This window comes from Vitis riparia, chromosome 13 (genome assembly GCF_004353265.1).
Source record: "Vitis riparia cultivar Riparia Gloire de Montpellier isolate 1030 chromosome 13, EGFV_Vit.rip_1.0, whole genome shotgun sequence".
Classification (NCBI taxonomy): Eukaryota; Viridiplantae; Streptophyta; class Magnoliopsida; order Vitales; family Vitaceae; genus Vitis; species Vitis riparia.
Window position 1 is genome coordinate 10561775 of NC_048443.1, and position 72089 is coordinate 10633863.

General features: G+C 32.8%; 1 protein-coding gene across 1 annotated transcript; it reads right to left on the bottom strand.

Annotated features, from left to right (window-relative positions):
- Window positions 1-12813: 12813 nt before the first annotated feature.
- Window positions 12814-38650, bottom strand: LOC117929079 (3-hydroxyisobutyryl-CoA hydrolase 1-like). The gene is made up of 14 exons (XM_034849273.1): window positions 38592-38650; window positions 37498-37578; window positions 22568-22636; window positions 22106-22169; window positions 21766-21845; window positions 21589-21672; window positions 17172-17256; window positions 16897-16982; window positions 16658-16779; window positions 16477-16537; window positions 16263-16361; window positions 16025-16126; window positions 15904-15945; window positions 12814-13138 (listed from the first exon to the last, which is right to left on the bottom strand). Exons 1-14 carry the CDS (start codon window positions 38628-38630, stop codon window positions 13001-13003), a joined length of 1152 nt encoding a protein of 383 aa, XP_034705164.1. The 5' UTR covers window positions 38631-38650; the 3' UTR covers window positions 12814-13000.
- Between the last annotated feature and the right edge of the window lie 33439 nt (window positions 38651-72089).

Below are 72089 nucleotides of genomic sequence, written 5' to 3' on the forward strand. Positions count from 1 at the left end.
TTTGGTTCTCCTAACAAGAGCAATGGTAAATAAAATAATATTAAGTTGATATTAAGCTTTCAATTTCAATTCTCCTATTTACCTTTAATTCGCACCTCAAGCCTTCAGTGCCTTTGGTAATCCTCATATAAGCAATAGTATGGGTCTCATATAAACCTTTCAGTGTCAGCTTTTATACTTTCCCTTTGGTTCTATTGCCAACCCTTTGGTTCTCTTTCATTCTCATGTCAATTAATAGAAGTAATAAATCTTTATATTCAATTTATATAAACCCTTAGCTTCTCTTTGTTACTCATATAAGAAGTGGCGCACAATAGATAAATTACCCTTTAATTCTTATATCAACCCTTTGGTCCCATACTTGAATATTACTCTTCAGTTCTTAACTATTTGAAAAGTAATTTTTCTTAAAGTTTAAGTTGTTAGGATTAGATCTTATATTGCATATTTGCTCCAATATAAATAGATGGGGGAGAACTTGAACTCAAGACCATTGGATAAGAAAAGCTCTAATACCATATTGAGTAGATGGGGGAGAACTTGAACCCAAGATCTCTGGATAAGAAAAGCTCTAATACCATATTGAGTAAACAATTTTCTTAAAAGCTTAAGTTATATTAATTTGAAGGAACAATGCATATCATGTTCCATTACATGTTAACTAAGTTGGGGTCTATCAATATTTTCACACCATATTGAGCAAGAGTGTTGATAGAGAAGAGAAAAGTGAGTGAATGCTAATTTTTCTTTCGATACCATTGAAGTTGAAATCTATCTTTGCAATATACATGTATATGTAATTTTTCTATAAGTTGCATTATTTCAATCTCTCTATAGTAAAAAATAATCAAATCCTCTCTCTTCTCTTCTATACATATGTTGTTTTTGTTAGCAATTGAAGCACATAAATTTAATTGTGCTATTTTGATCTCATATTGTGCTTTGTTTCACGATATATATATATATATATATATATATTAGATTTGTAATTAACTGAAGATCTGGAGTCCTCACCCATTAGTTATCTATCTAATTATTTGTTATAACAATTATGTGATTTGCCTGTTGCTATTACCAACTGCATGCCTTTGGTTCACATATCAGTGTGACTCTAGAGTGTCCTTCTCCATGGCTCAAGAATCAAAATCAAAGGGGTTTTAGATTCTCATATTAAATTCCTACAATTAAGTAAAATTAGAACCAGACTTTGAGAAATCTTTATGGCAAAACTCATGTTGATTTGGCCACAATTCTTTAAATGAAGGTCTAGCAGATTTTTGGAAAAATGGTTATGCTTCATTTAAGAAAGTTTTACCTCATTTTCTTACTTTTCTCAATTTATTAGGTGAAATTTCATTCCTTCTATAAGTCCTCTAAGACGTCATTTATTTTCAGCCAGAAAACTTTTGGGACTTCACTTAGTGGGTGTTTAGTAAACCAACTTAATAACTTAAAGTGACTTAATAACTTAATTTAAGTCATTTAGTAAATTAAATGTTTAGTAAAATAACTTAATGGTATAACTTAAAGCCAAAAACAACTTTAAGTAAAAAGTAAAAATAATTAATTTATTCTTAAGTTTATATTTTTATTTTACCTTTTTACTCTTATTTGTCCTAGTTACGTCTGTGATCTCTTTTGTTACTCCATGACCTCTTTTATTACTCGATCTCCTTTGCCGTAGTTATAATTTATAAAGATAAATATGTCAGTTTGATGATTTAGAATAAATTTGAAGTTTAATTTATCAAATAACCTTAATATTTAAAATAAGAATTACTTAGTAAGTTTTAAGTCAACAACTTAAGTATAATTTAACTTAAAGTCAACTTAATTCATTAAGTAATAAGTATTAAATTTTACCGAACACCCATTGAGTTTGTGCGGAGAATGTAAGTCAGGTACTTTGGAAGCCTATTCTTAGAGGGTTGTTCTTGTAATCTATATAAGTCTTAACTTACGTTGAATGGGTTTTCTATTTTTATTTGGAAATAAGATGTCTTCAGTGGAATGGGTTTTCTTTTGCCATTTGGAAATAAGATATCTTCAGTTTAATAGAGAATCATTTTCTCAAAAAGCTTTGCATAACTTTGATGGATTCCATTGAGTGACGAGTTTCAAGTTTTTTAGTTGACTCAAAGGGTGATGATTTCTGTAACCTTGTGGGGTTCATTGTAATCTTATCCTTTGTTCTCTCCATTATTCTAGTATCACAGTAGCATGAATTTCCTTTGGTTCTCATGTCAACCTTCTTCAATACTCTTTGGTTCTGAGTTCTCGTATCGAAATCCCTTCAGTTCTCAATTCTCATATAATCAGATTGAAACCAACATTTATGTTGTTTGTTGGCCCAAGCTTTAGTTCCCTTTGGCACACAATGTTCATCAAGATAACATCCTAAATCATATGGTGTGGTCTATTGTGTATACTACATAAATCCTGCCCATTAAACCATTTAGGAAATACATATTGTTAGGGTTATTCCCAACTGAAGTTAGGTTAGTCTAACTTCGTTGAAGTCAGACGAACTTCTTTCCTACTTCGTGTTTCTTGAAGAGTCCATCCAACTACATTGTAGCCAAATGGGTTCCTTTTCTGGACAAAAGAATGTTTGGACAAGTGGTCCGGGCACGCCCCTCCGAAGGTTAAGTCAGACAAGAGTAGCTCTAACTATTTTGCAAAAGAAAATGGGCATATATGTGCGCGTACCTCGTTTGTGCTTTTTGAAGGGGTTTATATAGAATTGATGACACTGTCACTGTAGTGTTGACTATGCACTCTAGCCTTTCTGGTAATGATGATTGCCCTTAGGGCGGTTGGGCAATCATCATAGATCAGGGCAGTTGGAAGGTGCCAATCTGCTAACGTGCCAAAGTCTCGGGCCGTGCAGTTGATCGTCCATTTAGCCTGCCAATGTCTGGGATTGTGTGCAACAATTAATTCACATTGACTTTTGGACGTAAATGGATTCCTGTCTACTGTTCAGATGTCAGGTGTTTAGGCTGGAGTTTAGACATCAGACGTGATTGATCATGCATTCCAAAAGTCTTAAAGACTTGACTAGACAGATCTTCTCGTCTGAGATTCTTGTGAGCCTAAGTTGCCAATTCCGTCTGGCCTTGTGGAATAAGAAAACCCTCTCACTTCTAATGCTAGACGGAACTTATCTTGGTCTACAGAGAATGATCCTAAACGGGTTACATACTTGTTCTAAACAACCAAGGGTCTTAAGCTTGAAAGGGACACGTGGAGGGGAACCCTCCATAATGCCCCCTTAACTTCTCTACATGTACCCGACCAAGTAGCCGATGGGTAGAGGTAGAACGGGTCACCTGTCTCCTCAAGTTACTTGGGCACTTTGGAACAAGTGTCACTTGAAGTGGTAATGATAGGTCACATCCATCGATGTTGGCTGTTAGATGGTGTGCCTCTTCGGGATGCATTTCCAAGCGGCTTGTCTCTTAGGATACTTAGGTTCTTGGATTCCTATAAATAGGGGGCCTCCACACCCTTTGGGTTACTTTTTGGACTTTCCCACTTTAGAGTTTCTCTCTTTCTCCACTTCTGCAACTTCATCACTACTGTGTTAGTCGTTGGTCGTTCTCTGCTTTCCTTGTCGTTGTTTCCAGGCTTACTTCCGATGAACTCCTTTTCCTCCAAAGAGTGCTCACACCTGTTTCCTATAACTTTTCATTCTCTCACCTTCTCTTCCATTTACTGTTTATTTTTTAGCCGTGGTAGTGGATGTTTGGTTGGATAGAAGATGGATGCCCTAGTGTCCAAATTCTGAGGCTTTTCTGCATTTTCACTTTAGAGATGATGATCGTACGGACGGTCGGACTTAGGGTTTTTAAGGTTTCTCTTTCTACTTTATTGTCAGTACATTCAATGGTCGATTCAAGCGCTTCATCTTGCTATTGTCGTGCTGGCACAATGGGGGCGATTCTTCTTCCAATTATTAGTCAAGAGGCTTGCTTTGCAAGTTTCGCTAGACGGTCCATTTAAACTCGAATTTTTGGTCCATCTAGGTTTCTTATTGTATTGCTAAGGCATCGCTGAACGGTGGTTAGATCGGGTGACCAATTTTGATTACTGTGTTATCCAGTGCAGGTTTCCACACGACCCATAACCACTTAGCATGATAGTAAGAGGAGGTGTTGCTTTCACCAGCGAAAGCAGTAGGCCTCAGAAAAGTGGATGACAGAAGACTAGAGTCGGGCACTTGATATCGAAGTGTCTAGTTGGTCTCCTATTTGAATGGGAATTCTGGGCTCGCTTCCATATTCCGAAAAATATTCCTATTCACCTAATAGACAATGAGACTCTATCCTCTGCTGATTAGCCCAACAAGGCGATATATTTCACTAAGGAACAATTTGTTGCGGGGCTCCGTCTACCCCTCCCCTCTCTCTTCAAGCAAGTCTCTCACTTTACAAAAATCCCTTCAGCTTTTGTTCATCAGAACGTTGTCCAGGTACTGATGGGATGTAGCATCCTAGACATACTCTTCCAGTTGGATCTTTCATTGCTGGAAGTCTTGTTCGTCTACACTCATTGGAGATTCCGAGTAGGATACGTCTCTATAACTTTGTCTATACTTTGCAATCATTTCTGCTTCGCTGTGAATTTACTGTTGATTATTTTGTTTGGGTATACATGCAAGAAAAGGTGGGGCCATCTTGTAGAGTGGGTGGAAAAAGATTCCTTCACCCAACTCAACAATCTATTCAAAATAGACGCGTTTGAATGAAATCATAATGTTCTTCTGTCAGACAAAAATTTGATGGTGTTGATCAACGATCCTAAGCCGTTCATCATTCCTGTATTCCCTCATGTGGCTTTCCCATCTCTAGTAGCCAGCGAACACTTTGTGCTGAAGGACTTGTCTTTTTACGAGGTCGTTTGCTTGGCAGATTCAAAGGCACGTCAGACCCGTTTAAAGGTACGGGAGAAAAAAATGTCCAGAAGGACATTAAGGCAAGCTCCTACTGCTGGTTATCCATTCTCTAGTTTTTTTGTCCATCATCCCACTAAGAAGATGAAAGAACTTATTGCTCGGCTTGTTTAGAAGGCAAGGACTTCGCCTCCTGTATCTCTTTCTTCTTCATCAACTTCATCTTCCTCGTCATCTTCATCTTCTTCAGCTTCTAATAGTGAGCCAAAAGTAAGGGTTGATCGGGTAGTGCCCCCTATTACTTGTGACGACAAGGAAAAAGAAGAAGAATATATGGCTTCAAACTTGAGGGTCGGATTTCGTGAGAGGTAGTGCAAACGCTTGTCCGAATCCATCACTATCAATCCTATTCCCTCCAAGAAGGCTTGTCCAGAACTTGCTCTAGCTCCTATATCGGTGCCAGTTTCTCCGGTTGTTGTTGTTACTCCTGAGTCGGATGAGAAAATTCCTTCTACTGATGACATTGCTCATCATGAGCTGAGACCCTTTGTTAGTTCAAATCACTTCAGCTAAGAGTCGTTTGAATACATGGCTTCTTCTCCCTTCCAACCAAAGCCAACCTACGTCCCCAATCGGGAGAAGATAGTTGAGCTTCAGAGATAAATCCCTTATTTCATCGAAAAAGAGGCTCCAATGCAAGACATGGGAGTGCTCTTTTCGACTACTCAACGGATCCCAGTTGAGAAAGACAACGATCCCAGCTGATCCTTTACAACACAATTTTCACATGGCACTCCAGACTTCGCCATTTCCCGTATCTTGCCCATACAAAACTACAGACTTTCCAGATGGCAAAAGTGGTAAGTCACTTCCCATTTTTTGATTATTTTGCTTTAGCCTTTAGTTTCATAATGATTTCCCTGTTGCCTCATCAAGTGATAACCGGAGTTCGCAACCTTATATGGTAGTGCACTCAGCTCTTCTACCAATTGGAAGTAATCGAGACCATGAGGGCATACATTGCCCATAACATGGACAGGAGTGAGGATCTTCACACTAATTTAGAGATGATAAAGAGTGAGGTTGTTGCTTATTGGAAGCTTGTTGAGGAAGGAACCGGTCTGTTAAGGAAGGTCGAGGAGGAGAAGGAGGCAGTTCAAACTAACACTCATCGGTTGGCTGAAGAGAAGGACGCTATGGCAACCAGCAAAGAGAAAGCTGAAGAAAAGGTTACCCGATTGAGGCAGGAGCTGCAAGATCTCCAGGCGGGGTTTACCATGCAGAAGGAAGCTTTGGAGGCCGACTACAAAAAACAAGTAGATAACATGTTCTTCTACGGCCACCAATGTTGTATGAAGAAACATGGCATCACCTAAGATACTCCCAGCTTCTCTTCGGATGATGAGGATGAAGTTCTAAACGACCCTGCCCAAGGAAGAGGAGATGCTTCTGGAGCTAGTCTCTTTAGCGAGCAGGCTTGATCTTGTATTTATTTACTCTAGCCGGATGTGGCTTAGACTGTTAAACTTGTAAAGACAATGGTTGCCTTATTTATTTGAATATAATTGCTTTATCCGTTTCTCATATATTATTTTTCATACATAACTTTATTGAAAGTATTGTTTTAAATTGGATACATTCCACGGGCGGAGTAGGGGTATGACGTCCAGTGTCCAGTGTTTGGAGATAATATGCCCTCTGAGTCTCTAGCCTTAGTTACAACATACGACCCTTTCCAATTGGCTTATAACTTTCTAGCTCTTATTTCAATTGTGTTCTCAAAGACTCTTCTGAGGACTAAAGTTCCTGTCCGAAAAAACCGTGGTCGTGCCTTTTTGTTGTAATGAGTGATCGTCCTCTAATGGTAAGAAGCCATCCAGAAAGTCGCGTCTCTTTGTATTTCATTCACCTAATCTAACTATCTTATGAGTTCTTCATCATTGCCCCTTTGATCTTATACAGTCTTTCTAGCGGTAGGCATGCCAATTTTAGTTGGAATAATGGCTTCCATCCCATAAGCTAAGGTGAAAGGAGTAGCCCTTATTGGCCATCTGGATGTTGTTCGGTAAGCCCATAAGACTCCATGTAGTTCGTCTACCCATTTTCCTTTGGTGTTTTTCAATATTTTCTTCCGTGCACTCAATAGGGTTTTGTTTGTCGCATCCGCTTGTTCGTTGCTTTGAGGATAGCGAGGTGTTGAATACAGATTCTTGATGTTTAATTATGAGTAGAATGTTCGAAAGAGAATTTTGTTAAACAGTGGCCCATTGTCTGCCATAATCACTCGTGGAAATCCAAATTGACACACGATGTTTTTCCATACAAACTTAGAGACATCCTTGCCCTTGATGCTGGCATAGGCTTCTACTTCTACCCACTTTCTAAAATAGTCGGTTGCTAGGAGTAGAAATTTCTTTTGCACCGTTGTAATGGGCAAAGGGTCGACTATGTCCATTTCCCACTGTGAAAACGACCAAGGACTGGTGACCAAGTTGAGCATTCCTAAAGGTGCACGGGGAATGGGGGCTTGTCGTTGACACCAATCATACCTTCTAACATAGCTTTTAGCTTCTTATTTCATAGTTGGCCAATAGTACCCCCTGCGTGTAAGCCCGATGTGCCAAGGTTTGTCCTCTTGGATGATTGGCGCATATGACTTCATGTAGTTCAGCCAGGACTTAATTGGCCTTTGGCTCGCTTAAACACTTTAGGTATGGACCTCCAAATGATCATTTATAGAGCCGGTCACTAATCAATGTGAAGTGGGCTGCCTGCACACAGAGTTTGTGCGCCTGCTTCCTGTCTTCTAGTAAATCCCTCATTTAGAGGTATTTAATGATGTCACGCATCTAGCCGGGGTTCGCTTCATTGCTATTGTACACTGGTTCGGGTGTGATTGAGGTTGTGACTTGGAGGTAGATGGGTAGCATCACTACCTCTTTTATAAGGAGAGTGGCAGCTATTCCATCCAAGGCGTCCGCCTTTACGTTCTCCTTTTAGGTTACCCGTTTAACAATCCACTCGTTCAAATTTTTCAGATGATCTTCTACCATGGCGAGGTAACGAGCCATGCGTTCATCATTTGCTTTGTACTCTCAATGAATTTGCCCAACAACTAGTTGGAAGTTGCTCCTGATTTCTAATTTTGTTGCAGCCAGTGTCAGGGTAAGGTCTAGCCCGAGTAGGACACCTTTAAATTCTGTCTCATTGTTGGAGGTAGAAAAGTTGAGATGGATAATTTGCTCTAGTAGCTCTTCGGTTGGTGATTGTAGGATCAAACCTATCTCGGAACTGGATGTTTTAGATGTTTTGTCTACATGAAGTGTCCACCATTGCTCTCCAGGTGGATGAGCTGGATGTGCTTGTTTTTTAGGGAGTTCAGCCATAAAGTTGGCCATAACTTGTCCCTTCAATCATAACCTAGGTTGGTACTTGATTCCGTATTCACTTAACTCAATGGCCCATTTCAACATATGTCCGGATAGATCTGACTTGTGCAGGGTAACTCAGAGTGGCTGGTTTATGAGTATGGTCACTTGATGATCCTGGAAGTACAGGCAAAGCTTCTGAGTGGCGTTCCTCAAGGTTAGGGGCGTTTGCTCCATTCTGGAGTACCGAGCCTTTACGTTTATCATTGCTTTGCTCACATAGTCAACGAGCATTTGTTCTTTGTCTTGTATATGCCGAAATAGGACGACACTAACTACACATTCAGATACAGCTAGATATATGTAGAGTTGTTCGTCGGACTTAGGGTTGCTTAGAATGGATGGTTCAGTGAGGTAGCGCTTGACTATTTCAAATGTTTGCCTGCATTCATCAGTCCAACCAAACGTGCTTGCTCCCTTGAGCGTGAGAAAGAAAGGTCTCAACTTGTCTATGAAACGGGCTATGAAATGCCCTAAAGTTGCTAAACGGCCTATGAGGTGTTGCAACTCCTTTTTGCTATTTGGGGCAGGTGTTTCAAGGACCACCTTTATTTAACCTGGATTAACTTCAATTCCACTTTGGGTCACCATAAACCCTAGAAACTTTCCTGCACTGACGCCGAAGGCCCACTTAGCTGGGTTGAGCTTCATATTGTATGCCCGCATCAAGGGAAATGTTTCTTCTATGTGCTGGACATGCTCAATTTAGGTTTCGCTTTTTACAACAATGTCATTAATGTAGACCTCCATGGTCCGATCGATCAAGGGCTTGAAGATCTTCGTCATTAGTCTCTGATAAGTCGCACCAACATTCTTGAGCCTGAACAACATGACTTTGTAGCAATAGAAGCCATGTGGTGTAACAAAGGTTGTCTTATCCTCATCCGACTGGAACATGGGGATTTGGTGGTATATGGAGAAAGTGTTTAGAAAGGAAAGCATCCCATGCCTGGCGATGGCGTCGACTATCTGATTTGGGGTGAGTGAAAACTATTATTTGGACAAGTGTCATTTAGGTTGGTGTCATCAACACAAACTCATTTCCCATCCTTCTTTGGAATGACCACCATGTTTGCCAACTAGTCCGAATACTTGACTTCTCTGATAAATCCGGCTGCTAGCAATTTGTCAATTTTTTCTAGATAATTCTCTGCCTATCTAGATGGAAATGTCGAACCTTTTGCCGAATAAGACGTGAGGAGGGTGTTACATTAAGCTTGTGAGAGGCAATAAATGGATAGATTCTTGGCATATAAGAGTGAGTCCAAGCAAAGGTGTCCTTGTTTCATTGAAGCATGCTTCCGAGTAGTTCCAATTCATCCTGCATGAGTAGAGAGCTAGTGTAGGTAATTTGATCTGTGGCATGTGAGAGGCATAGTGGTTGGAGTGGATCAGCTATAGGTGGATCCTTCTTTGTCAGGTTTAGTAATGTTATTGCTCCTTTGCATTTGATGATTTTGGACGTGCCTCTTCACTGGATGGATGTCCGGAATCTAAGGCCACTTGGTAGTATTGGCACACGGCTAGCTGGCTACTAAGGAGATCAACTTGTCCTTCCTCAGTGAGGTAGTTCACCATCTGATGGTACATAGAGGGAACGAATTTCATTCTATGAAGCCATGCATGTCCCATAATGGTATTGAAAGGGGATAAGTCTTTGACCACTGAGAATTATATGCTTAGGGTGACCGGGTCAGTTTGGACAGGTAGCACGTCACCTTGAAAAGTCGTCGTGGCTCCATTGAATTCGAACAATAATTACCCTGGGTTCTCTAGGACGGATGGTGAGTAGCCCATCTACATGTAGGCTGACATTTCCAAGAGGTCAGCTGAGCAACCCGGATCAACCAAAACCCTTCTTATGTCGAACCCACTTATTCCTAGTGTTAGGACTATGGCATCTTCGTGCGGTTGCAATACTCTGCTAGCATTTATTGGGGGGAGGTAACTGTGTCGTCGGTGGGTCGCATACTTCTTTCCGAAAAGTTGTGTTGAATGGAGCTGACTCGTTCTCTTATAGAGGTTGTGCGGAACAACTTTTTCTTTTTCCATTTAGAACTGTATTTTTCGTCGATGAGGGCTCCGTTATGTAGTTGATGACAACTTTGGGAGCTGCCAAAGATGCAGGGGCGCAAACATACTGTTTTAGGTGTCTAGCTTGGATTAACTTTTCCACCAAGTAATGGAGACTCCTACATTGCTCGATGGTGTGAATGTGATCCTTATGATAGACACACTTTCTATTTCAATCCCAACTAGCCAGATCTATCTTGATCGGCTCTCATATGAGATACTGAGGGGGGTCAACCTCACTTGATTCTACTATTGATGGCTATCTCGCCTCTTGCTAGCTTGCCTCGATTGGTTTGAGGGTTTAGAGTTTCCGACCTTGTGCTTGGTCGAACGATTGGTGACCAAGACCTACTGAGTCGCTGCACAGACATTATCTTTGAGCATAGAGTATTTGTTTACTCATCTAAATAAGTTGTCCATTGTTTCAAGTGGCTTTTTTGTAAGAGACTCAAAGAATGACATGCCCGGACAAATGTTTCACTTGAAGATCTACAAGATGGTGTCCATGTTGCAGGATTCCACCTGGAGCACAACTTGTCTGAATCGTCTCATGAAGTCTCTGAGTGACTCGTTCTCTTGCATCTTAATGTTCTGCAGGGTGTTTATGTTTTGCTTATGGCGAGTTGAACATAAGTAGTGGCCCACAAAGGCTTCCGATATATCCCGAAAAGTGTTCATGAAATTATTTGGGAGATGGTGGAACTAAGAGAGAGTCTGACTGTGTAGGCTGGTTGGAAAGACTTTGCACAATAGTGTATCATTCCTTATATTGAGGGTCATAAGTTGCCTAAAGTGCATGATGTAATCAAATAGATTGCTTGTTTCGTCGTATGTTGTGAATTTTGGCACTATGAACCCTCTAGAGGGCTCATAGTTAATAATATGGGGGTTGAACGACGTGGAAAGCATGTTATCCAACTGTCAGCTCATGGAACCAAGTGGAGCTCGCTTTGCTGGGGCCCCTTCTTGTTGCTACCTTGGAAAATGAGAGGACCACTCTAACATAATTGTTGTGACTGAAGAACCTAGATGGGCCTCCAGGGTTTCTACCATGCCTAATATTCCCTCTATGCTTGATGCTTGAGGTCCCAATCGGGCTTGCATCGTATTTGATAGACGTGACCTTCTGTCACGCCTCTTATTCGTTGATACTTGGGTAGAGTCGGTGCTTTCGTCTAGCTATGCCTGGTGAGATGGCAAAAACTCCTCCTTAGACCGTGTCGTGTGGCTGCTAGAAGGGAACTTTGTGTTCCTAAGGAAAGATGCCCCATCAGTCCGTTTTGAGGCTATTCGTTGGCTTTAAGGTTGCCGACTTTGAGAAGGTACCGATGATGACATTTGGGCTCTCAACTCTTCATTCTCTTCATTCTCTTCTTTGAGTCACCTCGTTTGGTGGAGCAGAGATTGCATCTTTCGATCACTCTCTTGCTAGCATCTCTTCATACTTTCATGCTAGGCAAAGTAGCATCTGTTGCCCATAGCTGATGATCGGCTTCTGGAGTGTGTTGACATCCTTAGACCTTCCCACAGATGACGTCGTCTGTGGGAAGGTCTAAGTCCGTCTAGCTTTGCTGAAGTCAAGTGGACTTCTTCCCTATTTTGTGCTTCTTGAAGAATCCATCCAACTACACTGGAGCTAGACGGGCTCATTTTCTACACAAAATGATGTCTGAACGGGTGGTCCGGGCATGCCCCTTCGAAGGTTAAGTCAGACAAGAGTAGCTCTAAATATTTTGTAGGAGAGAATGGGCATATGTGTGCGCATACCTCGTTCGTGCTTTTTGGAGGGGTCTATATAGAGTTGATGACACTATCACTATAGTGCTGACTATGCACTCTAACCTTTTTGGTAATGATGATTGCCCTTAGGGTGGCTGGGCAACCATCACAAATCAGGGCAGTTGGCAGGTGCCATCCGATGACGTGCCAAAGTCTCAGATCGTGCTGGTGACTGTCCATTTAGCCTACCAATGTCTGGGATTGTGTGCAACAATTAATTGACATTGACTTTTAGACGTAAATGAAGTCTCATCCATTGCTAGGATGTTAGGTGTTTAAGCTAGTGTTCAGACATTAGGCGTGATTGATCACACATGTCAAAAGTCTTAAAGACTTGACTGGAGATATCTCCCCATTTGAGAGTCCAGCGAGCCCAGGTTGCCGATTTCATCTAGCCTTGTGGAAGAAGGAAACCCACTCACTTCTAATGCCAGATGGAACTTATCTTGGTTTGGACGGAATGATCCCAAATGGGTTACATACTTGTCCTAGACAACCAAGGGGTCTTGAGCATGAAAGAGACATGTAGAGGGGAACCCCCATGCATATAGATGATAATTGGCAAAGATAAGACTATATATATATATATATATATATATATATAGCTTTTCAAACAACATATCAAGGAACTTTTTTCAGTTGATAAAACCATTTGAAATAAATTGCAATTCCCATCACATGATGACTAACAATACAATTATTGTAGAACAGTCTAGTAGCTTAATAATACGGTACAATATGATATTAATTTTAGTTTAAAGTTCATAAAAGTTAATTGGAGTTATAGCTCCTTATTTTCCTTTACCATCTTTCACAATCCAACTAGCTAGAGTTTTGATTCCCATGTTTTGGCAAGGTTTGCTCGAGGAGGAAGTTGAAGATATTCCCAATCATCATCATCAACTTTTTCAAAATACTGATCGACGAATTCATCACTAACTAGCTCCAATTTTGAAGGCTCCCACTGTCAGAAATCAAGCAAAGAACAAGCTAAAATAATGTTACTTTCAAGTAGTGTAAACAAAGATGATTCTAAATAAAAATATATTGATTTTCCATATGGTGTAATAAAGGCCTTATCTTGGAAGAATGTTAGGTTAACTTAAAATGACAAGGTCTTATATCTTTAAATATATCATTTTAAGGTCATACATAAAAATATCTTTGAAGTGTAGAGAGAGAGAGAGAGAAAGAGAGATAGAGGAAATGGTGTTTTCCAAGTGGAGGTTTTCTCCCCTCCTAAACATCAATCCTACACATATACCATCTCCTCTTGACCTTTATTTTGGTTGAAGATGTACATGAATGCTATCTGACATGGTTGATAGTGCATAATGCCCTACAATAATAAGGACATGCTTTATAATTTTCCAAAACTAAAGATGTTTATTCTTTGTCTTTCCCAAGAAGTCACGTAGAGAATCATTTATAGAAAACAAAATTACTCTTATTCAAAACACTTAGAAGGTGTTTAATAAATCAACTTAGGTGTAGTTTGTTTTTTTTGGTAATTTATTACTTATTTTTAAAATTTTTGATTGAATAAAAAAAAGTTAAAATATTTGGTTTTTTCTAAATGTTAAAAGTAACATGTTGGTTTTTCTTTACTTCTTGATACTAACAAAAAATAAAATATTAAAAAACAAACAATTTAATACTTAACACTATTAAGTACTATTCAGTTTTAAGTTCTATTTAGAATGAAGCCAAAAAAAGCCACCATCTTAATAACATAATTGCACGCTATCAGAAAAAAATAATGCAAAAAGAGGTGTTAGAAATTAATTGGTGAATGTGAAAATTTGGCATTTAGGTTTTTTCATCATTTTAGAATCTTCGACAATTATTAATGGATAAGAAATTAATCCATGCTAGGAGAATAGTAGAAGGAGACAAAGCTCTTACTGAAAAGGAAGTAAAAATGTTCCTCTCTATTTTTTGCTCATCCTCTTAAAGATTACTGCAGTCAAACTACTTCATATTGAAAAACCTATTCTACCATATTAAGATTCTATTCATTATCTTCAGTAATTGGATGAAATCATATGGAAATGAGCCCATTTGATTTCAAGCTCAAAACACATTAAATACCCAATAGGTTGCATTGAATTCAATTGCAGTTAGGCTAACATTTTGGCCTCAACTTCAATGGCAAACAGTTCTTTTCTAGGGAAATTTCAGGATTCGGACAGAGTACTACTTTTATGTTCCCCTTTACTTACTACTCTTTGGTTATTTTAGGGCACTGAAGTTGTGTTCTAGAAAGATTTTGAATGACGGGGAAGATAGCACCACTTGCTGCAAATCAATGCGAGGGCTTTTCTCATGGGATCCAAGATTTGATGGGCAGTTGTGCAGTTGCACCCCTGTTCTCCAAACTTGATCCGATGGAAGAATGACTGAAGATGGTTTGACTGCATTTGATCTGTTTTTTTTTTTTGTTTTTAATTTTTTTTTAATTTGTTTATTTTGGCGATCACAATCCTATTTTGAATAAATGCTTTGAACAAGGAAGAAATGACACTAGTTGGTGATTACTGAGACATATCCAACCTACTATTTAGATGGTATAAGGAAGATCTGAATATTTTTACATAAACCCTTCTTAAAGGGAGTATACCACATTGTCATTTTCATTTTAGTGCTTTCATTTCTCTCTTCTTTAGTGCTCTATGTTTCATTGTAATAAAATTCAAGAGATAATGATGATTGAACATTGCGTTCCTCTATTTAAATTGAACTTTTAATGTGGATGGATGTTAAAAGCTTCAATAAGTTCTTTATTTTTTTTCCCTGTGTTACTACGGTAGGCTACATAGTTTGAATTGACAATTTTGTTTCATTCATCTTAGCATAGGACTTTTCTAATTTTACGTGTCTCTCTCTACGGAAGATTTAAGGTTGCATAATATATCAGGAATAGGTAAATATAGAAAGGTCCAATAAAGGTTAATAGGATTCAATTATGGCATAAAGTGGATATTAGGTTTTAAAATTAAGAGGAAGTATTTTTAAAATATTTTAAAAAAATTTGTTGAGCGCTCAAGCGCTCTTAACACACCAGAATTTTGTGGAATTCTAAGATATCTCTTTTTTTTCTTTCCATATTTTCAATATTTTATTTTGGGAAAATTCTAGATTTTGTCCTTCAGGGTTTTTATTCTATAAATAGCATGTCAAAAAGGTTTTTGTTTGATGATACAAATTGTGAAAAACCCTAAATAGCCTTTCCTACATCCCAAAACTCTCAAAAAGATTGTGCCCTCATTCCCTTAGGCATTGAGAGATATCTTTATCGTCTTAGGGGTTGAGTGGGGAGTAAGACTTAGGATAACATTTGTGAAGTAAAACTATCTATTGTTCTTTCAATAGTGGATTTGTGTTTTATAGTTTCTAACCTCTCTGTTTTTATATTTGTGTAATTTTGAGAGATTGTATGAGTGGTTTTCTATGTAAAAATTATTATGTCATGTGTAATTGATTCTTCTTTTCACTCCCCAATATTTAAAAAGAAATTAAAAATAAAATAATTTTAGGCTAAAAGAAGTAAACACCTATTCATTCCCCTCTAGGTGTGTCATAATCTAGATCTACTATCACCTTAGAAATAAATAAAGTCTCTATTTGCATAATGAAAAAAAAAAAAAAGAATAAAAAAGGAAAAAGAAAAAGATTATATGATATGAATATGACTACTGCCAATTCATGAAGAGATGGCATTATAAGTACCTTGGGTTGTTTGCGTTTCTCAAATAATTTTGCTCTTGAACCCTGAATGCATAGATTTTTGCTATGAGTAATAGGTATCAAAACAACTTAAAAAAAAAAATAGCCATCCAATCTATAGTACCTCAATGAAATCAGGATTGAATGACCTTTGAAACACATGACAAGCAATTGTATAGTCTTGGATTAGACAGTCTTTAAGTTCCTTTGTCCGCCCTTCTCTAATCTAAGGATATCAAATAAATATTCTATTAATAGAGTAGAATTAAATTGTTAACTAAGGAAATTTATTTTTAGTAAAACAAATTTTTGTTAAAAGGAACTTTCCTTTGAAAATGAATAAGCATCTATAATGTTCTTACCAATTTAAGAAAAATTTTAAGGCTTGTTGGAGAAGCTGATTTCATGGAACTTATTGCTTGGATTATCCACTTGTTATCTCCAATTGCAGCCTCATTTTCCTAAAACAAGTGAAATTCTGATTAATTATGAGAAATATCATAGTCAACATTGCTGCTTTTGTTGTACAAAAGATAGAATACATAATGAAAGAAACAATTTTTCAATGATAGTCACCAGTATTGATAGGATTTCTTCGACTGTCCTCCTTGAGAAACATTTGTTGATTGTCTCTAATCTATTTATCAATGGATCAAAGTCATCACTAAAAGTCATGGGTGTCATATGCATAATTACAGTGTTGCAAACTCAATACAAATGCTTAGGAATTCATACAATCAATTTGCATGAGAATCACCTCCTATAGGCGCTCTCTTTCTTTAAGGATATTTTGCTTGAGAATCCATTGATAACCCTAGAAATGGTTGATGCATCCGAAGAAGCCACCCCGGATAATGCACTTTCCAGTAAAAGAAGATCCTATAACAACGAAGAATATGCAATAATTTTTTAACTCTTACCATTTATTCATTTATGGGAATTGCACTTAGAAAGTACCTTTTATGATGACTTTGAATTATCTCTGAGAGAAAGTACCTTTGAGAGGACAAAATGGGTTGCAAGACCACAAGCAAGCATTTCACTTCCATCTAGTCGTGCACCAGTAAGTCCTAAATATTCTCCTTCACATCGGTTGACATAAATTAAAGGAAAATGAGACAAAACCACATGAACCTAACATAAATTTTACATGCATATAAAATTCTATTTATTTAAAAGGGAGAAAGGGAATTGGGAACTACATACCAAATTTTTTGATAAAAAAACTATGGTGAATTTTATAAAGTCTTAAGAAGAATTGATAACTTTACCAAAAGATCCTGGGAGCCTAGAAAGGAAATATGATGCACCGACATCTGGGAAAAATCCTATTTGTCCTTCTGGCATAGCAAATACCTACACAATTTCAATAAACCAATGAATTAATGCTACCAAGAAAGAACACATATATTTGATAGTAGGCCCTTAGTTCCAATCCGGCTCTACTTTTGAACCAAACAAGAACTGATTGTAACTCAAATTAATTAAGAAATCATAAGCTAACCTATGCGTACTACTGAAAGATCAATTCACATAGTATGAAGTTTACCTATTATTTGCTATCATGAAATAATTTGAAGAGGCTAGGACTATATACCTAACTCCTCTCATATAGATGCATGTTTAGGTTTTGTGAGCTAGCCAACAAAGTTTACTCTTCATCCCATTTTATTGCTTATGTTTATTTCTATTTTATGTATATTTTATGACTTCATAATATGATTAAGTGGTTTCTTAATACACATCTTCCTCATTAGTCATTTAATCCTAGATTTTAGCTTGAATATAAGCGCTAAAAAAAATGTACTATTGAAATCAATTTGAATTTTGGTTTAGTTAATTAGTAACTAAGGCATGCTATATGTCTTTGTATCCTTCTTATTTTGTTTTTTGTTTTTTTTTTTTTGGTTTTTGGTTTTTTGTTTTCATGTAAAACATTATGAAAGTCATTTCCTTTATATCCTAGCTATTGTATTTATGATCAAAAGAAATCAAAATGATTGAAAAGTAAACTTAAATTACAGACCGTTTAAAATAAGTAATTTAATTTGATATCTAAAAGTTAATAAGAATATTTTTATTTGATTGATGTTTCTAAATTAAAGTGATTAATTCCTAAAATATCTCTATATTTTTTGTTATTAAAATTTTTTATTTTGTTAGGTATAGATATTAATAAATACGAAATTTTGAACTAATTGAATAAGAATGATTGAAGACACTATGAGTTTCTCTTAATTTTTTCTAGTATTAGTCATATCTCTTTTATATGATTATTTGTGTTTGTTTTTAACCTTTTTACTCCAAGAAATTAGTACAAGATTCATAAGAAAAATACTGAACAAAAACAATTAAGACAGGTACAATAGAAAAATGAAGTCTTTACTCGACTCTTAACATACATTGGAAATTGTAGAGAGGTTAGAAGAAGCCATGAAATGAAATCACTCTCCTATTAGTTATCTCTCTTTGTGTAATTGTTATATATGTGTTTTAGCCTTAAAATATATAGATGATCTAGAAATTTTATTTTTCTTAGCTATATAGATGGAACAAATATATAAAGATTTGAGGACCATATTGCCTATAAGCTTAATGTTAGTTAGGATGTTTTCAATGAAGATTCCTTATAGAACGGTAAAAGACAAAGTAACTTGCAAATAATGAAGATGATCAATTTTAAAACTTTAATGAAGTTTGCAACCAACATGTTGATTTCATTCAACATAATGATAAGTTAAAGATAATGCTAATAGTGACCAACATAATATGGTAGAAGATTTTAAACTTAGGAGCCATCAAAGTCAACTAGTGTAAGACAGTAAATACTTTGCATAGGAAAGAAAAATGGTGTTAAAGAGTCTTATCATTCTAAAAAAGCTAACTCCTAGGGGCCATCTATAAAGGAGGAGATGGAGGCTTTATATTCGAACAATATGTGGGACTTGATTCAATCATCAATAGAGAAGAATATTAGTTCAAATGGGTTTAAATTAAGTTGAAAGGAATGCTAATTGAAATATGAATATATATATATATATATATACATATATATCTGAAGCTTGCCTTATAGTAAAATTTATTTTAAAAAAATTAGACATTACTTTGATAAACTTTCTCCTTTATTAAGTTTGAGTATTAGATATATTTTGTTTAGCAGCTACATTTGATTTGGAAATTCAGCAGCTAGATGTAAAAATTGCATTTTTCCATAGTTTGGGTATCATAATATTGTTGGGTTTTGTAGTTGCACGTGATTTGAAACTTAATCAACTAGATGTAAAATTTGCATTTTTCCATAGTTTAGGTGCAATATATATTTTATTGAGTTTAGTAGCTACACTTGATTCGGAACTTAAGCAACTAGATGTAAAAATTGTAAATTTTTTCAATGCTAATCTTGAATAGAAAGAGGAAGAGAAAGAATATTTGGTTTTGATTTAAGTCATTTATGAGTTTCGGATTCCATATAGTTTGAAAAATAAGAAAAAAGAAAAAGAATTTGGTTATATTTGAGTCCTTTATGAGCTTAAAATTCTAAATGGTTTGACGAAGACATTGTAGTGTTTTTATAAGAAATCCATATCCTTTACGAGCCTAGGATTCTAGATATGTGATTTGGTCATTATGTCTAAAGAAGAAGAAGATGATGATGATAAAGGCATTGGTTTTGGGACTTTTATGAACTTAGGATTCCATATGGTTTGGAAAAGGCATTAGGGTATTTTTATAAGCAATTTGAGTCTTTTATGAGCTTAGAGTCCTAGACATGTGATTCTAGCCATTGTGTATACTTTTTATAGTTATTGTAGTGTTAGCCTTATAATCTTATTCTATGTAAATGACATGTTAGTTCTAGATGAAAATGCAAATATGAAAGTCATTGTGTCTAAAAATTTTGAAATGAAGGATTTAAGAGTTCCCAATCAAATTCTTAGGATGACTATATTCAAGGACAAGAAAAATAGGAAACTTTGGATAACACAAAAATTTTATATTCATAGAATGTAACCTTACTTCAATAAAGATGCTAAACTAGTCAACACTTTGCTCCCTACTACTTGCTAGTTATCTTCAAAACAATCTCCTAGAACATAAAAGTTGAGGAGATACATGATTTGTATGTAGTATCTTAGTCATGAGTAATAGGGAGCCTAGTGTTTCCTATGATATGCAATGGACTCTTCATTGTTTGACAGGTACTTCAAAGTGTTAATTATTTTTATAGTTGCCAAGATATATAGTTGGTTAGAATTGTCAATGAGACTATGCAAGAGATCAAGATTTAGAACATATATATATATATATATATATATATATATATATATATATATATATATTATATATATATTTCATGATTCTACCACTAATCATATGTTCTCTATAGTGGGTGGGGGCTTTAGTTAGATGTATAAGCTACAATCAAAATTTGTGTTATTTATAATAGAAGTTAGGTATAAAGAAATCATAGAAGTAGTGAAGAAGCTATTTGAATATAGGTATTGTTTACTAATTTCAAGTACCATAAAAGAGGTAATTGTGATACATTGCACTAGTCAAAGTATAATATATTTGGCTAAAAGCCTAATATTTCACTAAAGAACACAAAACATAAAGACTAAGTATCACTTATTAGGAGAAATAGTGGAAAATGGTCAAATCCTACTATAAAAGATTTACTAATGATGATAATGTATCAAATATGTAAATCTAAGTATATCATAGTAAAGAAACTCATACAAGAGAGTACATTCAACATAAGACTTTTCTTAGGACGTTTGTGGTTACCTACTACTTGGTGAAGTTCACATAGCAACTTTGGAGTATTTTCTTGTTAGTAGAAAAAATAAGTCTTCAAGCTAGAGATAGAATGTTAAGAGACCTAAACTTGTACAAGAACACTATGTAGTAAATCTTTGACTTGCATAATGCTACTACGTCCAAGTCAATGTTTCTTAATAATTATACACATGATTCAAACTAAAACTTTTATGGGTACTTGAGTTATTATTAATCTATTTCTTATATTTATTCAAAACGTTATAAAAAAGTACATTAGATAGTTTAAACATACTTTAATTCTAAGGGTTTAGGTACAGGACATTGAATTGCTAGAGTGATTTGGTAAGAGTTCTAATTATTGTATTTTTAACTTCTTTTTTTCTACAAAAAGAGTACACTTATGTTTCAAGCCACATTAAATTTCTTTTTTTTTCTCAATATTATATATATATATTTCACTTTGATTGCAAATATTGAATGCATATGAACAAGATTCCACGACAATACAAACATAAGTTCAACTAGTATGGAAAAAAGAATCATTTTCTTAACTTATTATTAATGACATATTTGTTTTTTTTTATAATAAAACCTTATACTTGATTTAATTTTTTTTACATCATTTGTGTTTGATTATCATCATGCAAGTTATCTAATCACAAAGAAGAATAATCACCATATTTAGAAACTACCTAGTGAGATAGGAAGATACTTGATAGTGTCTATTTTATCTAATCAATTAATAAACAAAATTTAATTGATAGGCACATATGACATGGAAACTAAAAATGAAAAGGAAAACAAACAGGAAATGGTTACAACATTTCACAAAATTAACATATTTTTACAAGATAATACTAATATGAGAGTTATTAAAAGAATAATAAAAAGGGGATAGATAAGTACAGTGTTTTCAGTGACAACTCGAAACATTGAGTTCATAGACAGTCTAGCACCTCCACCCATTACAATTCCATTAATAAGTGAAACCTTCAAGGAAATTAATTATAAATTAACACATTGTTGCAAGGAGAAAAAATACAACTGTTTATCACCAACATGTAAATGAATATAAAGTCTCACCAAAGGTTTTGTACACGTTGCAAGTAAATAGTCTAAGGTGAGTTGCTTCTTGTAAAAGCTTGCACCAAAGCTCCAATGTCCTATTCATTTGAAATATATATTAGGAAATAACATATATCCATTGACACCTCAATTAATAAAAGATTACAATCTTCATTTTAAAAGCCACACTTTGTCATTGTTTGTCATCTCTATTTTATGTACAGAATATGAGAGTATGTTCAAGGGTTAGGGAAATAAGCAACAATATGTACCTTGCTTATCTTATCAAAGAAGATGAATTGAAATAAGATGATAAGGAGGATGAGGATAATGCAAGAAAGAAAATGAAAAATCTCACCTTCATTTATAGAAATAACTACTCTTACAACATCTCCACCAGCGCAAAATGCTTTTCCTTGTCCCTATAAAAGGAAATTTAGTGAGAAGATAATATTAAATAACTTTTGAAATCAAAAAGCAATTAGTCATGCATGTGTTGAACCATAATATAATTTTACTATATGTTAAGAGAATGGTAAGATTTTATTATGTTAGATAGTTTACTAAAATGACTCCAAATTGTTGCCTAAGTTTTTGACTAATAATGAGCATTACCTTTCATTTTCACTAAAGAATTGAGGCCTTTAATGAAGTCCCTAACATAAGCATACTAAATTATTACAGAGAAAAGGTTGCATGTGTAACTAGTTAAGACTATCTATTCTAAATATTTAGTTTTCATTCACTACAACATGTTATAGTATGCTTGTAGTTTCATCAAATCTTAGATTAAATGTTTCTTGATACAATTCTTCTTTACCTTTACAATCAAAATTTTGATCATGGGATCTTTCTCATACACTTCCAAATTCCTTAAAATTTGAGAAATCTGCACGTAAAATAATAATCAATAGAATCATCAATTCATTATCACTTTTAATTCAACATCTCATTAATTTGTCCACATCATATACATAAATGTATGAGAAGAAGAGTATACATGTGTAAGAAGAGAGTGGTAGAAAGATCAAGAAGATGTTGTAATAGAATATGTATCTTTAATATAAAAAAATGTAAATTAATACCTTTGATCTTTGTACATAAAATGAAAATTATGATGCTATGAAAGTAAAAAATACTTCAAAATCTTACAAAATAGTCGAAAATCAATTCCATACATACATACAATTTGAGAAAACTCCATAAATCAATAGTTCCTCATCATTAGGAATTCAAGATTCATTTGCCACATTCTTTCTATGTAGGTGTCATATCCTCCACACGTTAGTTGAGATCATCTATTGTATATATATATATATATATATATATATATTTTGTCATAAGTAATATCCTTAGCACCTTTTTAGTATCAAACATACTTCCCAATACCTAATTTTGTTTGGTCGATTCTCTCACTCTTCCATTGTGTTGATATAATTTTGAATCCATATTTTGAAAAAAAAAAAAAACTCAAAGGAATACCTAAGGTGTATTAAACAAGGCAATTAAGGAAACAAGGAGATGCATTAAAACATACAAGCAAGTCAACACTAGCATTTTGGGTGACATAGTAGGGCAACATGGCCCATGTCTCTTAGTGGATGGCACCTTACTTTACACACTTCCTTTTTAGGTGGCAATGAGGATGACTTGTCTCTTACTGCATAAGCATGTTGTTCGAGGTATTATCTTTCTTGATTTTGCTCGAGACCACATCTTTTTTGCTTTTTCTCCTCTACTCTTGGATGTAGTAAGCTATTTCATTTTCCCTCCACCTAGCCAAACACTTAGGGAAACAATTGAGGACCAATATGGGCCCATTTTGCAACTATGAAGAGGATTTTTGGTGCCTTTGGGAGTTAGGCTTTTTTAAGCTTCTAACTATTGATTTCCGTATAATCCATCGATTCCATTAGTGTTTGTTTATCTTTTATTAAATTCAATGTATTTTTGTTGGTTCTAAGTACTCTAGTTTATCTTGTTATAAATTTATACATCTTTGGTACACGTGTCAAGGTTATTAATGGCATTATCAATTTCAATCTTATATTTATGAGTTTTTATACTTATGATAGTAGTTAGTAAGTAGTTTTATGAGCTAACGAGAAAGAGTCCATGGGACACTTAGGGTATTAAATGCATCTCTTATGTTAGGTTGATTGTAAAACATTATTTTGCAACTTGGTACCCTATTTTTAAGCAAGAAAATCCATGTCCTTAGAAATTAAGGTTTAAGGGTTGCTTTTGTGGGTTTTTAAGTTCTGTAGTGGTTTTGGATCATTTCACATTGATATTCCTCCTATCGAACCCTTAAGTTTGAATTTTGGAAAATGGGAAATATAAGAGAATGCTAATGTGAAAAAAATGACAAATAATGCAATGTTGAGGCTTTTGGAAAGAAAAATACTTAGTTTTCTTCCTGAAAATCATCTAAGTGGAGCATCTTTTGGTGTTACCAAGTGTAGTAATGGGAGAGTGTACATTTGTGCCTTAGGGAAAGTCTAAATGAACCCTAATCCTCAACTTATTTGGTCTAATTAATTTTAGCATGTCTTATTCTAATTTTTTTTCAAAATCCTAGAAGATGCTAAACTTCTCTATTTTTTTTTTCCAAATATCACTTCAAAAAATCAGTCAAATAGTTTTTCCCTCAATTCATAATTATTTCACTTTTTTAAATTGTATAACTCCCTTGTACCTTCACCACCTCTTCCTAAGATTCAACACTTGGCTCATGGGTTTTAAAGCTACAATCACAACCTTATACATAGGGATACCGCATAGGAATTTTGGCATTTGGTGAAGCTTTTGGCATCATTATGAAAGAGAGCATTCAAAAAGGCGTGGCAAAGAATTTTTGTGAGGGTTTATTTGGTTGTGATCAGTATCACAACTTTGTGAATTCATTCCACTCTCATTTATTTTTTAGTTTTGTAGATTATAAGCAGTAATTTTAATGTAATGGCTTGTAGATTGTTTCTTTTTAGACTTAGCATTTATTGTTCCTTAGTGGAGAAATGGTTGTACATGTATGTGGTATATTTAGGAAGGCCTAATTAGAATAGAGATTGTAAGGATTGATTAATTAGAGCCTCCCTTACCTAACATACCTAACTAGAGATAACCAAGGAGCCTTGCAGTCATGAGGATAACGAAGCTAACAATGCCCCACCACTTAGCACATTTGAGGACTATTTGCAACCACCTATGATGAGTGTTTGATGAATTTCTTGAAAATGTTTTGATTATAGCACCCTTCAGTGTTCCCATTTGTAACAATGAATAACGATCCTCTACTATTAATTTTAGCAAGTTTTAGTTTATAATTTTTCTAAAATTTCCAAAATTCTAAGAGATTCTAACCTCCCCTGTTTTCTTCCAATTCTTACTTCAAAAAATCAATCAAAGAGTTTTTTTCCTACCCAACATTTAGTTCACCCTCATGTTCAATACTTGCCTCACTAGGTTATAACCTAATCACAACCTACTTGGAATATTGCATAGGAGCTTTTGAAAGCAGTCCCTTGCATTGATGGACATATGCTAAGATGAATAATTCATCAATTCTAGCATAGTTCCACTCAACCAACCTCAAAAGTGCAAAGTTAACATTTTTGCTTCAAAACTGGAAATATAATTAAGCATGCATTCTTTGTCAACCAAAAACCACACCTTGTTTTCTACAACCAATGTCTTAGCCCTTACTTAGGGATCCAAATTAAGAACAACACATCTTAAAAGTTGATGATTCAATATCTATGGCAGTAGTAAGAATGTATGGTTAGATCAATTGCTTTTGATCAACAATGGGCTGACACCATTGTCCAAATCAACTATAACATAGTTGTCATGTTAATTAAAAAAAATTAAAAAAAAAAAGTAAATGGTACAACCATAACAACATTTATTTGAATTAGTGGTGGACCTAAGTCTTAATTATTATAGGAGAAAGAGAACAAAAAGGAAAACTTTACCTTTTCTAAAGACATGAGTTTCACAGTATTAAATTTCTCTCAGAATTCCAATTTTCTATTATATTTCTTATTATTTTCATTTTTCATCATTTTCAAGGAAGAAAAATTAATATCCATCGTACTCTTTTTCCCTTTCCATGTTTTCAAGATTCAAAGGATGACTAAAATCCACTTCATCAAGAAATAAAGATTTATATGAGTAATTATATATTACTAGAACCAGTATCACAAGTAGGTAGCTTGTGCAAGATATCATATATAGTTTTTGAAATGTGTTTTTTTTTGTATTAAATAGAACATTCAAAGAAATGTTTTATTTCAAGCAATGTAAAAGAATTGGAACAACATTTCAAAGAGTAAATAACCTTTTAATTGTACTTATATATTATAATTATGAAAATCATAATTTCCTTACCATTTATTTTTAAATTTCATAATAAAAATGAAAATAACATAGTTATCAACCTTTTTTAATTTCAATTTTTTAAAAAACAAGTTTTAAAGTGGAAAGACAATCCACAACTCATCCACATCTTATTCTTTTTTATCAAACAACATCTTTTACATATGAACATGGAAAAAAATTTAAATGCACACAAAATTATAAAAATAATTATAATAAATTTCTACTTCTTATTTTTTGTTTCAAAAACAAAAATAAAAATTAGAGTTAATAAACATATTTAATATTTATACAAATGAAAATTATTTATATAAATATTTAACATTTATGAATATTTAAACATAATTGCAAAATTATTTATTTACTTTTAAAAGAAGTAAAGCCTAAACTTTTGTGATTTTTTAAATATTTAATATTTATGAAATTAAAAGCATTATTACAAAATCATTTATATTTTTTTTACCTTTAAAAGCAATGATGCTTGTATAACAAAGTAAAATTTGATCCATTAAATTGGGATACAAATAAATGCAACAAAAAAAAAACAAAGAAATGAATAATATACAAAACAATAGATCCATATATGAGGTATAATGTAATGGAACTTAAATATAAAATAATGAGATCCAAATTGCACACACGACACCACCTAAATGATCGTAACTTTTTCATAATTTTAGCAAACATTTTGGTAAACTTTTACTATTATTATTATTATTATTATTCTTGTTGTTGTTGTTATTTGTTATTGTTGTGTAATCTTATCTTCTTGACATTGATGGATGGATGAAATATTATTATTATTGTCATTATTATTATTACTTTTAGTATTATAATATTTGCTTTAGTGTTATCCCTATTATGTAATCCTAACATGGATGGATAAGTTACATTTAGCAATTTCCATCAAGATTCATATTACATTTAGTATGTTTGCCAAGCAATGAAAATAGTCAAATTTCACAAAAATGGAAAGAACCTAGCACCAATCAAACATTTGAAATCTAAGCCTAGGTTATATTAACCAAACATTTGGAATCAGTATGCAATAACTACAAACGTTCCTTGGATTTGTATCACTTAGTAGTAAAGGGCTCCCTCGGAATCCAATTCTAAAGTTGATTCAACATCTCACTACAAAGAATTAACTGAACTCTAGTATGTAAATAACAATGAGACATTGAGTGTTTGGGTCCATGACCTGTTATCCTTTGTTTTCAATCTCCCATGTCTATAATCGAACAAGGTGAAAACTATTAGTTTTTCAAGACTACGTTTACTATCCTTGAGTTACAAATCCTACAATTGTGTGTTCAATTGACATGTTTTAGCTCACAAAGTGCTTATATCAAGTTTCACTTAAAGAACTACTATGGCCATAGTTTACATGAACACACCTCCTTAAGATCATCCAAAATGACACTTTGTCTCAATCTCATGAGATATCATTGTGTCTCTATTGAGAATACCTATTGCTACTAACTTTCATCAACAATGGCTCAATCAATAGGGAATATATTATTAGCTTATGATCTCGCCAGTAGGTCTAAGCTACTGTTAACTTTAGTACAAACTTAATATTCTCTTAAGGTTGTGAGACAACACAATGAACCAACTTGGTGAACTGATGACTACTTGATAGCTCTGTATTATGACTCACTATAGGTCCTATAATGTGTAACCATACACACTAATGAACTCACCATGGGAAACCCATCCCAATGGCTAAGACCAGCCATTCCTCCGATTAGGATGTAGTCCACTACAACTTTAAATACATTGCCTAAGTCCACAATCGACTGTGAACAAATCATTTACTTATAAGGAACACATGACCTGGATCTCTCGTGCAACTCCTAATGCACCCAAGTCATGTACAATGCAAAAAATGCTAGGCGAAAATGGTTTATAAAGTGTAATGCATGGAACAAGGATAAATAAAAGTGAAACTGGAATATCATGACCTAATGAATTCCAAATTTGTTACAAAGTGTCATTCTTTTAAGGGCTCTATCCTAACATTCATCATTAGCCTAAAAAATTAAAGCATACTAGATACTCATTTGAAACCTATGTTATCCCCGTGACTAACAAAGACTCTTCCAATCAATGTCTTGGTGAAACAATTTGCTAGGTTCTCCATGGAAGGTATGTTGTCAACCATCACATCACACTTCTATATTATCCCAACACTTTAGAACACAAGCACATAATCCCTCATTCTCCAAAAATATCTGAGTATATACTTGACATAGTGCAATTTTCCTATTCTTGTAATCCCTAACGACTTTAAACCCAAGAATATATTATGTCCTTTCTAGATTTTCATCCGAAACTAAGTAGATAAATTGATCTTGATTGATGACAATATCTTTACTACATCATTTTCAATGAGTAGATGTCATTTACCTATAAGGTCTTAAAACACAACCATGCTTCCCTGCACTTTCTTGAAAACATAAAACCCTTTTCTATGAAAATATATGGTTACATCATATAGATGTTAATATCAAGATAATTGTTTAAGAACACTATCTTGAAATCTTATTACAATATCTCATAAATGAGATACACCACAATGGATAAGAGTACTTTGATGGATTTGAGTATGGCTATTGGTATAAAGGTTTCCTATAGTAGAAACAATGTTTTGAATTATAGCCTTTAGCTACAACCTAACCACATAAATCTCAACATTTCGATCTACTCCTTTATTCCTCTTGTAAATCAACTTACACTTATGGGGTTTTATCTTTTTAGGTGCTTCTACAAGAATCTAGATTACATTAGAATCACAAGGATTTTAACTATCCTTTCATAGCCCCTTGTAGAGTTATGAGCACTAACACACTCATCACTTCATCATAATCTGTGAGGTATAAACCTCCCACTATGATGAGGTACTCATGTACTAGAAGTAATATGAACGGTATGTCTCTATACCTCTTGATCCATAGTATCTTGTGTATAGTGGGACTATCTTCTATTGTTCTCTAGTCTATATCACTATTTGCCTTATTCCATATCAATTAGTCTTTATCATAAATCAGGTATTTGTAGCAACAGACATCTTTTGATAATCTTGACTATAAAGTAATAATCTTAAAATCCTCTTAGATATCTTATAAACTAATATACCCTTTACCTTACTTCCAATTTGTCTACTTTTGTGTTTCACACGAGTGCTACTCTCATATGTGAATTTGTCACAAACTAAGTCTATAATGTGTTCACATCTATCTAGAAGTTAAAAGTACCAATCTAGTAATGGAGGTAAGGTACAACCTTCAAGAAATATCTCAAATGGATATGGGAAGTGATGAGAAACCAATCATCAATCTCACTATGTCTATCAAAGTTCAATATTTTCTTTCCATCACTCCATTTTGTAATAGAGTCCCTAGTGTACACAATTGATATATTATCTAATGCTCTTTATAGAAAGAATCAAACATACTAGACACACTACCTCAATCTAATTGAAGTGCCTTGATATGTTTACTCAATAGGTTATCTAATTATGCCTTGAATGAATCCAAAGCATCGAATTTCTTATGTACATATCCAAACCTAGAGTATTCATCAAGTGATGAAGTACGCATACCTCCCAATTCATGAATACTAAAAGGTTCATACATGTCAATATGCACTAACCCCAAGCATTCTATGGCTCTAGTCCTTTAAAAGTAAAGGGCATCTTGGTCATTTTACCATCTATATAGGATTCACAAACTAGAAAATCATCTAGAATCAAAAGCTTTAGATATGACCAGTCTTTGGATTCTATTTAGATTAATATGATCTACATTTAGACACCAAATGTTTGATTAGTGCTAGGTTCATTCCTATTAATAAAAGTCAACAATTCTCATTACTTGGCAAAGTAATAATGAAGTTGCAAATAAAAGAACAGTAATACCTCTCACTAGCCAACACAATTGACTTTGCAACAAAAACTAAGGCAAGTATAATTCCATCATGCCTTCTCACTAGTTGAAAGCCCTATAAAGAACTACAGATGGTGGGCTTGGAATCTATTCACCACAATTGGTGAAATCCATCGCTACGTATTCAATAACGAGAACATGATGTGTACTTTTCTTTTTCTTTAGGTAAACCGAGCATTCATTTTGCGTATCTTAAAGGGTTACAAATGAATCATTGCCCTTGAGCTTACTCTCTTATATCCTTTTCTTGAACTTTCCTTATTTGGTGTTTTTCTTTTTCTTCTTGGTAGAAGAGCCAAAAACACCTTAACTATCATATGAACACCCTTCTAATCTTTGAGAATCCTATTTCTAGCTCAATGGAATCTGGTAAGATTTCTAATATCACATGAATCCCAGTGTTCATAATAATACTAAGGGCAACTTTTCTAATTGACTTGCCTTTACCATCAAACAACCCTTGAAATTTTAGAGAGAATATCATAAACCATGACAATAGACATGTGTTACTTTTGCAACACATTATCCAAAAATCCAAGTATGAGACACTTGGTCTTCTGATATGTCTTATGCCATCTTTGATGTGCCTTTCTTTGTTTCTGTTATGTTTGGTCAAAGGAAATAATAAACTCTGCTTAAAATTAGCTTCTATGCAACTAATTGTTATATCTAGATTGAATTTCAATCTATAACTAGGTCCAATTTAAACAAGAGATAAGAGGTGATCAAGTTAACGACATGATGTCTATAGCAAATAAAATAATTCCATGCATTTATTAAGAGAATTTAGCATTCAAGGCAAGTAGGTAATTAATTTAGCAAAAATGTAATGCTCTCAAACTATCCTTTTGCAAGGTATCCTAATATCATAAGTATCAAACCTACTTCAAGCAAGTCATGATTCTTATTACTAGGGACAGATCCTTTCTAATTAATCAACTTGCCTTAAACCTTAAAAGGTCATCCTAAGGTAATAATTAACATACCTTCTAATTTAGCCCTTAACCCATCCAAGTGGGACCACTTTAGGTGATTCTACCACTTCATGTCCTAGTTAAGTGTATAATCAAGATCCTTGACTTCAATGTTACTAAATGAAGAGTTTCATCTTCAGGATTGCCACTCCTGCTACAAACATATATAGTTTCGTCCATAAAGGATAGTCTATATCCCTTGATTCCTTAGGTCACCCCATCTTTAGGATGGTAATGCACCCAAAATCAAGATAGACTTGATCTTGGAGGCTATGGGCTTGTCTATCGTCCTCTTCCACTTAATATTTTGAAATAATTAAGAACTTTTAAAACAGTAATTATTACCTTGATGAATAAATTATCTCCTTAAGAATTTCCGAAAATATTTATTTCCTAATTGGAAACCTAGTGTAATAGGAGAATATCCATATGAAAATTTTAAAATTTTCATAAGAGTATTTTATCCAAAAATAAATTTTGATAAAATGTCCACTCTCAAATTTTAAAATCCATTTTCATAAAAAATAATCTCTTTTCTCACATAATTCCAATTAATAAATATTTTGCCTAGAAAATGTTTTCAAAGAAATTTATTTCCATCAAATTACAAAAAATCCTTTTGGTAATAACTTTTAATGATAAATTATTTCTAATGAAAGTTCCATAAGATATTTATTTTCCAAATTGGAAACTCTAGTGTAATAAGAAAACTTCCAATTTATAAAATTTGGAAAACATGAGAGCACCTAATCCAATTTAAAAATATTTAATTCTTCAAGGATTTTCAAAAAATAAATTTAAGAAAAATATTTTAAATCCTTAAGAACAAACTTAGAAAGGAACTTTAGCTCTCATACTCAAAATTCTTCATAATATTATTTTTCTTGTTCCTACACATTTCAAATTTAATAAATATTCTTAAATATGCAATATAATTTTCACATTAATTTATTCCATTAAAATTACCAAAAATAAATCTTTTAATAATTCCCTTAATGATAAATTATCCATCTTGAAAATTTTCAAAAATTATTTACCTCCAAATTAGGGATTAGTGTAATAAGAAAATTTCTAAAAACTTAAATAAAAAACTAGAGACCACTTTATCCAAAAAGGAATTGAAACTTTTATTCTACAAGGATTCTCATCAAAATAATTTTAAAGAAAATAGTTTAGAATCCTTTAGAATAATTTAGAAAAGTAAATAATATGCTTTGGAATCTAATTTTCAAGAAAATTTATATCCATTAAATTACTAAAAATGTCATATTATTTAAATAAGAGGCTTTCAATAATTTTGGTAATCTTCTTAAAATAAATTATCCATCATGAGAATTTCCAAAAACTTTATTTATTCACTAAATTAAAATACTTGTGCTTATAAGGAATATCTAATTTTATAAATATTTTAAAATAAGAGAATCTTTCCTTAATATAAAAACTCAAGTCCTTCAAGATCTCAAAATTAGAAACTTTGAAGAAGGAATCTTCTAAAGATTTGATAAAAAAAGAAACTAGATTCTCTCACAATTTTAAAAAATCTTTCCATATAAAAAATTCCTTAAGAGTAGCACAATTCCAATTTTGAATAAAACATTATTTTGGAAATAACCTTCTCATGAAAACTCATTTTTCATAAGAAAATCCAAAATTACCAACTTTGAAAATACTTCTCATCATATAAAATATAAATAATATACATAAAAAGGAAATATTAAAAAAGAGTTCCCATGGCCAAGGGATATTTTTTCACAAACAACCTTCCAGTTGTGAATAAGAGCCATTGGTCTTTAACTTACCATAACTTGGCACCAATATTTGGCAACAAAACTTGCCAAAATAATGCTTCTATACAATTTTCTATGCTAGTGTGGTAGATTGCATTACCAATAAACATGATTTAGCACTAGATTTTTGGCATGGAAAATTTGCTAAAAAAAATGCCCTGAAGTATAGTTTGTATTTCTGGTTGTGAGTGTGCCCAAATCAGCTAGTATAGAACAATTAGTGTGCCTAGATGTAGCCCAAATGGCAAGTGTGAGCGTGCCCAAAGTCAGCCCATATGGTTGCCCATTATGCACCACAAAATAGAAAACTTCTCAATTTAAGAAAATATGAACTTTTGCTACCATAAAATATTAACTTTCTCCATTGAAGTTCAACACTTATTTCAGCCCCAATACTAGTCCATGATAAGCCAATTTACACCACAAATTGAGCCTAACAAGTGGCCCAAAAAACGAGCTCAAACAACCAAAAGGAATTTGGCTTGAACTCAATCTCGAAATAGGTTGTCCTTTGCACAACCTTGCTTCAAATGTTCATATCTTCCTCATTTCAACTTTAATTTATGAACGTTTGAAGCGTTGGATTCCTAATTTATTAAGCTTCAAAACAATATGTGGCTTTCCCTACGAAAATCATCGGAGACAACAACAATTTTGAGTCAAAGTGAATGTTGTGTTGTCATCAATCTCAAAAAGAAAAGAAACTTTCAAGAATCTTTTTCTCCTTTTGTTTTTGTTTTTTTTGTTTTATTTATTTATTTATTTATTCAAAGTAAAGATTCATCTTTTCCATAGCCATTAAACTCCTTGATACTTCATAGATGATTCTCTAATAAAAATCAAATCTTTATCAACATCGTTGAGGAATTCTTTTCTTATAACCCTCCATAGATGATAAAAAAACATAACTTTACATCATAAAATTAAATCCTATACTCCTATAATGGAGCTTACATCTCAATATATGGAAGATATTAAAACTTTATAAGAAAACTTGAAAATCTATGCTTCTTTAACAGAGCTTACAACCATATCTATGAAGAAATCAAGAAACAAAATAATTATCCCATTCAGTCATCACATACAATAAAAAAGATAACATGCTTGCATCCCTTGGTCATGGGATGATATCAATGATTCAAAAAAGAGGTTAGCACACCCCAAACAAAAATCTAAGCAATAGAAACAATACCATTCTTATAATATATATATATATATATATATATATATATATATATATATATATATATATATATATATATATATATATCTTTAGGGTTGAAGTACCGACTTTTAGGTTTAGATGTTCCCAAACCTTAAATTCTAAGTGTTGAAGAATCAAATCAATCTCGTTCAAAAGTCTCATAAACTCAAAGCCTTCTACCCGATGACTCGAATCTTGATCTTAACATACTTCTGATGGGAATGGAAGAGAATGTGGAGGTTGGTTCTCTTTCTTTGGAGGTGGAAGACAACTTTATGGAAAAGCTATAAAAACCTTAACCCCTAAGAGGGAATTTATAGGGTTCCCTATTAGGCTTAAGTGACTTGAGTCCACTAAGGGCCTGGGTCACTTAATCTAGCCTAAAATAGATGGCCATGATTGATTAATTAACCCAACAAGGCCTATTAATTGATCAATTAGCTCAATTCAAAGACCTTGTTCACTTACCCTTGTGCAACCCTATGTAATTACCAAAACACCCTTATGAAAAAAAAAATGAACCTAGAGCAATTCCAACCCTCATAAACTATGCCAACAAGGTACATGAGCTCGAACGGTGACCATTGGGACCTATAGAATAGGATTGGCTCCTTTAGAATCCAATTATGAAATTGATTCAACTTCCCACCACATAAATCAATTGAACTCCAATATCCTATGTAAATAGAAATGAGACACTAAGTGTTCGGGTTCGTGACCTACTATCTATTGCATTCAGTCTCTTCATGAATTGGTCTTTGTAGTCTAAAAGGTGAAAGTTATCAGCCTTCTAAGACTACCTCTACTATCCTTGAGTTATAAATCCTTCTATTGTGTGTTTAACTAACATGTCTTAGCTCATAAAGAGCTTATGTCAAGTTCCACTTAAGGAACTACTATGGTCATAGTTTACATAAACACAACTCCAGATCACCCAAAGGGACACTCTATCTCAATCCCATGAGATATCATGGTGCCTTTATTGAGAATATCTATTGTTATCGACTTCCATCAACAATGAACCAATTCATAGGGAATATATGATCAGTTTACAATCTCATCCGTAAGTCAAAGCCATGACTAACTTTAGCACAAGCTTAGTATTCTCTCAAGGTTAAGAGATAATATAATGAAGCAGCTTGGTGAAGTCATGACTACTTGATAGCCTTATGTCATGACTTACCATAGATCCAGTCTAATGTATAACCATATATACTAGTGCACTCACTATGACAAATCTATCCCGATGGCCAAGACCAACCATCTCTTCAATTAGAAGGTAGTACACTAAAGCCTTAAATTGATTGCCTAAGCCCATGGACTGACTATGAACAAATCATCTACTTGCAAGGAACCCATGACTTGGATATTTCATACAACTCCTAATGCCCCCAAATCATGTACAATGAAAAGATGCTAGGCGAGAATGATCATAAAGTGTAATGCATGAAATACAGATAGATAAAAGTGAATTTGGGATATCATTAAATAATGAATTCCAAATTTGTTACATTATGTCATGCTTTTAAGAGCTCTATCCTAACACAAGTGATGCCTTGTAATAAGGACCCAAACTTAAGACTTCAAATTAAGCTCGTTTAAGTATGTTTGAGGTGGTTTTAGCTTCTCCATTGATGATAAGGTTGGAGGGAAAAAGGACTTGAGGAAATTAGTGAACAGTTGAAGGAAAATTAGCTAAAATGGACTGCATAGAAGCTCTATGAACACATACTTAAGCTGGTGCATGGATTTTGTGCAATCACAAGATTATGCATATAGCTAAACTCAAGATTCTACATATGAAGAGGCCTCTACACACTGAAGCAACCCTTTATGCACAAGTAATCAACACACTAAGGAAACCCTTTGCATAAGGCACTTCAATACAATGAATGCCCACATCTAAAGCTCTCCATTGCTAAGAATGAGTCTATGTATACAGACTTGCATAAATATGAGCAAAACTATATGTAAACTTATAAGGCATTGAATTATAGGCATAGTGCTCAATGTCAAGCTAACAAGTCTTAAGGGACACTTCTTCCTCACTTTAAGACAACATCTCCACATGGTATTTGGAGCTAAAAAACAATTATACCAAAATGACTAAAGAGTTGTCATTTATTAATTTTGTTAGTAAGCCAAATCAAATCTAATTTAGGAGAGATTCCAAATGATAAAAATTAGTCAATTCATCATGAAACAATATTTTAGAGGGAGGAATAATATTCTTTGATCAACTATTCATCATTGTCATTACATCTTCTTCTACCTTCAACACTAAGTATTTAATCTTATTTTCATTTTTTTATTTCTAAAATTTAGGTTAAATTTTTTATTTTATTTTATTTTTAGTTTTGTGTTTGAAATTTTTTTTTAATTTTTCTCTATAATCTTTTAGCATAGTTCATTTCACTTTCCTAGCTTATCAATAAAATTATAGTTTTCATTCTCAATTAAAACTTCATGCCTTTGCCCTTTTATCTAATTGTTTTGCTTGCTTCTTTTTATTAGAACATAAGTAGCTCAATCCATTAAGGCACCAAGGGGTGAGTGAAGCCAAGTTAATTGTTTGTGTAAAGTTCAAGGGAATCCTAATAATCATAAATGCTTACTTCACTAGTTGTAAAGGTCAAAAGTTGAGCAATCCTAGGCACAAGCATGAGCTAACTTGATATGGATTCACTTGGACTAAGAATTTGTATTTCTAGTATATATTCAAGGTTTGAGCCAAAGACTAAAAGCATTGGTTTAATACCATTGTTTCTCCCTTAAGCATCTAGTTGAGGAGGATTTAGGCTTAAGGTGATTTCCTTAGTGGATCTTTATGTTTGGTGCTTGATTTTCTTATTGCTTTGTTATTTCAAAATTTGACAAATCAATCTTTGATGAATTCCTTAATTTCCATTGAGATCTAAAGCTACCTTTATTTGTAAGTCATTCACCTTAAAGACCTATTTTCCATTCATCTAATATTGAAATCATTAGATCTTGTGAGTTCAACCTACATATTCAACAAGGGTACTATTTTGATAGTTCTTGTGCATACTATTTTGATGGTTCTTATGCTTTGGATCGAACATTATCTGAGCACAAGCCTCTTTGGTGATAAAGATCCAAACTCAATACTTTAATGCAATAGTTGGGTCTACATATGTAGACATGGTCTATACACACTTTATGTCCACTCAGTTGCACTTAGACTGACCCCTTGGCACACCTTATCTTCTATTTGTATGTAGTTGAGTGGGTAATCAATTTATAGAGGAAAAGAAAAGAATTTTTAAATATTGATATTAAACTTCCAAAATACATAGACTTTAGCAAGGAGAACCAAATGAAGCAGAATGAGATAAAAAATAAATAACTATTACAAAACATAAGACCCATGAAATAATGAAACTTAATTTAAGAGTTTAAATATCAAATGTTTTATAGACATATGCAAAATAACATCGTACCATTTCATAGGTGAGACTATTTAGTTTGTGAGGTCGGTTTAATATCATCTTTCGTGCATTTGAACTTTCTTCGAAAAGGACCTTAAGATTCAAATAGATCATTGGGTAAGTAATGGCACCAAGCAATATAAATATAAGTTTGTGAGATGAATACAACATCTTGTATCTATATAATAATATTTCTTTAAAAACGATTTATTGACTTAATTTGATCAAAACTTTCCCTTCTTTTTTTTTTTATCTTTATTTGCTATATGAAGTCAAATAAATTGAAGAAAACAAAAGCATATAATATAATTCTAGGAGTAGGTTATTCTAGTTATCACATGCTTTGTTTTTTAATGTATATTTCTTTTGCATATAAAGAGAGAAACATACAGAAAGGAAAAAAAATCACAAAAGGATAAAAAAGAAAAAGAAAAAGAAAAACTAGCTACTCTTCTAAAAATTAATTTAAACACTTAGAATTTGTACCCATAAAATATATCTTGTTCCATTATTATTATTATTTATAATCATTGAAGAAGATTTTGTTTGAGAGAATTTTATCTTAAAATTTTATGATAACACTGTTTTGGGACCAACACCTTTCTCAAAATTTTGACAAAAGTGTATTAAATTTTTGGTCTCCCCATATTATGTCCTTGATTGAAATCAAATCTCTAATTAATACAATTCTAGCTAATTAAACTTCATGGTTAATTATAAATTAATTGTTTTATTTATTGGAAAGAGGGAAAGTAAAAAAATAATTCTTTTTAAAAACCGATTTAAAAAATAGAGACATTAAAAAAAAAAACTTTAGTACCTTAAATTTTAAAAATATAAGGTAAGTCCATACTTTTTTAATATATATATTTTTTAACTTTTTATACAAAAGTTTATAGTTTTTAAAAACAAAAAACATTAGAAGGAAATACAAACAAAGCCTTAATTACATCCTTTACCAAGGATAGTAATATCAAATACTATGACCTTTTAATTTCTTTATCATACAACGTAAAAATGCACTCACTAAGAAAAAAATCAAACCTAAAGAAATAGAAACAATCTCATAAGGAAAAAGCTTCCATGGATTAACAAGAACCACTTACCTGGTTAGTCTCAGGGTTGGACAAGAAGAGGGAAGCCATGACAGACAAGGGCAACAAGCTTAAGCTTTCTTGATGACTAAGAAGAATGAGGTGGAGAGATAAACCAATCATACATATATATATATATATATATATATATATATATATATATATTAGAAGAATGAGGTAGACAATGATGACGAGGGTTAGTAGTGAATGGTTTGGGGTTGGCAATACTTTCATATTAAAAAAGAAAAAGAAAAAAAAAAGACGAAGACGAAGAAAAAACAAGTGTACCTAGTTTTTTGTCTAGCCACGTGGAGTATATTTTCTTTGATAAGAAGCAGACAAAAATCAAAGATAATAAAAAATTTATAAATTATTTTAAAATTTTACTTTTATATAAAAAGAAAAGAAAAATATTGGAAAACCGACAATGTCGGCGCAAATTTACTTGCTGGCGTTTTAAACGTTGGCATTGACCATAAACAACGTCATTGATGCGGTTTGAAGAAAAGCAAGTCCACGTCATATTCCCACGACAAAGGATGACAAAACCAACAACATTGTTTTTGTCGTTTGCTTCCAGTTGAATTTAACAAATGGTTTTTTAGTTTAATTTATTTTTCAATGACAAGTTTGAAGAGGCCTATCAATTTAATATAACATTTTATTAAAAATGAATTGAAATCTCAATTATGAGTGGAATTTTATTTTTATAGAAATTACTTTTAATCTTATTTTTATCATTATTTAAATTATTCAAACATAAAAAATGAATGAGAAAAGAAATTATATATATATATATATATATATATATATATATATATATATATATATATTCCATTTTACTAAGGTTAACATGCAAAAACTATTGAAAATATAAGAGTTTGTTTGGTCATATTTTTCAAAACTTGTTCTTGAAACCTATTTTTAAGTTAAAAAACTAAAAACAATTTGCTAGTATTTTATAAAAATAAGGGTGTTTAATTCAAGTTTTATTAAAATAAAATTAGTTTTTTAATTATAAATAAATTTTAAAAAATAGATTTTGGTAAAATATAAATAATAATATTAAAATAAAATCATAAATTACATTTATTTATAAAAAGAAAAAAAAAAACTATTTTAGTAGACGTTAGAAACATAAGATATTAACTTTGTAAATTTTTTTTGGTTAAAAATGAATAATAATAATTTTAATAATATTTTATTTAAAATGAATAATGAATAAAGTTTGACTAATAGATAGATGAATCTGAAATGTTTTATTAACATCTTAGCTTTCCATTTCATGTACATATTTAGTACTAAAGTATGAACATGAATATTTTTATTTAATATGGTTTTTTGAATTCAATATTATTCTTAAAAATTTTTAATTCATTAAAAAAATAAATTATTGATTATGTTTTAATTTATAACTATTTTTTACTTAAATTCAAAAAATATAGTTGTGTGTACAGAAAAAACAATATAGCTCATAATAAATCAGTTTTGATTTGTTATTTTTTTTAATGATTAGATATATTTTTTTAGTATCAAATTATTTTTAAAAATTATTAAACCCGTTGATAAATTCTATACAAAGTGTCACTTGATTTGAAGTTCATTTTTATAATGAGAAAATTTATAAAAATATAATTATGTGAAAAAAATAATAATCATTATTAACCAATTTTTATCCATAAATTTTTAGTATTAATTAGTTTATTATTTGAGTTTCAAATTATTTTTAAAACTTATTAAACTTGCTAATGAATTTAATAGATTAAGGTGGTGTTTGTTTTTTTACTTAATTCTAAATAGAACCTTAATGCTTAATAGTATTAAATATTAGGTTGTTTGTTTTTTTAGTATTTTATTTCTATTAAGTATTAAAAAGTAAAAAAAAACCAATATGTTATTTTTTCTATTTAGAAAAAAGCTACATATTTTGGCTTTTTCTATTTAGTAAAAAGTTTATAATAAGTCATGAAAAGGTAGAAAAACAAACAACCTAAATTCTAAAACCAAATTACTTTTAGCAAAAAGCCAAAAAAAAAAAACACCACCTAAGTCTTATTTAATTTAGAATTTATTTGCATGGTGAAACAAACTAGAAATAATGATTGTATGTAAAATATAAATAATACAATCAATCTAAACCAATTTTAGTTCATAAATTTCTAGTATTGATTGAATTATTATTTCAATTTTAAGTTTCTTTTAAAAAGTACTAGACTCATAATGAATCCAACACATTATGTCTTGTTTAATTTGAAGTTTATTTGCATAATAAAATAATAATAATGATTTTGTGTAGAAAAGAAATAATAAAGTCGTTCTAAACTAAAGTTTGTCCATATATTTTTTTTTTTTTTTGTATTAATTGGTTCACTATTTGAATTTTAAAATACTTTTAAAATTTACTAGACTTATTAATAAATCCAACGCATTGGGTTTTATTTAATGTGGAATTCATTTGCCTAGTGAAAAAAAATAAAAAAAAAATAATAATAATAATTTGATATAGAAGAGAAAAAATAAAGTTATTCTAGACTAATTTTTGTTCATAAATTTTTTGTAATAATTGCTTCACTATTTGAGTTTTAAGTTATTTGTAAAAATTACTAGACTCGTTAATGAATCCAACACATTATGTCTTGCTTAATTTCAAGTTTATTTACCGAATAAAAAATTTATAAAAATAGTGTATATATATAATAACTAGCCCAGACATTTAAAATAAATTTTGGTCTATAACTTTTTCTATGACTTTTTAGTATTAATTAAATTGGTTTTTGAATTTGAATTATTTTTTTAAATGAATAAATTTTATGTATTAAGTACAATTTGATTTGAAGTTTATTTACTTAATAAATTTTTTTAGAGAAGTTAAAAGTGATTTAGAAAAACAAGTGTAATTTAAAGGAATATCACATTTGAAGATTTTCAATATTGATATTAGATCGTGAAGAGAGAAAGTGAATGATATCATATTCAATTTTATTTATTTTTATGTTTTTTTTTTTAAATGTTATGTTTTTCTTTTATTTTACAAAACTGATGAAAACAACTTTTACTTGTTCTCTAAAAATTGTTCTCTATTTCACTTTGTTTCTAAAAACTATTTTTAGAGAACAACTATTAAAAGAGTATTTAAAATTTTATTTATTTATAAAAATATATATTTTTTTAATGTATTTTAAAAAATTAAATTATTTTAAAAAATAATTAGACAAGGTGGGGCGAGTAAGAGAAATTCTCATACCTGCCCTACTCAATTTAATTTTTTTTTATTAGGATGGGGATGAGAATTACTTTGTATAAATGGGATAGGGTTGGGATAGGACGACACATCTCAAACCTACCTTGTTGTTATCCTAAATACTAATACATTGGTATGATATGTTTGGTGTCAATTAGATATAAAAAGGCATCTCTAAAACTATTACTTTTATTTTAAATATAGGTAGGACACAAATGCATTACACATAATACAAGTACACTAACATTACAATATGTTACAAGAAGGCCTAATTTAAAATATTTTAAACTTCATTATGAAACTAGAAGTTATAGGTTGCATACTATATCCCTAGCATGCTCAATGTCATAAACCAATATTAAAAGATAAATAAAGCAGCAAAATTGATAATGATTGTAGGTTTATATATATATATATATATATATATAAATCAATAAGTAATTTCAATGCATCGAGTTGTTGATGTTAATACACTTGTATGATGTGTTGGATGCCAAAAAGGTATAAAAAGACATCTTTAAAGTTATTATTTCATTCAATTACCTACATTCAATTTGTTCAACACCATTTTCATAAGTTCTTTAATATCTTAGGATAGAACAAATTTATTAAATTGTTCTTTACCTATATATTGGATTGATATCTTGATATAAAATAATTTATGATGTTGATACAAAATAAAACACTAGATTGATATATACGTAAATTTATTTAATCATTTTCATGATAATTCTAGTGTTTTATTGGACTTAATCACTTGCAAGTCCATGGAAGTAAATAAAATAATTTTAATGATGATCATTACATTTGAATTTTCTTTTAGAAATTGACATAATGAAAGAAACTTTATTAGGTAGCAGGTTCTATTATTTAAAATGGGAAATCAATTTCTTGGAAAATGAGGTATCCACTACTACTATTAGGTTGTTTCTATCAAGTTCATTAATAGTAATATAAAATATATCATTCAAATGGCAACATTGTCTTATGATAAGTCTAGTCCTCCGTAAGAATTCATGAAGTAAGTGATCCTTTTGGGTCCTTATGAAGGTCCTTCCTCACTTTTGGATAATTTTTCGTATATAGAAACCCATATCCTATAAAAAAAAATGGGGTTAAAAATTATAATTACATTGATGAGAGACAAAAGTGATGAGATATAGCCTAGCATATAAAGTCTATATTGAGCAAATAGAGATATGAAGAAGTGTAAGAAATACCCAATAAAGTGAAGACCTCTAGGTTTAGAGCGTAGATATAAAGAATGAAAAAATATGAGATGTTATAGAGCTTAATAATTATATCTATTTTTTTATCCTAATATTCTCAATGTATAGTGGAATTATTATCTCATATTGATTACTACTCAAAAAGTGCTATTTGATAGCTTGTGATAAACTCTTTTAAACACTTTTGAGTAGTAGTTATCACCTTTTAACCCAATTAACATATTAAGGACCCTTGCAATCAATTCTAATCAAATTGTGTTAAGTTTTGGTGTTTTGATAGCTTTTTTATCACCAAAGCAATCAGAGATTGAGGAGAGTTCTTTGGAATCCTTGTCAAAGCAATGGAAAGCTCAGAAACATGTAGAACTGAAGCTTTGAAGTCTTTTGCCATAAGCAAATCTGGAATGCAAGGAGCAAAAGATGTTCGGACAGGGCATTCAGACACACCATCGAATGGCGGCGGAAGTCAATGATCCGGACAGCATATCCGGATAGGATATGCTATCGTCCGGGTGTGATGTTCACGAGTGCCGTGTGCTTCTCCCTAAGGGAGTCCGGATAGGAGAGCGCACCACATGTCCTCTTGGGGAATCCGGATGGAGTTGATCCGGATAGCCTTGCGCGCTCCGTGTCATCTGGGAGAGGGGTCCCTACACCTTGCACACGCAGACAGTCCCCCTTGCGCAGCATAGCTCATTCCACCCGAGGAAGAATTCTATCCGGCCGACTTTCCACCTTCTCCGGATATTTCATATCCGGAATTTCGTGCGCCAACATTTTACATCCGGATATCTCACAATCGGATGGGAGAGGAGGACGTTTCAACTTCTCCGATCAGACATATCCGAATCCTCTTATAGCACTTACCCGGAGAGTTTTCTTTCAGTATACAGTGCCACGGTGTTCTCCTGAAGCTTCCTGATATTTCCGACCGACATTTTGAGATATTTTGGGATATTTTGCTTTAGATATTTGTTGTCTAAATCCCAAAAGTCTCCTTGTAATCCACCTATCATAGGATTCTTTAGTCTTTAAGCAAGGAAAAGGGTGAATAACCTCATATATATAGTTTGTAATTTTCTTTACAAAGATATCTTTTTTATGTAATCAGTGGAAGGAAGAAATATATTTTAGAGAGCTTGCTCTGTTTTTCCTTCATATATTTGTTTTCTCATTAGTTTTCTTTCTAGCTAAACAAGCTCTGAGGAAGTTTCCTCAGAGAATGAGTGGCTAGACTTTTAGTTCCTTGGAGTTAAGGTTGTCGGGAAAGGTTTCAAGTGCAAGAATTTATAGCTTTGTGGTTTCAACCATTAATGAAAAGAAAGTGTGATCCTTTGATGATTTCTATGTTTTTAGTTAACTTAAAACACCTTCAATTCACTTGAGCCAACACTTGGTAAGGCACGTGATCTCCGTCCATGGAGATGCACTTGTTTATCTCTTGCGAGCTTTTGGGAAGTGATTTTGAGGTAGGATTTTCTAGAATTGCCAACACTTGGTAAGCTTTTGGACTCCAAGGAGACATCCATTAGTTATCTCTTGCGAGCTTGAGAAGGGAAGTCCAAAGTTAAAGATCACCTTGAATGGCAAATGATAGGTAAGAGGCACTAGCCATTGCAAGTTGCATCAGTGAGAGGGAATTAGAGCTAAAATCCATTTAGAGGATACATCTGTACAACACCGGTTAGAGAATCAACTATATGTTAATTCTCTAATGCGAGGAAATGAACCAAATGGCCGGAGCTCTGTTTTTGCATAAGAAACCTCCCCTGTGAACCAAAACCTCCAAGGAATGTTTTTCTTCATAAGTAATTTCCATTACTTTCTTTTTAGTTAGCTTTAAACAAAACCTCATTTAAACAAAGTTTGTGTTTTATTTCTTAAGCTAACCTTGAAATGAAAAAGCACCAATTTACTTTGAATTGGTATCAATTGTGAGTTGAAAACCCTTCCCAGTGAACGATCCTAGAGCCACTATGCTATATTAGCGAAGCTATCCTAATGCATGGTGATATAGGTTATAAATTTTGTTGATTACTCTCTCAATCAAAGAGCACCAGCTGGACATGAATCAGTTGAGACACCAATTGGGAACGAATCACATATCTACTGATAAAGGTATGGCTGGTTAAATCATTTTAAATGCTCGTACATTTTTGTCAATGATTTGTTTTATATTATTGCTCCACATCTAATATCAAAGCTTTTTATTGGCACAATAAATGGTACCAAAGCTTAAGATGAAGATTTATAGAAAAGCCAAGGACAAAATGTGTGAAAAGATTACAAAAGAAATTTTAGTTGAATATGAATTCAATTATTTTCTCATCAAAATATGATGCTTGGAAGATGTCCTCCATTATGCGAAATACCAGTAGTCCCTTCTATACACTTATTAGATTTTGAAATGTGGAAATAATGAATTGGTTAAACGGTTTGGATTTAGATGCATGAAAAGGATTATGGAATATGAGGAAAACTGTAGCACATAGAGAAATCATAGAATGGAAATTGTGGGTGGAATAAGAATTTGGTTTAAATGAGTTTCTAAGAAGAGTACGTTATATGACTACCTCGATTGTGACATATCAAAGCAATCATGCCTATGAATGAATGTGTGTGTGTTTTTTTTTTTAAAAAAAAAAAAGATATTAAGCAAATATACATGAAGTCATGTACCACGGAGAGACAAAAGATTGACTTAATAGAACTTGATCCAAGGTGAAAATTGTTAAAAGTCTCTCAAATTCCTATTTGGCATATTTTGGTAAAATATTCTTTAGATATTGGTATTTCCTTCTAAATAGATATCCTTATGAAATAAGGAAAGTTGTTAGGATTATATTTATGTATCTTCTAGAATATGAAGGTAGGGATGAGGGAAGGGGATGGAGTTATGACATAAAGATTGGCATGTAAAGAGTAAACCGAATAAGGATGTGAGGAAGAGTGGTAGATACATGATAGAGTGAAGGGTCATGGTTTAAGGTAAAGATATAAAGAATAAAAAAACATAATACATTTTAGGACTCAATGGTTATATTTATATATATATATATATATATATATATATATATAGAGATATATATTTTCCACAATATTCTTTTATAGTATAGTGAAATTATGTCCTTTCATTGGTGTATGAAGGCATGGTTGATCAAATCACATTAAAACTTTATATGCCTTTGTGGATGATTTATTTTTTTTGTCTTTAGTTATTGCACCAACATGTGATATTATAACTTTCTTTGACATAAACTATAACATGATATTCTAGTTTATCATGACAAAGAAGAAGATGAAACTTCCCATTTTGACCCAATTTGGGATACCTGAGCCGATTTTGAAAAACTAAATTCTTTCACGACTTCTTTAATTTTGTTTGATACTTTCTTCTAAAATTTAATTTTAGGACCTTGCTTCAATGAAAATGAATTCCCCAGGTGGACTAAAAAAATGTTTTTTCTTTCACCTATTGCACTAACCCATATTCTATAGTCAGGTTGTTTGGCTTAGTTTAGAAATTCTCCTTTTGTGATTTAATCATGTTGCTATTTTTCCTATTATATAAACATGTTGAATGTATTGTATAATTTTTTTTCTTGATTTTATCATGGTTATAGATTAGTCAAATTAATTTGTATTGATATGCTATTGAAATTTGTTGTGTTTCTTACCAATGTGCTTATGATTAAATCTAGTATTAAACGGGATATAATTTAATGATTTGGCTTTTTGGCTTGTAATATATACACTAGTAGATGTTTTCAAATATTTTTCATGCTTCAATTCCATTTCTAATTTTTTTTTTTTTTTTAGGATTTATTTTGCAAGTGTCTCTATTCTAACCAATGTTGAATGTTCTATAGATTGAATGATGCTAATTTATTTTAATTCTGGTATTAAATGAAACATGATTATTCTATTTGGTCAGTTGGAATGTCTTCTAGACTTATTAAGTATAGTGTTGAATTTTTATTTTAGTGAAATACCATGTCTACATATTTTATTTGGATTTATCTTGTGCATGAACCTGTTCTAACTTGATGTCGCGTGTTCTGTAGGTTTTTTTTTAATTTCACTTGGTTTAGCCTGTTTAAAAAATTCTTTGACCTTTGTTATGTATTGTAAACATATTGAACATGATAGATGCACCTTGCTTTATGTCATAAACCCTCTTTTGATATTTTATTTAGATTTTTTTTGAAATTGTATATCTATTGGAAATGTTGAATCTTTGATCTTGGTTATTGCATTTTTTTTACCTTGTCATTTCTTTGCTTCTTAATTCAAGTTGCATACATGTTGTATGTTATATGAGATTCTTGCCATGATTCTGTGTTCTTTATTTTGTTTATGAACTAACCATATGGTTTATGAAAGCCACTTATATGCTATCAAAGTAAGCTTCCTCTTTTCGTTATTTACTTGTTTCCATTAACATATAGTCTTTGTTCTCATGATTGTTACTTATTGCTTTGTCTTTTCATATACTATTATTTCTTTGTTTCTTGATTTAGGTGAAATGCATACTATGTATGATATGAGATTTTTGTTATATATTGCTTGTGCACTAACTCTATTGTTTTATGAAAGTGCTTAACATGATATTAAGGTGCGTTCCTTCTTTTCCTTGATTATTAATTCTTTAAGTATGCATGGTTTTTTTTAGTGATGTAAATTATGATTTCATTGTTGTCTTGATTTTACATCCCTTAATTCTTGGGTATCAATGATTTACAAATCAATTGTTACAATTACCTTAATTTAATTAGTAGATACCTTTATTTAGGGCATAGAGGGGTACTACCTTATGGTACATTCTTGATAGGTAACCTAACCCTTGGACTTAGACTTGATTTTCAAAGACATGCTTTTCCAAAAAAATGAGTCATTTTTAGAGTTTTATTTCTTATTTTATTTTCCTTTTAAAAATAAATAAAAATTAATGGTGGCACACATGAAAAATGTCGGTCCACATATTCACTAACCCCTATGCAACCTTATGAAATTACCAAAATGTCTTTATACACATAAGTGAACTAAAAGTTGATCCAACCCTCATAAACTGTGCCATCAAGGTATATGACCTCAAGTGGGGACCATTAGGACCCATAAGATAGTATTGGCTCCCTCATAGAATAAGGATCCAATTCTGAAGTTGACTCATCATCCCACTACAAAAAGTCAACTACACTTTAACATCCTATGTAAATAACAACGAGATACTAAGTGTTTAGGTTTGTGACCTACTATCCATTGTACATAGTCTCCCCATGAAGTAGTGTTCATAATCTAACAAAGTGAAAGCTATCAACCCCTCAAGATTACCTTTATCATCCTTAAGTTTTAGATCCTCCTATGGTGTGATCAACTTAGATATTCCAACTCATAAATATCTTATATCAGGTTTCATTTAAGGAACTATTATGGTCATAGTTTACTTGAACACATTTCTTTAGGATCAACTAAGGGGACATACTATGTCAATCCCATGAAATATCACGGTTCCTCTATTGAAAATGTTGTTACAACTAGCTTCCAACAACAATGACCCAATCCATATGGAATATATGATCACTTTAAGATCTCATTTGTAGGTTAAATCATTGGTAACTTTGGAAAACTCAATATTCTCTCAGGGTTGAGGGACAATAGAATATAGTAGCTTGGTGAAGTCATGACTATCTGATAGCCTTACATCATGACTTACCATAGATTCTATCCAATGTGTAACCATATGGACTAGTACACTCACCATAGGAAATCCATCCAGATGACTAAGACTAGCCATTCCTCCAATTAGGAGGTAGTGTACTACAACCTCCAATGGATTGCCTAAGTCCATGGACTGACTTTGAACAAATTATTTATTTTTAAGGAACTCATGACTTGGATCTTTTATGTAACTCCTAATGCACCTAAGTTATGAATAATGCAAGAGATATAGCCCTGGATTCTCATAAGGTACAATATATAGAATAAGGATAGATTAAAGAAAAATTGGAACTTCAATAAATAAATAATAAACTCCAAACTTGTTACATCATGTCATGCTTTTAAGGGATTTATCCTAATAATCTTCCATTAGTCCTTGAAGCATCATGTTACTATAGCAAACCAGGTACACATCTAACACCTATTCTATCATTGTGACCATTAAAAACTCTCTCTTTCAATGTTTTGGTGAAGAGATTTTCTAGGTTTTTCGCAAAAGGTATCTTCTCAACCACTGTATCACCCTTTTGAACTATGTCACGAATGAAGTGATACTTCATTTCAATGTGTTTACCCTTCTGGTGGTTTCTTGATTCTTTAGATTGTGTCATAGCCCCATTATTGTCACAAAACAATATAATGAGTTGTATAGCCAAGGGTACTATCTCAAGTCCTATGAGGAACTTCTTAAGCCAAACAACTTCCTTCGTTGCTTTAGAAGTAGCAATGCACTTGACTTTCATAGTAGAGTCAACAATATAAGATTGTTCCATACTTTTCCAATCAACAATCATGCCACCAGAAGTAAATATAAAACCAGAGGTGGACTAATAAGAATCCTTATTACACTAAAAGGTTTGAATCCGTGTGTCCTCTAAGTACTAACTCACTACTCTGGAATATAATCATATAATCCATCGTTCTCCTAAGATACATAAGAATATGCTTGACAATTGTTCAATATTCTAGACCCAGATTTGACTGATATATACTTACCATGTCTGTTGGAAAGCAAATATTTGATCTAGTACATAACATCGCATACATGTCTTACATTGCTGAGGCATAAGGTATTGCTTGCATGCACTCTTTCTCCACAAGTGTCTTAGAACATTGATATGGGAAAAAAAGGAATTCCATGCATGAAAGATAACAAACCCTTCTTGGAATTCCACATTACATACTTGACCAAAAACTTGTCAATGTAGGTGGCTTGAGACAATGTTGGCTTCCTATTCTTATGGTCTCTTAGGACCTTAATCCCAAGAATACACTATACTTCTCCTAGATCCTTTACTTGAAATTTAGTAGACAACCAGATCTTGACTAATGACAATGGCCCTACACCATTAATAATGAGTAGAATGTCATCTACGTACAAGATCATAAAGACCACCATCATTCCTTGCACCTTTTTGTACACACAAGGTTCATCCTTATTTTGATCAAAGTCAAAGGCCTTGACTGTTTGATTGAAACCTTTGTTCCATGAGTGGGATGCTTACTTTAATTCATAAGTAGATTTATATAATTAGCGTACCATATGCTCTTAGCCTTTTTCTATGAAACCATTTGGTTGCATCATATAGATGATCTCATCAAGATAGCCATTCGAGAATGCAATCTTGATATCCATTTTCCATATCTCATAATTGAGATATGTTATAATAGATAGGAGTATTCTGATGGACTTGAGCATGGCTACCGATGAGAAGGTCTCCTCATAGTTAAAACTAAGTTTTTTACTATAACCCTTCACTAAAGCTTAGTCTTATAGGTCTCAACCTTTCCATCTACACCCCTTCTCCTCTTGTAAAACCACTTGTACCTTATGGTTTTTTATCCCTTCAAGTGCTACTATAAGTTCCCAAACTTCGTTAGAATACATAGATTCTAACTTTGCCTCGATAGCTATTTATCAAAGATGTCTATCTACATCATTTATCACTTCATCATAATTTGTGGGATTGATCTCATGTTCCTTTACAACGACCTTGAAAGTCTCTCTCAAGTACATGAATCGATTTAGTTGTATAACTTCCACTATGACAAGGCATCGATGTACTAGAAATGAGAATAGTTGCCATTGGATCCATAATTTTTTGCGCTATGATGTGAGTCGCATGTAGTGCTCTTAACGAAAGAATCAACTCTACTAACATATACTCTTCACATCGATCAAATTGAAGTAGCTTGAGGCATTTACTCAGTTAGTTCTCTAATTTTGCCTTAAATTCCTTGAATTTATCTAAGACATTGGATTTCCTGTGCATAAGGTAAACATAATCATAGCTAGAGTAATCATATGTAAAAGTGGTGAAATACTTATACCCTTCACATGCTTGGACAATAAAAGGTTCACACACATCAATATGCACTAACTCCAACATTCTTTGGCTCTAACCCCTTTAACATTAAAGGGTCTCTTAGTCATTTTACATTTTATACAAGATTCAAATATTAGAAGGTCTTCCGAAACTAGTGAGTGTAATGTTCCAGATTTAACTACTCTTTGGATCCTTTTTATATTAACATGACCTAGGCGTAGGTGCCATAAATATGTTTAATCAGTGCTATGTGTCTTCCTCTCTAATGAGATATGATGATTTTCAACAATAAACAAGATAGAAATAGTAGTGAGACAAAAGAGATTGTCAACTAATGGAATTGAGCAAATAAAAAAAATCATTCTTTTTAATAAAAATATTTCTTGGAAAACCATCAAAAGCTAAATAGGGAACATTTAAAGGGGGGGGAGGGGGGAAGGTGCATGGGTGATTAAAAATTTTCAATAAATATTTATATATTATACCCAATTCTTTTAACCAAATAGATATCAAGGATATCTCTAATAACTAAATGAGTTACACCTAAAATCTTTAGATATATAAAGAACTAATTTTTACCTTTTAGAACTATCCTATGATTAGTTAGGGATAAAATAATATAATTATTAATATCCAAAATATATGCTAAGAAATGTTAGGGATAATAATAACCACCCTAACAAACTCAATAACGACCCAACAAAACAATAAAAGGAAATCAATATAATTAATCATAATATAAACAGGAATATAAAGATATTCAATAAGACACAAGAATTTTTACGTAGAAAATCCCACATTAACTATGGAGATAAAAAAACCACGAGGTATAAGACCGCTAATCTAAATCCACTATTCGAAACCAAGTTACACAGATTTACTTAATTGTTTTACCTTAAAGGCTTACTCTTTAGTACCTATAACTTGATTTACGTCTGCAACCTCTTGTTGCTTCTTAGTAGATCCTTTAACCACCTTGAAGGGACGATGGTCTTCAACCCAATAACCAAATATCAAATCCTTGAATGAGAGATTGAGAAAGATGTGGCATGTTAGGCTTTCTTAAAGAGATCCTTTATAAGGAATGAAAGATCTCTCAACTATATATCTTCAATCTTCGATCTCTAACCTTTTAGGGGTTATAATGAGGTATTTATAGGTAATACCATAAAGAGTTTTGGTATCTTCAGTTTCCAAAATAGAGTTTGAGTGAAATTCATTTCTAATCTCAACAGGACTGACATGACCGCTTGAGCAGACTTACACTGCTTGAGCGATCCACTGGAGCGAGATTAGTTGCTTGAATGGCCCCTACTTCTTTTGAAAAATCATTTTAAAACATGTTAAGTCTAAAAATGATACCAAATTTTTTTGTACCTCAAATTAGCCTAATATGCCACAAGTCAAACCTCTTTAAGCATACCTATGACTTCTCGGTTGGACAAACAACAACCCCTGATCTTTAATAGAGAGTAAGTCACTATCCAAAAAGACTTCTATGGCCAAACATAAAAAGGAATAAAATTTTCAACATATAAACAAGACTTAATGTCCTAACATTTCTATTGAAATAAATTGACTAATTTGATTTATTTAAACTAGAAAATGAAATCAAATTTTTTCTAGACTCAAATACATAAAGACAATCCTTGGGTTCTAGATGTGTATTATTTTCAAATACTATGGGACATTTCACACTACTTGCACAACTACCCTCATAACAGATGCTAGAGTCAAATACATCTCTTTCTCATTCATACTTCTCCCTAGTTAAAACCCTTGTAAAGAATTACAGATATGGTCAGTGTCCCCAGAATCTATTCACCATGAATTGGTGGAATCCACTACCAAGCATGATTCAACTAAAAGTAAATAAGGCAAACCTTTCTTTTCGAGCTTTGATATTTCATTGTTTGGTTTTCTTGAAAGTATTTTTCTTCTTATTATTGTGGGAAAAACCTAAAGAATCTTTTACTTCCATGTGAACACCTCTAGCAGCCTTGAGAATCCCCTTAGCTATTTGAGTTTCCTTATGAGTTCAAGGAAACTCAACATTAACTTATTCATAGTGTAATTGAGCTTAAACTGCTTAAAGGAATCTGATAAGGTCCTTAGGATCATATTGATCTAGGTTTCCCCATTAATCTCAGCACCAAGAATCTACATTTCATTAAAGAGGACAATCATACGAATCATATGATCTCTAATGAGAGTTACTTGATATTAATAATGGACCTTGGGGTAGCTTACCTAGCTAACCTAACTTTATAACCAAACATCTCCTATAGGTTCAACAAAATCTCATAGGCAGTGGGAATGCCCATGTGTTTTTGCTACAACACATTATTGAGAGACCTAAGTATAATACAACAAGGCCTTCTCATTTGCTTTTTACCACTTTTTTTTTCTTCCTATGTGGAAAGTTTATTAGGAATGGGTGGAACAATCTCTTAAGTTACCCATTTCAGTTGTTCTGCTATGAGCACTATTAGGACATTGAGTCTTATCCTTATGTTGGCAATTTTGTCCAATTAATGTTTGGTCATAAAAGTCTTTTTAGATAGTGACTTACTTTCCATTAAAGATCAAGGGTTGTTGTTTGTCTAACAGGGAAGTCACAAGTACATCTAAGAAGGTTTGACTTGTGGCAAGTTAGACTCCTAAGAGGAATAAAAAAGAATGGTACTTTTTTAATAAATGAAAATTGATATTTTATAATTGCTAAAAGAAATAGGAGATGCTCAAGTGGGCAACAACGCTCAAGTGTTGGGAGTGCTCAAGTGGGTAGCATCGCTCAAGAGTTCGAGTGCTCATGACTGTTCTACTGAGATTTGGAAGATATTTTTAAGACTTTCACACAAATCTTATTTGAAACCTTATGATACTGAACCTCTTCAAAATATTAGTCCATAAATACCTCATTATAACCCTTATAGGGAGAGAGATTGAAGAGATTTTAATAGTTAGAGATGTTAATATTTTTGAAAAAGTTTCATTGAGGAAACCTAATGAGCCAAACCATGTATGAACTCCAAAATTTTCATACACATCAATATGCATTAATTCCAAACATTCCTGAGATCTATGTCTTTTTGTAATAAAAGGCTTCTTTGTCATTTTACTATTTATATAGGATTTGCAAACTGGAAGATTCTCTAGAATCATAATGCTCAGACTTAACCAATCTTTGGATCATGTTTAGATTAAAATAACCTAGGCTTTAGAATTCAAATATTTAATTAGTTCTAGCTAGGTTCTCTTTTTTAGTGAGACTAACTATTTTCATTCCTTAACGAAGTGATAATGGAGTCTCACATAAAAGATGTAATACCTTCCACTAACCTTCACAACTATCCTTGTAGACTGAAGCTAAGGTAAGTATTATTAAATCATTTAACCTTCTTACTTGTTGAAAACCCTATAGAGAACTAAAAATAGTGCGCTTGGAATGAATCTATCATTATTTATTAAAAAATGAGAATATGATGTGTATTTGCCTATCTTTAGGCAATCTAGGCATTCCTTTTCTGATGTCCTAAAAGGTCATAAAGGAATCACCTATATTTTAGCTTGCTCTTTTATTTCCTTTCTTGAACTTTCCTTATTTGGTATTGTTCTTCTTCTCTTTGGTGGAAAAGCTTGTAGAACCCATGATTCTCATATGAACACCCTTCCAATATGGTAAGATCTCTAAGATCACATAGACCATGGTGTTTATAATAGTTCTAAGGGCAACTTATCTAGTGGACTCACCTTTGTCACCAATAGTCCTTGCAACCTTAAAGAGAATATCTTTAACCATGACAATAAAAATGTGTTACTATTGCAACACATTATCCAAAGACCCAAGCTAGCTATTTCTTATGAACTAACCTAGTAGTGTTCTCAAACAACATGTCTTTTTGCAAGGTATCCTAGTATCATAAGAATCAAGCCTACTTCCAATAGGTCATGATTCTTATTAATTATTGGGGTAGATACCTTCTCTGATTAATAGACCTTCCTTAAACCTTAAAAGGTTATCCTAAGGCAATGAATGATTAACATACCTTTTAATTTAGCCCTTTATCCATGCAAGCAAGACTACTTAAGGTGATTCTACTTCATGTCTAAGTTAAGTGTATAAACAAGATCCTTGACATCAATGTTACCAAGTGAAGAGTTCATCTTTAGGAATAGCCACTCCCATTAGAAAATATATATAGTCTTGTCCATATAGGATAGTCCATATCCCTTGATTCCTTAGGCCACCCCATTTTCAAGATGGTGATGTGCCCAAAATCAAGATGGGCTCGATCTTGGAGTCTACAGGCTTATTTATGGCCCTTTCCCACTTGATCTTTTGAATTAAATAAGAACCTTTTTAAAACTTTAGTAATTATCTTGATGAATAAATTATTTTCTTTGAGAATTTTCAAAAATATTTATTTCCTAATTGGAAACCTAATGTTATAAGAGAATGTTCGTATGAAAATTTTAAAATTTCAATGAGAGTATTTTATCCAAAAATGAAATTTGAAAAAATGTTCCCTTTTCAAATTTTAAAATTTATTTGTATAAATATTCTTCTTCTTCACACAATTCCAATTAATAAATATTTTATCTAGGAAATATTTTTAAAGAAATTTATCTCCATCAAATTACTAATCCTTTTGGTAATAACCTTTAATGATAAATTATTTCTAATGAAAATTTACACAATATTTATTTTCTAAATTAGAAACACTAATGTAATAAGGAAAATTCCAATTTATAAAATTTTGAAAACTTAAGAGCACCTTATCCAATTAGGAAAGATTTAATTCTTCAAGAATACTAAAAAATAAGTTTAATAAAAATATTTTAAATCCTTGAGAATAAATTTAGAAATGAACTTTAGCTCTCATATTTAGAGTCACTTTTTTTTGGCATTCAAACCTGTAGATTTTTGCGTTTAGAGCTATTATTTTTTAGTTTTGACTTTTAGAGCCATTATTTTTTAGTTTTGGCATTCAAAGCCATTCTTTGTTAGTTTTGGAATTTAGAGTCATTCTTTGTTTAGTCTTGGCATCCAGATTCATGGCTTTCAACATTCATGGTTACTAGTTTTGCATACCTCATCCTCACAATTTCACATTTGTCTTTCTTCTCATTTCATTGCATAAATGCTCCTCATGTTGTCATCATACTCATCCAAAGTCCCTCCTCTCCTATTTGACTAACCTTAAAGCTTACCATGTCATATGCTAGGATAAAATTCTTGGTCTTTTTATTCTTCAATGTAGTTCACTTCATTCCATTCATCACTCATGTTTCACTTTTCGCATTCATTATCCTCGCGATCTACACCAAAAAAAGGCACATTTGTAGACCATTTTTCCCTCTAGCACATATCATATCATATTCATTTTCCCCCCACCTTATGTTCCTTTATAGTGCATGCCTAGGATCCCTTTGCTTAGTCATTCATCACCTTCCTTATTGGTCAGTGGTTACTTGACTCACTATTGATTTTTGAGCCATATTTTAGAGAAAATTAGGAAGTTATTATGGTAAAAAAGCATGACGTTTAAAGGCCCCTTAGGTTTAGCCTAGGTTGGATTTTGTTGGTGAGCCTTGGTTTAGGTTTCTTGCCCGAGTCTTAGTTTGGTTTTAGTTAGGGTTAGGGTTTTAGAGAACCTTTTTAATTTCCTCATCTCATTTGTTCTCTCCTCATTTTAAAGGTCTTTTTAGCCTTTTGTTTTGTGGGGGCTATTTTCAATTTTTGGAGACATTTTGGATTATTATGGTAGATAGAAAGAGAAAAGGAAGGTAGAAGGAATACTCTATCGTTGGAGTTGTTAGAGAGAAAAAGAAAACTTGAGGATGAAGAAAAGAACCAAGGAGATGAGAAGAGTGGAGCTCAATGGATTTTTCTGGTTTTGAGAAGGAAGAAAAGAGAGTTGGAAGCCAAGCAAATATCGCTTGGGAGGATGACTTCTCATATTTGAAATATGCATATTCTATATTCATTGTGAGACCTAGCCTATGATTTCTTATTCATTATTATTATTTGTGAGCCAACCCAATTGTTTTATGAAAACGTTTGGTTTGTTGTTGAGGTATGTTTCATTTCCTTCTCATTTATTTGATTCTTTGATATGCATGCCTTGTTTAAGTAGCCTTTTGCTATGCTTTGCTTTGATATACACTTAGCTTCTTGGTATCCATGTTTGATTGATCAATTTCCATAGTTACCTCAATTTGAGCTTAGAGTCGTGCTACCATATGGTTCCTTCTTGATGAGTAACCCCCAAACCTAAACTTCGTTTTTTGCAGACATGCTTTTCCTTTAAAGCAGATACACTTATGATTTTTTTTCTTATTTTGTTTTCCGTTTTAAAAATAAACAAAAATAAGTGGCGACTCAAACATTTAAAAATAATTAAGTTTATCGTAAATAAAAAGCGAGTCTCACCATCAAGTAGGAACACATGAAAAATGTGGGTCCACAATTTAGTTCTCTTGTCAACCCCTCTGTTCCCTTCAATCCTCATATCAGTAGCAGAAATAGATAAATTTCCCTTTGGTTTTCACATATCAATATAACACTAGAGTGTCCTTCTCCATTGCTCAAGAATTCGAATCAAATGGATTTCAGATTTCCACATTAAATTCATACAATTAAGTAAAATTAGAACCAGATTTTAAGACATCTTTATAGCAAAGCTGGTGTTGATCTGGCCAAAATTATTCTATAACTTAGAAAATCTCTAAAAGTCAATACTTCATTCAGAATTCTTTAAATGAAAATCTAGCAGATTTTTGGTAAAATGGATCTGCTTCATTTAAGTAGTTTTACCTCATTTTCTTACTTTTTTCAATTTCTTAGGTGAAATTTCATTCCTTCTGTAGGTCCTTTAAGACATCATTTATTTTCGGTTACAAAACTTTTGGGACTTCACTTAGTTTGTGCTGAGAATGTAAATCAAGTACTTTGGAAGCCTATTCTTAGAGTCTTGACTTACATCAAATGAGCTTTTTCTTGCCATTTGGAAAGAAGATATCTTCAGTTTAATAGAGAGTAATTTTCTCAAAAAACTCTATCACTTTGATGGATTCCATTGAGTGATGAGTTTCAAGTTTTCAATTGACTCAAAGGGTGGTGATTTATGTATCCCAATGGAGTTCATTGTAATCTTACCCTTTGTTTTCTCCATTATTTTGGTATCACAGTAGCACCAATAGATAAATTGCCCTATGATTCTCATGTTAACCCCCTTCAGTACTCTTTGGTTCTCAGATCTCATATAAATAGATTGATAAAACCAGGGTAAGATTATTAGCTATATATATATATTTTCAAACAACATATCAGGGAACTTTTTTCAGTTGGTAAAACCACTTAAATAAATTGCAATTCCCATTAATAATACAATTATTGTAGAACAGTCAAGTAGCTTAATAATGTGATACAATTAAACTATAGTATGATATTAATTTAAGTTTAAAGTTTGTAAATGTTAATTGGAGTTATAGCTCCTTATATTCCTTTACCATCTTTCACAATCCAGCTAGCTAGAGTTTTGATTCCCATGTTTTGGCAAGGTTTGCTCTAGCAGGAAGTTGCAGATATTCCTAATCAGCATCATCAACTTTTTCAAAATACTGATCCACGAATTCATCACTTACCAGCTCCAGTTTTGAAGGCTCACACTGTCAGAAATCAGGCAAAGAGCAAGCTAAAATAATGTTACTTTCAAGCAGTGTAAACAAAGATGATTCTAAATAAAAATCTATAGATTTTCCCTATGGTATAATAAAGGCCTTATCCTGGAAGAATGTTAGGTTAACTTAAAATGACAAGGTCCTATATCGATAAATATATCATTTTAAGGTCATACATAAAAATATTTTTGAAGTGTAGAGAGAAAGATGAAATAGTTTCATCCAAGTGGAGGTTTTTTCCTCCTAGCCATCAATCCCATACATATACCACCTCCTCCTGACGTTAATTTTGGCTGAAGATGTACATGAATGCCATCTAACATGGAAAAATCTAGTTGACAGTGCATAATGTTAATAAATGTTTTCCTATGTATCAGATAACCGAAATACCTTATCAAGCCCATTCAATGAAAACTTACTCCAAATGGGTTTTAGATGGCTTACCCTACAATAATAAGGACATGCTTTATAATTTTGTAAGACCAAAGATGTTTATTATTTGTTTTTCCCAAGAAGTCACGTAGGGAATCATATATAGAAAGTAGAATTACTCTTATTCATAAGACTTAAAGGGTGTTTGATAAATCAACTTAATAATTTAATATGATGACTTAATGACTTAATTTAAGTCATTAAGTAGATTAAACATATGTATTAAAATAACTTAAAGTGAAAAATAACTTAAAGTATCAAGTGACAATAGTTAATTTATTCTTAATCTCTAATCTCTTTGACCTCGTTTACTCATATTTAATGAGAGCATATTTTACAAATATGACTCTATGTTCACAATTCATTTTTTATAATAAATATTTTTGTAATTATCTTATGTATCTACAATACTTTAAATGTGATTATTTAACACATAAATTTATTGCTTTAAGGTTCTTTGATGGCCCATTATTACTCGTGTAGCTTACATTTTCTGAGCTACTTTGGAGACTTTGGTTAAGGGGTCTATCCAGCTCCACATTATAACCTTGGTTGCCTTTCAAGTTTAGATTAGGCTTCACTTAGGTGCACTTTAGGCTAGACTTAGTTAGGCCCATCTAGTCTCACCCTAGGCCCCCACTTAGGTACACTTAGCCCCACTTAGGTACACTTAGTCCATTAGGCATCACCTTAGGCCCATTTAGATACCTTAAGCCCGCCTAACTTCACCTTAGGCCCAGTTAGGTACACTTGGCCCATTAGGCAATTTTAGACTCACTTTTTATATGACTTGTATGGCTTGTATGACTTTCTTTATTATTTTTATTTTATTTTATTTTACTTTAGTTTATTTTATTTTATTATAAGTTTTTCTAAATCAGATTTTTTGGCTTTTTGGGCATGAAGAAACAGGCTCCCATCTATTTGGAAGGAGGATCACCAGAATTTTCGAGAAAGGAAAGTGGTAGAGATTTTTTATGGAATAAGGAAAAGGAAAAGGGATGGTATGGAAGGTCATCGGGAACAGAGGTATTAAGAGGAAAAATTTTCTGAGGAAGGAAAGAGGACGGGGGGTGGGGGGTTACGAAGGGAGGATTCACATAGGCTACCACAAAATAAAAAAAAATAAAAAAGGTTTTCCATGGGGGATAGACGGCAAGAGAGGATTTCTGGAGGAACGACTTTGAGAAGACTCCGGAGGAGATTTTCTGATATGAAGAGAGTACGTCCAGGTACGTTCGCTGTAGATTCCTCCTTTATCTCCTTTATCTGTTTACTACTCACCATTTTCTATTAGATTTTAAGTGTTGCCTAGATACTTGGATTCGAAATGCCAGAGGCCACAAATTTGCTTGCACTGATATTAGACTGCTCATTTAGTCGTCGTTGCTGAATTCTCTTTGTGAAGTTCCTTCCTTTTAGTTTAGGATTACAAGGCTCTGCCTTTTATTTGTTTTGTTTTTATTTTTATTTTTTGTTTTACTGTGTTTTATATGAGGACCGTGGTTGTCTTTTTGCTTGAATCTGCTTATTCTCCTCTCACTAATCTGAGCCCGTTGAATAAAATTTGAAATGGGGCTTTCATGGGTTCCTCCTTTTTTTCTTGTTTTCATTCTTTACACTCTGTTTTCTTGGTTGTCTTCCTCTGTCATAATCATATATGCTTCACCAATTGATAATGCCTGCTGAAACTTGATACCAAAGCTTGGAAGAAAAGAGCGGGCTCGGTAGTTATTGATGTGATTGCTGTTCCACGAAGAAAAAAATTGCTTTACACTGATTGAGACACGGGTTACCAGAAAAGTGGTGAATATGTGGTTTGAATTTCTTCAGCTTTGGGCCCCGCCAACACTCCATAACTGGAGCTTATTTTATGAATCTGGATCGATTGTGTGAGGTGTGTGTGGAAATGGGACAAGCAACTAGATGGCATGCTGAAGTTCTATGGAAAGAATATCCCATTGCTTATGAACCCCGCTTAAAGTGGTTCTGTCAAAGTGATTTATGATATGTAACATCATTAATCCCAGAAAATTGGTACAAGACCTTCAGTTACGAAGAAGACCACTAAGACATCTAGGCAGGAGCAAATATTGTCATTGAATATTATCCAGTTGATGCAAGACGGAATATCAAGTCTAAAGATACAAATGCTCTCTTACAGTTTGATTAAAAGGGATCTCAGTCTTTGAACGTTAATGCACCTAGTAACCATGGGCCAGGAATGCTTGGATAGTTCTTGTACAGATTTTCCCATACTTCAGAAAGCTTACCTAAGGGCATTGCTTACATCTCAGAAAATACAGTCTGGTGTTCCATATCGTAGGAGTGTTGTTGAATTTGAGGCTTCCAATGGAGGAAATTTGAGTTTTTTTCTGGTAGGACTTCCAAGGCTGTCACGCTCATTACATTGCAGTTCAGAATTCTGCTTTGAAGTCCTTTCTAAAATCACTCTTCAAAAGGCTCAGATGCAATGTCACAGCTTATCAGAATTGATGTCGTTCGTGTTCTTGAAGGACAGTCCCTAAAGTCTGATACCAAGGAGCCTTTGAGGGTTTATTGCTTTGTTCTAGAATATGGAGAAAAGGGTATCAAGTGAGGACGCTGCCATAGCTGGGATTGAGATTAGTTTTCATTACAATCCATCCCGTGAAATGAATGTTCTGATACAGGCTGCAAATTGAGAAGGCCAATCTCGGATGTTGATTTTGATGATGGGCAGCCACAAGGGAGTAGTCAGGCCACCATTATCGCACAAGCAGTAGAGGAGCATTTCATATCACAATTACGCAGTATTACTCCAGCAAACGCTCATGCTAAATGGCAAACCCAGAGTTCAGGACTTCAGCATAATCAATCTCCCCTGTCCAATGATAGTCAACCGGCAGAAGGTGATGATGCTAGTTCATTTGATGAGTCACAACGAATCAGAATTGAACGCTAATGAAGAGCAAAGACCCAACTCCTCTGTGCAGCTTCTTGACCCGCTGTTGAGAAAGAGAATATCAGGATGGAGTATCAAACCCCAAATCCTTGATCCTCAAAATCAGTTTTATGACCTTGGCCGTGCTATTGGCCTTCAAAGACTGAATATGAAAGTAGATGTCCTAGTATTCTCCATGTTGTAATATGATTAGATTCTCATAACCCTGTTCTGATGAACTGCTTCTACAGACATGGGGTATTCCTATCAGTTTTGACTTCATTTACAGCTACCAGAAAATTGTTTTACAGTCAGTAGGGCTCGTGCTTCACTTATGGAGATTGATGATTGGAATTCAAAGCAAGACACAAAAGGGAATTTTGGGACGCTTGCTGGCCATCAGTCTGTTGGAAATCTTATCGTATTTGCTCTATTGAAAGAAAGAACGGAAGGAAAGTTCTTGTTGAAAATGAGTAAATAAACCTGGTTTTACGCTGTTCATTGTTGATTGGCATGAAAGCACTTGAATCAAGACACCATATTGCAGAACCAGAATTTGTGAGAGATGAAGTAGATATTGGTCCAGGAGGGTCTAAACAAGGCAGTAGAAATGAAGTCACTATTACTTCCAAGCAGAGTATTAGGAGAAGAAAGAATGATATGAAAGGTGAAGGTAGATCATTCACAATGTCGGTGTCCAATCAGAATCAAAGCATTACGTTTATCCAATTTTTGTTGAGGTTTGGGAATGGCACAAATCAGGAATTTTCGTCCTGAAGACTCAATGGAGAAGTCAGAAAATGAGCTGAATACTATCAGGTCTTTCATAGATCATAATTATAAAAATGTTATAAAAAAATGCAAGCTTTGTGCCTGGCCTTCTAAGAATTTGACCAAGGAGATTGCAGTTCTGAAGCTGGAAGCGTTTGTCTAGGACAATATCTCCTCTCATAGCAGTTGAGAAGCAGAGCATGCTGCTGGAGAATTCTACAGGCTTTGAATTTCGGATGGGGCCATCTTTGAGCCACTCAGAAGTGGACATGCAGATTCATCTTGAACTCTTTCCAGTGTGCTGAAGTAATGTCTATTATAGATAATTTTTTGGAGTTGAAATATAAAGACAGTAAAAATCCCAAAACTCTCAATAAGACCGCCTCTATGAATCTTGCTCAACGTGCTCGTGAGAAATTTTGGTGAATCATTGTACTATGCCAGCAACCAGAATACGGATTTCCAATGCGCCCGAAGAGAGAAGGACACGGTTCAATGAAGCATAAAAAATGATTTCTGAGTGCTATTTATTCTTCGATGGGAAGTTATATCCAAAGACAATAGAGAGACTGCAAATGAAGTAGAATTTCAGATTGCGAAGTGATTTTCAAACTCTGAAAATCCACAGCAGCAGGGGAGCCACCAAGCATTCACTCGACAAGCTAGGGAAGCCCCTGACTAGAGTATTTCTAGAAACTTAACTGAGCAGCTCAGGCACGGACCCAAAGCTTAAATCTGATGATTCTGAGGATGGAACCATGGCACTCATATAGTTGTGACAAGACTTTGCTGAATTCAATAAGGATAGCAAACAAATTGAAGCCGATGTTCACCGCAAGTGTATCTTTGGTAGTCATGCAGCTGCATATACGATGAGTTTGATGGAGGACAGTGAGTCGATTAATGAGAAATCTCTTTATGACTTCCCAAAATGTTTGAGAAACATTCCTGCTATTGAAATGAGCTGAGCACCTGTCCGAGAAGTGGCAATGTAGCATGCTAAGCTGACTCCTCAAATTGAATCACTTTGAAATCAGTGAAGAAGAAACGACAAAGGCTCAGTGAAGAAAATATTCCCCAAGAGCTTCCAGAAATGTAGATTACGCATGATGCTTTCGGGATTTACAATCGGAAAGGCTTCACAGATTAATCCAGAATTTGAAGAAGTTGGGTTGACTCTGTAGGCTGAAGTAATTGAACCCGACAACTCAGAATTGGAACAGATTCAAGTGGAAGATTCAGTATTAATGCAAACTCTCTTGGTGATAATGACGATGAAAGAGTGGTCCAATTGAAATATCGGGGTGCTCAAATTACTTTGCTCCAACAAAGTTACCGGTGAAGAACATTGTGAAGGCAATAGAGAATGGTATTGATCCAATTCCTGTTTGTGGTGGGTTTGGAAGTTCATACTATTTTAGAGACTGTAATGGTGAGAATGTCACCATTGTGAAGCCAACAGATGAGGAGCCTTTTTCCCCAAATAACCCAAAGAGTTGGGTGGGGAAAACCCTTGGGCAATCAGGCCTGAAAGGTTCAGTGAGGGTTGAGGGGAGAGGTTTTAGAGAAGTGGCAGCTTACCTTCTTCACTATGACCATTTTGCCAATGTGCCACCTACTACCCTTGTAAAGATTACACACCCAATTTTCAATGTCAATGATAGAGTGAATGGAAATATGAATCAAAATGGGAAGCTGTCATAATTGATGAATGTCAACGCCCCAGAATTTCATCACATTTTGCAGAATATAGGATGTTTGTGGCTGATTTAAGGCTTCTTTATAATGGTTAGATAAAGGAGAGTACGTTGGAGTTTGTGAATCTCCTGTCATTTCTTGACTCTGGCAATAATGTAAATAGGGGCAATGTTTTGAAAATTGACTACAATGACCGTGTTAGTAAATTAAAGGAGAGGTTGTCACAGTTTTTTGCATATGATTGCAAGTCAGACTCTTCTAGATTTGTTGAGTATTGGGTTCCTATTGCATTATCTAATGTTCAACTTGAGCAATATTGTGGTACTCTACTTTCAAGCACAAAGGCTACATCAATCACAGGAACTGGAAAGTTAACCAGTTGAAATGGATACTGTCTCAATAATTGCAATATTTCCATCAGATCTGTGAGAAGAGGTTCTCTTAACATCATCTGAAAGCAACCTGGGCCATTCACCTTCAGTAACAGTTTTAATCAGTCCTATAGAGGGATGCATGAATCTGAATGCAAGGAATTTTATTGTTGAGTGTGCGAAGCTGTCCTCAGCACATGCTGGCTCTCCTACGCATAGTGATTCGGGGAGTCTCAATGATTGGATATGGCCAATGACGAGAACTGAGATAACCAGGTTGTTCGACAATGCAGTGGAGTGTTGAGAGGCGTCCGATGCTGTTATTGATAAATGTTCAGCTTTACAGAATATTGGCCGAGTTGATCTATAGTGCAAAAGAGTTATTCGAAGACACATTCTCTCCAACTATTGAAATGGAAAGTTCAAAGAAATTCAAGTATTATTTCATCCACTACCCGTCCATGTGTGCCACCTCATAACTTCCAGCTAACACCCAAGACCTTTCAATTGATGTGGACCCGCATTTTTCACGTGCGTCCCCACTCGATTGGCGAGACTCGCTTTTTATTTGTGAAAAATTAATTTTTAGAAAGAAAAGCCGGAGTCACCACTTATTTTATTTTTATTTTAAAGGGAAAATAAAACAAGAAATAAAACCTTAAAAAAATGACTTCATAATTTTTGGAAAAGTGTGTCTTTGAAAAACCCGAGTCTAGGTCCGGGATCAGGTTACCTATCGGGAAGGTACCTCTAGGAGGTAGCACCCGTCTAAGCCCTAAAAAGGTCTCTACTGACTAAGTTGAGGGAAATATGACAATTAAATGATTGATCATGAATACCTAGGTAGGCTAGGTGATTTAAAAAAAATAGCATGTCAAACAAGAAAGTCTGATCATAAGAGAGAGTCAAAGTACATACCTGAATGACTTCTCAAGCGCTATCATGAAACATAAAAGTTAGTGTAGAAATATATCACAACATGTGTTTTTGTCAAAGATAATCAAACAAGCATTAAATATGTATCAAGGCAATCAAACAGGATAACAAGTATGGGCATAGTATGCAATGACAATCATATTCACAGGGTTTAGAAAGTGGGTATTAGGGAACGTACCTGAATAGCATATATAACTCATAGCGTGCTTTCGCAAGACAGGGAGAGGTTAGATAATAAATAATATAGAGCAAAAAAATTCTAACATGCACATCTGATTAATATAACAAAAAAATGATCGAAGTACACTAAATTACCCGTCATCACACATGTCTTGTATAGAATTCTTAAAAAAGAAGATAAACACGATTTCAATAAGCAGCAAAGGTGGTAGTAAAGAAAAGAATTTTTTTTAAAAATATTTTTTTATTATGTAGGGGTTTCACCAATTCCCCAATTGATATACACAAATCTAACCTAAAATTATCTCATTTATGTGTGACCACAAGCTTAGATTCGCGTCTAATTTAAAACCAAATTTTTTGTTAAAAACCAAGAAAGATGCAAACCGATAAAAAAAAATGATTGCATATTATTTTAAGAAAGTGAGATTCTGATTCTAAGAACTCTTAATGATTTTTTTTTTTTTTAAATAGAATTTCTTAAAGGGGTCTTCGGAGAAAAAGGTTTTGATTTTAAAATAAAAGGAATTAATTTTTAAAATAACAAAACATAGAAAACAAAATACCAATCAAAACAAAAGAAAATGAAAATCACAAAATAAAGATTTAGAAAATCATGTTAATTAAAGTGGTGAGGGTAAGACCAACCTTCATGAGTTTCCAGTGGCCTTCAAAAAAATAAGAATTTAACTAACAATCACTAAGGCATCAAATTTATGACTTCCTAATCAAACAAACTAACAAAATATTACCAATCAAAGATTAAAGCCAACAAACTTAGCATATGGGGATAATAATATGGAATCAATTAAGGTAAATTAGCATTTTAACAAAATATGATAAATCAAAGGCCAAAGTTCAACAATCTTGAAGGTATGAAAACAATGACATGCAATTAACTGGATTGATTATCTAAAATTCCTAAAGCTCATACTAAATGTCAATAGATCAAAGCCAAAATTACCATACTTAAAACATGAAAATAATTACACGCCATTGAATTAATTAATTAAACAAAATTATAATCAACTACAAAATTGGATATAAACGGATTAAATTCAAAGTTAATGAAATCAAAAACACACAAACACATTCAATACTAAAAAAAAAAAATTAATACTAGATTAAATTAAGGACATCATCATCATCTAATAAGATTGGCTAAACTATCAAATTGAAATCACAAATATATTTAAACTAAAGCAAATAAATAAATAAATCAACAAAATAAAATTAAACTAAGATTGAAATTAAAAATATGGAATTTGTCTAAGAGGGTTAATCAAACAATTGAATTAAAATCATGAACGCATTCAGATTATAAAATAAACTAAAATCAAACTAAATTGAAATTAAATTCTACTTAATAAAATTATTGGAATATTAAAAACTCAAACTTTATTTGATACAATCATTTAAACTAAAGAATTAAGATCCACGAATGCCTTTAAGTTAAAAACAAATTAAAATTAAAGTAATTGGAATTAGAAACACAAACTTTATTTAGCGTGATTATTTAAACTAAAAAACGAATTAAAATCAAACTAATTAGGATCACTAACACATTCAAATTAAATCATAAACTAAAACTTAGTTAATCCGAAATTAAAAAAATAAACTTTATCTCACAACTTATTTAAACTAAGGAATTGAAATCATTAACGCATTTAAATTAAATTATAAACTAAAACTAAATAAATCCAAAAAAAATAAACTTTATCTCTTAAATTGTTTAAACTAAGGAATTAAAATCAAAACATATTTAAACTAATAGCTAAATTAAAATTTAAACTAATTTGGGATTTTAAAAATATGAACTTTATCTATCAGGAATACTTAAACTAATGAATTAACATTGCAAACACATCTAAGCATATAGGATAGATTAAAATTGAACTAAATTGAAATTAAAAATAAAAACTTTTCTAATATGAATAATTAAACTAACGACTTAAAATCACAAACATATGGGATAGATTAAAATTGAACTAAATTGAAATTAAAAATAAGAACTTTTTTTATAGGAATAATTAAACTAACGAATTAAAATCACAAACATATGGGATAGATTAAAATTGAACTAAATTGAAATTAAAAATAAGAACTTTTCTAATAGGAACAATTAAACTAACAAATTAAAACAACAAACACTAAACATAAAAGGTAGATTAACAGTGAACTAAATCAAAATTAAAAACAAAAACTTTTCTAATAGAAATAATTAAACTAATGAATTAATATCACAAACACATCTAAACATAAAAAATATATTAAAATTGAACTAAATTGAAATTAAAAATAAGAACTTTTCTAATAGGAACAATTAAACTAATGAATTAAAATGACAAACACTAAACATAAAAGGTAGATTAACAGTGAACTAAATCAAAATTAAAAATAAGAACTTTTATAATAGAAACAATTAAATTAAAGAAAACTACAAACACTTCTAAACATAAAGATAAATTAAAACTAAATCGAATTAGAATAAAAAAAGGGAACTTTATCTAATGGGATAAATTAAACTAAAGAATTAAAACCACAAACATATCCAAACTAAAAAAGAAAAAAAATTAAAACTCAATCGAAATTAAAACAAGAAATTTATTGTATAGGATTAATTAAATCAAAGAACTAAAATCATTAAAACACTCACAACTAAAAGGATGAATCAAAACAAAATCCAAATAAATTTAAAAGCGTACACTTATCTATAAACCGTTATTTGTGGAGATTTTGTGGGATGCTCCTCTCTTTTTTATGGTTATGTGTCGGCTCCTCAAAGTTCGTTGTGCGTCCTCTCAAAAGAATTGCTCTCGTGTCCTCTCTGCCTAAAGTCCCTTGCTCTCCTCCAAAGTTTCGTGTGAAAATTCTTTCCGCCTATTCCCCTCCGAAAAAAAAGTTTTTTATATGTTTGGATTCTCTCATTTATTTATAAGGCAGCCCACTCCTTATGGAATATCTTATTTCCATTTTTTCCTACATGCGCGTGGATATGGGAAGCTCATTATGTGTGGCTCACTTGGAGATTTCCCTAAGGATGCAGTCGTATCTTGTTTGGTAAGTGATCAGATCCCCTTTAATCTTCTTTCCATATGCTCCCGGATGTGCCTCAGCCGTGATCTGCCCACTTTCTATATGTAGCCCAGATTTTTTCTTCAAGCAAATCATATGCAGCATGGATTCTTTCTTAAAGTCGTGATCTACCTACTTTCTATATGCAGCCCGGATTCCTTCCAAGTTTCCCTATTTGGTCGTGATCTCCTCTCCTTGATGGCTCCAAGTCTCATGCAAAGTAAAAATAAAGTTGAAATAAGAAATCATGTAATTGGAAATAGAATAAAATAAAATAGAAAATCAAATCACATAGCCACAAAAATCCAAAATGTCAATTCATGGAATTAAAGAATAAATGAATAAGTGAGTAAATAAACAAATAAATTGATAAGGGTATAAAAATAAATATCAGAGGTATGCAATTAGAAAAAAAATCAAGAAATTAAAGTAATGCAATGGATTATAATAATTTAAATGTCAAAATCAAACCCTCAAAAATAAAAAATAAAAATTCATTTCATGCAATAAATAGTCAAGCCAATACTCATCCTATCTCGGAAAAAGAAGTAACCAAAATCAAGAACATGCCTAAGTGGGCTATGCCAAAAGAAGTATCCAAGTGACCTATTCTGAAAAATTGTCTAAGTAACCTAGGGTAAATGTGTGTAAGCTAGAAGGTGTCAAGTGCATCTAAATAGGCCTAAGGTGATGCCTAATGAGCCAAGTGTATCTAAATGGGTCTAGGGTGCCTAAGTGGGCCTAAGTCTAAATTAGGGCTGCCAAGAGTCACAACGGGGTTAGATAAATCCCTCAACCAGAGTCTTCGAGGTGGCTCAAGAAAGGTAAGTAGTGTGAGTAGCTATGGGCTACCAAGAGATTACTGTAAAGTATTAGAAATGGACTTTAAAACATGTGCTAAGGGGACAAAATTGAGGGTCTACAGTTGAAAATTCAAAAATTCAATCCTATCAATGCCATATACCATGTTGGGGACTGGAATATTCAAATTATTGGGTAGCAAGGTTCAAAAGACGCCCATCTTGATTCATTTTGAAGAGAAGGCCACTGTTAGAAACGCCTATCTTGGAGGAATGGATTTTGACGACCATATGGTGAACCATTTTGCACAAGTTAAAACGGAAGTACATAGCTGATCCTATGGCTACTGACCCTGAATCTATTCCATCCTTTGAGCAATATTTTCCGAGGGGTTTCGAAAAATACGGGGTGGTTATTCATGAACCATCTAGACATATACTCAAAGTTCCCTTCTGATGAATTCATTTGAGCAAGTGTGAACGTTCAGAAACTTCAGTTACATCGGTAAGAGTCTTATGGAGTCAAAATGGGCAAGGAACTCCAACATCACTGTTATAGTCCAAGCGTTTATGTTGAGAGTCATTATGCAGAGACTGGTTGAATTGGATTTAGCAGCATCTAATGCTACTGGAAGTTCATTCCATATTCCAGAAATTTCAAGTAGGAAAAAGAAATTAATGGTGAATAAGTGCATAAACTAACAACTTGAGATTAACCAATTTTTGGTGGCGGTTTGTGCTCGCTCTACAGAAGTAAGGAGAAGGGCTTTATCAACAATAATGTTCAACTCAAGAAAACAAGGTTGGATGGTTGGGAGAAGACTTCAAAAACAGTTCAGAATCTTAATTTGATGAGTCTGATTTCTCAAATTTTAGTCCATAAGAGATTCTACAGTTAATTGGTGACACATTAGTTACGAGAAAGTTTTGGTGGCTTGAATCATCTAATTTCTACCACAACGAAGAGAGTCACATGCTACCTTCGCTTCTATGACCGATTGAGTTCAGATCTTCACAAGCTTGCAGCAACCACTTCCTGAAAGACAAACACGAGCGACTGCTTCTGAAGTATAGAGTGTTTCAGGTAGAAAGAAAGAGGTTAAGGAGATGTACATGCTTGATTTAATGAGGTGTACCATAAAATTGCAGCACAAAGGAATTGAGGAATTAGCTTCAGAAATAGAAGAACAATCTTGACCACACTCCTAAGCTCCAGTCACACAATGGACACTTTGGTGCATCATCCTTTTTTTTTTTTTTTTTGTTTTTGTTCTTGCTTGCGACCTTACTTGTTTTAAATCAGGTTTTCAAAATCTCTTTTCCATCAAAGAAATTACTATTTCTAATTTCATCCTTGAGAGGTTCTAGATTGGTAAAATCCAGTTAAAAAAAACCATTGCTGCCATATTTCATTCGAGCATGCATTTTTTTTTTTGTTACTTTCTTGGGTTTTTTAACCATTTCCTTGATTTTCTTGATTTTCCTTAAGCATGAACAAACCTCATGATTCCAAATAATGAAATTCATATAATCAACTCATGCAAAATTAATTATGGCTTTGGTGGGGGCCCGACATCTATGATATTTTTTTCAATATAGCTTGTTTAATATTTGATTGATTGTGTTTCCACTTTATGGTACACAAGATTACTCTATATCTATTATTGAGCTAACTTTGTTCCCCATTTTAGCGCTCAACTCGTTGTCCAGGTATGCACTCTACCACCACACTTTAAAAAATTTCATGAATATGAATGTCATTGCCCTTGTTTGGTGTCATGCTTGATTGTCTTGATATTTATTCGATTGTTTGATCATCTTTGATAAAAATGCATGTTGTGTGTCATATTTCCAAACTAACCTTTGACACCTTTTGATGGCGCTTAAGAAGCGGTTCAGGTACGCACCCTAACTCTCCTTTATTGTGATTTGATCTTGTTTGGCATGCTATTTTTTTAAATCACCTTAGTCTACCTAGGTACCCTCAATTAATCAATTAATTGCCCCATTTCCCTCAACTTAGTCAGTAGAGACCTTTATAGGGCTTAAAAGGGGTGCTAACTCCTAGAGTTACCTTCCCAATAAGTAACCTGATCCCCGGACCTAGACTCGAATTTTTCAAA

Excerpts from the sequence above, each read along its gene's own strand:
- LOC117929079 (XM_034849273.1), bottom strand. The coding sequence starts at position 38,630 with ATGGCTTCCCTCTTCTTGTCCAACCCTGAGACTAACCAG. Across the intron at positions 21,673-21,765 it reads CAACGTGTACAAAACCTTTG|GTTTCACTTATTAATGGAAT; the intron begins GTGAGACTTTAT and ends ATTTCCTTGAAG. Across the intron at positions 16,983-17,171 it reads TAGGCTCCCAGGATCTTTTG|GAGAATATTTAGGACTTACT; the intron begins GTAAAGTTATCA and ends ACCGATGTGAAG.